The following is a 72,089-nucleotide window of genomic DNA, read 5'->3' as shown; positions in this document are numbered from 1 at the left end:
GTCCTTGTCCGTCCTTGGCCTTACTCTGGTGTATTTGAGTCAAGGGAGCCTTCTCTGCGTCTGTGTCACTGTCGTAGTTGTTGAATCTGTCCTATGGAGTCTCTCTTCCTCCCCTCCTCTCGGGAGACTCTGGGGTATTGCTCATTTGTACGGTCTGTAGCTTGTGTGGTGCCCTCTTGCGAGTGCTGCAACAGAGGTCGCTACCCCCTGTTGGAGGTCAGCTGTCTCTCCAGCGTCACCGACCTTCCTCGGTTCAGTTTGTAAATACATTGAAGAAATATAAATACATAGGAATATATATATATATATAATGTGTATATATATATAGTACACATTGCATAATAAGCAGTGCATAGTCAATCCTACTACACAACCACATGCACACAACCACATGCACACGTCTCTCAGAACTTAAGAAACACTTGCACCTGTATTCAGCAATACAAGGTGATAAAAGGCGGTTTTAGTGACTACATTATTATTATTATATTTGATTTGATGGGACTGTACGTGCCACACCTGACGCCAGCCGGGGTGTCAGCAGTGACAGTTGGGGGTCAAACAGTTAAACATTGAAGATGTATACACACACTTCAGATGAGATGTAAGTAATGACCTTGATGGACCTTTTCTTTCACAAGGATCATCGAGTGTGTTTCTACCATTTGTGTGTTGTAATGTTTGACAGTCATAACGCCGGGAGCGTTTACAGCTATTAGCCTGATAACACACATCTGTGTGTGTACAGCTGTGTGTCTACAGGTATGTGTGTGCGTACGTCACGCGCGTGCGTGAGTGCGTGGAGCTCTAATGCTCTGGATGTGATCATGATTAATGAAACCACCAAGACTGTTTTTATTGTAGAAATTGGATGTTCCTTTGACATGTGCATTGTGCATGCAGGATACTTGGTTCATCTGTACAATAATGAAATGCCAACCACTTGCACATGCCATATCTCTGCATGTACAGTTGTAAAACACTGGGCTACTGTATGCATAAACGCCATTTTGGAAAGAACTTGGGTCACTTCCCTACTTCCTTAGTTCCTTCACAGGTGTTACCGATGATACTAATGAAGGTTCCATTCTGGTCAGGGTGCTGCTATTGTGCATGTTGGCTCACTGGAAACACTGCTATACACCTGGGTCCCAAAGTGTCCTTGAGTGGGTTCCAAATGGCCCCGCACGGTTGTGTAACTCTGAGAGTGTACACATGGGGTTCATTTGGTTGCATTTTTACACTCTCAGAGATATGGGGGTCCTTGCCACCTGAAGGAAGTAGGGAAGCGGCCACAGGAGAGGTGTGATGTCGACATATATGCCCTTTGACTGACCTCCCACACTGACCCCCCACACACACACACACACACACACACACACACACACACACACACACACACACACGCTACTGTCTGTAAAATTTGTAATGTTTGTATATGATCTATATCTACGTATATGACTCATATACGTAGATATAGATCATATAATATGAGCACATTCACTGGGATGAGAGATAGAGAGAGAGAGAGAGAGAGAGAGCCAGGAGAGAGAGTCAGGCAGACACGCCTGTCTTGTACTGATAGAGACGCAAAGTACACCTGCACGCATGCACACATGCACACGCACACGCACACGCACACGCACACACACACACACACACACACACACACACACACACACACACACACCGTCACAGACTGGCATCTCTAAAAATGTGAATATTGTAGAAAAGTTTGTTTTCTTCCGTAATATAATTCAAAAAGTTTAACTTTCATATGTTCTAGATTAATTGCGCATAAAGTGAAATATTTAAAACCTTTTTTGTTTTAATCTAGATGATTCTGGCATACAGCTCATGAAAATCTAAAAATCCTATCTCAAAATATTAGAATATAACATTTACAGTATAATAGAGAAATGTCGACCATCTGAAAATTACGTTAATTTTAATACATGGTCTGGGCTACTTTTAAACAAATTATTTCATCAGTGGGGCGTGGTATGGAGGTGATAAGCCTGTGGCACTGTTGAGGTGTTATGGAAGCCCAGACTTGCTTTGATAGCAGCTTTAAACTCACTTGTATTGTTGAGTCTAGTGTCTCACACCTTCCTCTTGACAATAAAACATAGATTATCTGTGGGGTTAAGGTCAGGCCAGTTGGCTGGTCAGTTAAGAACAGTAAGTAATACCAATTACTAGTAGTTTTGGCTCTGTGGGCAGGAGTCAAGCGCTGCTGGAAAAGGAAATCAGTATACTTGTATAGTATGCTTGTCATCATACGGAAGCACACATTGCTGTAAAATATCATAATAGATGATTGTGTTGTATCTACAATTGATAAAACCCAGTGATGATTTGGGGCCATGTTATCTGCATGGTGTTGGGCCACTGACAGTGAAAACTTCACACTGGAGTCAACACAGCCATCTACCAGGATATTTTAGAGCACTTTGTGCAGATTTTCCTTTCCAGCTCGATTTGGCACCTGTCCACAGTGCCAAAACTACTAGTAATTGGTGTACTGACCATGGTATTACTGTGCTTAACTGACCAGCGAACTGGCCTGACCTGAACCCCACAGACAATCTAGGTTGTATTGTCAAGAGGAAGGTGTGAGACACTAGATTCAACAATACAAATTAATTTAAAGCTGCTATCAAAGCAAACCTGGGTTTCCATAACACCTCAACAGTGCCACGGCTTATCACCTCCATGCCACGCCCCACTGATTAAATAATTTATTTAAAAGTAGCCCAGACCACATATTGAGTGCATAAATTAACATACTTTTCAGATGGGCAGCATTTCTGTATTTAAATATGTTTTTTTAGTGGTTTCATAAAATATTCTAATATTTTGAGATTGAGATTTGAGCTGTATGCCATAATCATCAAGATTAAAACAAAACTAAATATTTCACTTTATGCACAATGAATCTAGAATATATGAAAGTTTCACTTTTTGAATTATATTATGGAAGAAAATGAACTTTTCCACAATATATATATTTTTTTAGATGCACCTGTATACGGCCGTCTACATACGAAGATCGCGACACTGACCTCATCAAACCCCATGGATATAGCCATACATGGAGAAGACTGGATCATCACCTATCTGCATATATGGAGCCGGCCAGCAACTCTACATCTGACCTCAAACCTCAAACCCTTAGATCTCCATATACAGTATGGAGCTGACATTCCAGGTGTTGATCCGTCCCCACCCGTCCTTCCTCTTCGATGTCTCCCTTTTGACTGATCCCTGTCCATTCAAACTGTAGACGGGCCTGCCTGCCCCAAAGTTATTAGTGCAGCCACGCCCGGCAGCCAGCGAGAACTAGAGTTCTCAACAGGCCCGAAAATTAAGGCCCGGCCCTACCTGGGCACTAACTGGGCCCTAACTGCAGCTGGCCCGAGGCCCCGCCTGGCCTTACTAATTACTAGCACACATTTTTCGGCCAAAAACGTACAAAAAAGGAAAGGTTCATACTGTATATGGGCATCCCCAGACCTGTAGTTTCAGCATCTTACTGGTGGGGGGGGGGTAACTAATATGTCTTTGTTAATAATAATAATAATAATAATAATAATAATAATAATAATAATAATAATAATAATAATAATAATAAATATCAATAATTAATATAGTAATCATGGCTGTGCACTGATTGTTCGGTAACAGGGGTCTGGCACGTCTCTCCAGTTATTTTTTGTAAAACAGAAAATAGTTTTTTTCCCAGGAATTGAATTACAACCACCTGGCACACACATACTGTATGTGTAGATGGAGAGTGATTAATCTCACAGTTTACACGCACGCAGTCACGCACGCACGCACGCACGCACGCACGCACGCACGCACGCACGCACGCACGCACGCACGCACACACACACACACACACACACGCACACACACACACACACACACACACACACACACACACACACACACACACACACACACTGTGTGTGGTGTACTGTGTAGAATCAGATGACAGATGGCATTCAGCTGGTGAATAGTGACACCTAGTGCCATCTATCAGTCACAAACATCACACTCATCTCAGTTCAGTGGAAACACTGTCTTACTGTAACTATAGACTTCTCCACCTCCATTTAGATTAAAAAGAAATCTGGCAAGATGACACATTTTAATAACTTATTTTAAAGCAGATCATAGCAGGTCGATCAATATTTTACAATGAAAATGACAGAATGAGGCTGAAAATGTCAAATGTTGTAACCACATAAACATGAGAAATGTTTATCGACTTGAAGTGAATTAGAGTAAAGTGTTCTGATTTCTTGTGTGTTCTCTTTTTTGCTTTATTTTTTAGTCACTCCCTCCCTTACGGAGCTATGTGTGTGGCTGCGTGGCTGGGTGCGTCTGAGCACGAAAACAGCATGGTTGTTTTTCACCACCTGTGCGCAACCTAACACACACACAAACACACATACGCACATATGGTGATTTCGGGTGTGCCAGTACAGTACAGTGACAGTACAGTAGGCTACAGTAGAGGGGACAGTAGAGGGGTCCCCACACGGTAACTCTGTCATTTCTCAACCGAATCGGGCGCGTGGCGGCTCGCCGGAATCGGGCCGGCACCCTGGGTGCGTTCCTGTGGGTCTGGATTGGAACTTCCGTTTTTTTAAGAACACGTTATTATTACATTACAATAAGAAGAAGATTATGTTTTTCCAGCCTTGCAGTCATAACCAAAATGTTTGCTCATTCATAAGGCATATGGAGAAATAAAACTGACTTTAATATCTGAGTGTGAGCTCTATCTAAATGTTTATGTTTTAAGAGGACAAGCACCTGATCACAGTCATAACGTGTTCATTTAGTTTATTTTTATCCAACATTGAACTCTACTCTACGCAAATGATTGTGAATTCCTCGTGTCAGTTAGCCTATATGACACAAACCTTGCTCAACCACAACACATGCAGCAACACTTCCTGTCTCCATCAAATGTTCTGGTGCAACCGTGTTTTCTTTGGTGTATCCATAATGTTCCATAATGTTCACAATGCCAGAAACAATTACATCGTTAATCATAATTATTTGGGTGACAATTTATCGTCAAATAAAATGTCAGAATTGTGACATCCCTAACAATGACCAGTTTGTGGTTATAATAGCTGCAGTATAGCTGTTCAAGTAATCATCATTATGGTAATGATATGTCATGCACCATGAATCCATGCTGGTGGTGAGTGCTGTGGGCTGTTTAAATTGAGAAAAAAATAATTGTTTTGCATTCAGTGGGCATATCAAAAGGGCAGTCAACTGTTATTTTTGCACTCATCTTTCCTTTAGGGATTTTAGAAGAACATTGCATTGAATAATTGTTTTAAAAACCGTTTGCATCCATTTTAATATAAAAAAAATAAAGACATCTCATTCTGCAACTCACCTGTTTGGAAAGAAAAATCTCTCTCTCCGCAAACATGCATTAATAAATGTAGAACAAGCTGTTCTACATTTATTAATGCATGTTTGCGGAGAGAGAGATTTCACTTGAATTCACTTGAATGCTCTTTAGTATTGTAAATATTGAACATTTGTCTCCGTTCTGCTTTCGGGTTCATTGCGTGCCTCTTCAAAAGAGACGAGAACAGCCTTTAAAGACCTGGTAAAAAAGCAACCATGCAGGAGGAATAGCTCCATTGAGGAGAACCTAAAAAGGTTATTATCATTTAATTTACCAAGACGTCTATCATGTTCAGTACGGCAAAGAACCGAGCAGAATAAAACACACTGGACCTGGTGTAACACCCGGGCACCTGCATGGGCAGTTGGGCACTACACATCAGGCACCCAGAACTGGACGGTGGCGAGCAAACTGACACTGCTAGGCCATGAACTTCTTTCAGTTCATAAAAGTAATGTTCCTAAAAGTAATATATCCATAATCCCACAGTAGGCTCATCCAGTAATATTCAAATATCCAAATTCCCTCAAAAGTCCAAAAAGAAAATAGTAATGCATCGCATAGCATAGAAAGAAAAACATATTCCTCTGAGACTCACCCGGTTAGGAGGCTCCAGGAGATTACTTTGTTCCTTTAATCTGTTTCAGTTCATAATCCACCATCAGAATGTTTTCTTAATTTCAACCGAGTTTCCCTTATTCAGGTCTTAAAGTTTATCGGCCACAATAGTGTAATGGTTAAAACGTTTTGATTTGGATTACAGTGTAGGGCTGTAGGCTTTGTCAAACCACACCAATTTCCCACCAAAAAGGAAACAGTGGAAAATGGAACCATATATGGAACCCCCATGCCGTGTCACTTCCTGGAACGGTGTTCCTGGTACCTCACTTCCTGGAACTTTTCTATCAGTGATCACTTCCTGGAAATCTTTGTTTTGGTTAATGTTATTTGTGGAGGGACAGACAGTATGCTGACAGGAAATGGGGAGAGAAATGGGGGGTGACATACAGTGAAGACTGTCAGTATCAGGAGTCGAGCCTATGCGGCACACTGCCAGACTGGATTACCAGCCAAGCTGCCTGGACTGCTGAGCCATGGCCCAGGCCCAAATCTATAAACGGTGCTTTTCCCCCCACAGCTGCCCCCTATATATTAAATCAAACTGGCAACAGAGAATGCATGGATGGATTATCAGACTCAAGTTTCATGCACTACCTCATCTCCATACTAACTTTGTGTTTATCTAGATCATACTAGAGCGTCATTGATCCACAAGCTCGAAGCGCGGTGCAAAACGACACGCTTTGAGCTTGTAGATCTGCTACTTTTTGCTATTTTTGAGTGGTGCAACCACTCCAAGGAACAGCAATGTCCGTGTTCACCTAACTATGTGACCACTATGTCACTATGAGCACGAGTACCAATGAGTACCAAAAGTGGCGCTGTTGTGCCAGAAACAGAGAGAGAGAGATAGTGCTGCACTGCTGCCTGCTAATGAGAGACAGAGAGAGAGAGAGGGGGGGGGGGGGGGGGGGGGGAGTTGCACCACTCAGTTCACACGGGTGTGATTTTTGAAATTGAATCCGGAAAAGTAACAATTTTGTTTTTTGGACATATGAGGTTTCCACCCGACAGTGACGATAGATGGTTTGTTGATATGTACTGTATTGTTGACAGCCTACCTCACTTTACTGTTTGTGGTTTGTCTATTTAACCCATTTTGACCTGAGATCAGATTCTAAAAATGTCTTCTACATCCTGACAGTTTTCTGAAAAAGCTATGTTTCTGTCAGTCGTTCTTCTATTTTTCAAAAATAGCAGACCTACAAGCTCGTAGCGCACCACTCGGTGGCGCGCTATGAGCTTGTAGATCTGCTATTTTTCAATAGCTAAAGCATAACATAATGCTAACACCAAAAGGGGTTCCCGCCCCAAAATGGGTTTTAATACACAAACAATACAGTGAGGTAGTGTAGACGGCCGTCGCTACTAAACGTTATTGCTGTCAGCTACAATTCACAGCAAACAACACCCACAATGCACTCCATTTGGAACAATAAACCAAACCTGGCTTCAATTCACTTTATATTATATGATCATGTATCTGGGAAAAGCTTTGGTACATTTACAGCAAGTCACTGGAGTTAATGTAATTTATTGCAATCAAATATATTTCATGCTGTACTTTAACAGTAACAGCGGTGTTAAAATAACTTCATTTGTAAAGCATACCGAAAATGCAGCCCAAAGTCTTTCACATAAAAATCAAAGCAAGCAAATAAAAAAAACAAAAAACAAGAAAAACAACTAATAAGCCTACATTGTAAAGAAAAAAAGATGAAGACTGCACTGCAGTCAAATAACAACAAAACAGTGGTAGTGTATCCCATAACTTAGGGCCAGAAGCAGAAGGCAGTCTCACTTTTGTAGTGTTTTGGCAGGAGCATGAAATGAAATGGAGTCTGTACTAATATATGAAGGTTGGTGCCAGTCAGGTTGATAAACTGTGCAAATAAAGGGGCTTTACAAATCTAAAAATATATGTCTAGGCAGTGCAGTATCGCCAGATATGTACTAATAGACTCATAGTTCATTCTTGCTGCAGCATTTTTGGGGTGATCCAGTGAAAAGGGAATAATAATAGCAATCCAATCAGTTTGTAATATTAGCACTCTTACATCTTCCTGATTAAAACAAATCTCACTTTGGCTCTTTGTTCCCTAAATGAAGCAAGGCTTTTTCTTGTGACCTTGTTCAAATAGGAATTTAGAATAAATCAATTAAGCAAAAGTCATGAACAACATGGCAGTTGGGTCATAGTTGAAAATGTATATGCATGTCCAAAAACAATTGCAGTGAATATTTTCAACGCATGCACTACTTTTGTTCTTATTGGTGCCAACATGGTTGCGTTGGTCAGCTTCCACTAACCAGTAGGGCCTATAGCCTATTCATTTCTGAATGTATCTGTTGAAGGCCAGTTAATCATGATGTTGGCTCTCCTCAGCAATTTAATCCAAAACTCATTTAATTTTGAGAACTTTTATTTATAAAACAGAAGAACACTGTGTATAAAATTAGGTACAAAACAGGGGCTTGTTACCTTCTCAACAGTACCCTGTTTACAAGCTTCAAAGACACATCTCAACTGAATTGATAATCAATTTTTAGAATTTCTAAACTACTGTTATGAAAGTCAATTATTTATTTATTCGAACACAACCCCAAATTAAACAAGCAGTAGAGTAGGTCCCATTTCCATAACTCTTAACATAATTTGCTAGCCAGCAGTCCAGTCCGGGGGCATTGTGGTAAATTTATCAGCAGTTTATTGATCAGCAGTTCATATCAGTGGCTCTCAAAGTGGAGTCCAGGCGGGGACCCCCAGCGGTCCTAGACGAGGTTCCAGTCAAATATTATTAGTCAAAATACTTTGAACCACTTTAACCAAATATACATTACATTGTATATTTGAAAATAGCAGATCTACTTCCTTGACATGGAAAGGTTTGAGAAGCACTGGTCTGCCTCACCTCCAGGCTGCTTAGGAAGTGTTAATAGAACAACATGATTCAGTCCGGTGTCTCTGTGTCTCCTCCTCTCGTCTCCTGCTGGACACCGGATTGGAAGGGGGTGTGGCCTGGGGAGGGGTTAGTGTCATGGGGGTGGAGTCATAGATGGAGTTGGGGATGGTGTCGTGGGTGGAGTCGGCGGGAAAAGGGCTGGAGCTAGAGTCACGCGTGTGGTCAGAATGTCTGTCCTGTCCGTCCTGTGTCCCGCGATGTAGCGTCACTTCCTCTCCGTCCTGTGTCCCACGATGTGACGTCACTTCCTGTCTGTCCTGTGTCCCGTGATGTGACGTCACTTCCCGCCGAATCTCTGTTTCCACCGTTAGCTCCACCCCCGCCAGAGACTCCGCCCGGCCTACCGAACCCACGCGCCCCGCCTTCCCCCCCGCCACATCTCTGCCCTTTGACCTGCCACCCCGCCCCAGACTCTGGCCCCTCCCGTTCCTCAGCTTGCTCCTCCCTCTGGGCAGGGTGTGTCTTCCTCGGTTCTGAGCGGACGACGAGAGTTGCTGCGGCCTCGCGTTTTCCTGTTTGCGTTTGTTTCTGTTGGCGCCGTTCTCGTGACTCCCCGTGTCTCTCGCCCTCTTGTCGGTGCGCTGCAGCAGAGCCACGACCCCCAGGTCGGAGTGGGACGAGGTGCTGTCGATCATCCTCCTGCCCATCTTCAAGGGCCGGACGGGCAGCGCCAGCCTCAGGCGCTTCCAGAAGCCCGAGCCCCGGGGCTCCGACCGCTGCGCTCCACGCCACGCCACGGTGGTGGCCGCGGCCCGCCGCAGCTGGACCAGCTCCGGACACGCGGTGGCGCCGTGGAGCGAGCGGTTGTAGCCGACGACGACGATGGTGGCGGTGCCGTCGCGGAGGCCGTGATGGAGGTAGAGAGACAGACGACACTCCAGCAGGCTGAAGCTCTTCTCCGCCATGTAGTCTGGACTCACCACCAGCAGCACGCGTCGACTCACCAACATACAATGTAACACTGCCTCTGATAGGTCTGTGCACAGGAAGAGAGGGGAAGGAAAGAGAGCAGAGAGGAGCGGAAGGGAGGGGAGACGAGAAGAGAGGAGAGAAGGGAAGACAGGAGAGAGGATTGTAAGGGAGGGGAGGAGAGGGGAGGAAAAGAGAGTACAAGGGAGGGAAGATGAAGGCAAGCAGAAGACAAGACAGGAGGATAGCTTTTTGCATCAAGGGAAACCTAAACCTTTAGTTTTATATGGACCTGGTCAGTAATGATTTTAGCCACTGTATAGCTGCTCATTTAAAATCATATAGTCAGTAATTACATGCAAAACACATCATGTAGGTTCATCATCTTTGATGGAGGGATATGACATGAAATATTGTACTGTTACAACCAATAAAGGTAAATGTTTTAATGTAATTCATGGGAAAATGTCTTCCATGACATCCATTACAATACCCAAATCCTTGCCGATCTTTGGATAATCACAAGAGCACAACTGACGCTGGCAGTGACATAACGCGGTTGAAGTGAGCCAAGTTCAAGCGTGAAGAGACAGGTTGTGCACTTGTAGATCTGCTATTTTCACTACAACGCTAAACGTCTAATCTCGCTGTTGGGTCTCAACCTGAAAAGTTTGGAAACCAATGAATGATAATCATGATATGAGATGATGAGTCATTTATCACATTTAGACCCGAGGCCCATTATAAATGCCTTCTAAACCTGGACCTGAAACACTTCAAATATTTATTTTTTAAACAGCAAAAAAAAAAACAATATATAAAAATACAAACACAATTTTACGAAAACTGGGACAAATTGTTGAACAATATCAAAAGTGTAAAGTGAAAATCCCACTCAATACTCAACAAGCATGATTTACTGTAGAATGTTAAATCATTTTGAAAAAGAAAAAAAATTACATGCAATATAATTCCACTATCATTTAACATCATGTATTTTCTTTTTCGGAACTTGTAGGCTACTTGTGATTTCAGCATCTTCTTTTCAAACAAAGTGAAAAACTACTTGTAATATTAGACAAATACAAATAATTGTTACAATTCAAACACCTAAACTAGGCTAAAAATAACACTATTGCAGCTGTTGTAAATTAATCAGCTTATACTATCTCTCTCATTGTTAGGACACAACAAGTACATCTGACAATAATAATTGTTTATCGGCTTGAATAAACAGTACATTCAAGAATGAAAACATTTGAGGCGAGAAATAAACATTAAATGTTTAACAAAAATGTCCAAGGCACTCCAAAGAGCAAGATCATAAGGCACAAACCATAAGGCACACCTGCATTGAAAGCATTCATATTTTTTTCCTCTGTATTAGAAATGAGCGTGCACAAAATACTAATATAGTAACGTTTTGTATAGATCTAGTAAAATAATGTGCAATTGTCAAAATCCAATGGCACACCTGGACTCACAGCCCCACATTATACTCCTGCAGGATAAAACGGACTTGGGAACAAATAAAAAACAAAATAAAAAAACATAATTCAAAGTAGTAAGAAGCCTTACTTTCATTTCTTCTACTACCAGTACAAGACTTTAGTGGTTCAATCAGCCTCTGTTGTAGGAGAATACATACTCAAGAAGGTGACACTCCCTCCCTCCCTCAAACTCTATACCTCTCATTAAAAATGAAATCATGGAAATTGGAAAACCAAAGGGTTTTGTCGGTCTCTGCTAAGAAACCCTCCCGGATTGCCATTGAGCTTGGTGCACAAATTCTAATAGAATTGATTATTCACATACACATTGATCTGTTATCTGGAACATCCCCTTCTAAGCAGGCTACAGGGTGTTCAGCATCAACGGCAATGTACCCTGATAAGAAGTGAACCACTGTGTTGTAACCATGAAAGCCCAGAGTTAACATTACCTCACTGAAAACCCAGGGTTAAAGCTGAAGATACCTCACTGTGTAAACCCAGAGTTCAACTTGAATGTACCTCACTGCATATTGTGTAGACATAGCACTCTATAGTATATACTCATAGTGTACACTCGTTGTACAGATATTCTACTTTTAGACGGATGTTAGGTTCTTAGCTTTTATGATCAGCAAAGCATGTTTTCCGGCATCCTGTAAAAAGACTGGTGACAGTATACCCATCATTGTACACTCTAGGGGAACACAGGCTTGTCCTCTCTGTCTGAGAGACAGGACAAGCACTGGTATCTGTTTTTAGCCATTTCAGGAATGGTCCCCTGACCCCTCTTACATTTGCTCTATGTTGGATCAGAATCCAAGTCCCTATCAGACCCACTCGAGTGACTTCCTGACCCTCAAGGTTCCATTTGCTAACTCAGAGCTAGGCAAAGCAGCTTTCTCTGTCAGTGCTCCATTTGATTGGAACAAGCTCCAGAAGTCCCTAAAAAACAGATCACTGCATTCCTTAAGTCAATTCAGGGATTTCTAGCACTTTTGTTCAACAATGTAACTGTTTTAATTAATTCTCGGTCTATCTGTTATAGTTCCTTTAGTTTTGAGTACTTTCTGTCTTCCGATTCATATATTTGATATTTGATATTGCTGTATTTACTGTAAATGTATATTTTTGTAGTTAAACCTCACTGTGTAAACCCAGGGTTAAACCTCACTGTGTAAACCCAGGGTTATACCTCACTGTGTAAACCCAGAGTTAAACCTCACTGTGTAAATCCAGGGTTAAACCTCACTGTGTAAACCCAGGGTTAAACCTCACTGTGTAAACCCAGAGTTAAACCTCACTGTGTAAACCCAGGGTTATACCTCACTGTGTAAACCCAGAGTTAAACCTCACTGTGTAAATCCAGGGTTAAACCTCACTGTGTAAACCCAGAGTTAAACCTCACTGTGTAAACCCAGAGTTAAACCTCACTGTGTAAATCCAGAGTTAAACCTCACTGTGTAAACCCAGGGTTAAACCTCACTGTGTAAACCCAGGGTTAAACCTCACTGTGTAAACCCAGAGTTAAACCTGAAGTTATACCTCACTGTAAATCTGGGAATCCATCTAGTAAAGCAAAGAGAACAAAGGAGATACTTGTTTTGTGTTAAACAGTCCACTTCCTTCCGGGTGCTTCTGTGTTTATTCCTACTAACAACAACATTAATGTTTAAGGCAGTGCCGCTGATAGATGAGAGGTCACCCCACTGTAAACCTAGGGTTAAACCTGAAGTTTCCCTGTCTGTTTGGGGACCCCCTGAAACGTCCTCAGCTCCCACTTTGAGAAGCACTGCTCTCAGCAGGGCGGAAGCAGAGCCGCCTGGGAGCTGTTGCTGCTCTGACTCTCATAGGTCCTATATGTGGCCTTCTCCTTGTTTCCTGTCCTCGTCTCCTTCCCTCCTCCTCCCACCTCTCTCCTGACGGGGAGTTCCACTCGGAGTCTCTTCCAGAACCTGGAGTTCAGCTCTCCGGACTCCCGCTCTCCCTTCCACTGGACCAGAGCCAGAGCCAGCCGGGCCCTCCTCAGCTCACTCACCCCCCGGTACCGGGAGGGGCCGTACTGCACCAGGATGACCCGCAAGTGGCCCCCGAGGGCCATGCCCTCCAGGCCGGCCCGGAGCTCCAGCAGGCCCTGGGAGCCCTGCTCCCCGTAGCCGCGGCTCAGGACCACCAGGAGGCGCCGGCTGCGAGCCACGAAGGTCAGCGTGTCGTCTGTGATGGCTGGATGGATGCATGGATGGATGAGAGAGGGCTGAGTTAATGGAGGGATGGATGGATGGATAGACATGCAATATGGACTCCTGGACAGATGGATGGTCAGTAACAGATAGCTAAGATGGCCATCCACCGAGACAGAAACATCCACAGTAACATGTCATTGTTCCAACCTCCCATTAGTCAGACCGATTACTAACACTATCCCAAACCCTAACCCCAACATCAGTCTTAACCGGCCACGTAGGTCGCTAACCCTGACACAGTCTTAACCGGCCACGTAGGTCACTAACCTTAACCCCAGTCTTAACCGGCCACGTAGGTCGCTAACCTTAACCCCAGTCTTAACCGGCCACGTAGGTCGCTAACCTTAACCCCAGTCTTAACCGGCCACGTAGGTCGCTGACCCTGACCCCAGTCTTAACCGGCCACGTAGGTCGCTAACCCTAACCTCAGTCTTAACCGGCCACGTAGGTCACTAACCTTAACCCCAGTCTTAACCGGCCATGTAGGTCGCTAACCCTAACCCCTGTCTTAACCGGACACACCAGTCTTAACCAGCCACGTAGGTCACTAACCCTAACCCCAGTCTTAACCGGCCACGTAGGTCGCTAACCTTAACCCCAATCTTAACCGGCCACACCACAGTCTTAACCGGCCACGTAGGTCACTAACCCTAACCTCAGTCTTAACCGGTTACGTAGGTCGCTAACCCTAAGGTCGGACAAACGGGCAACTTATGGGCAGTCCCCCCATTCACCCACCATCCATCCATCCACCAATCCATCCATCCATCCATCCATCCATCCATCCATGCATCCATTGAGATACGTACTTCCTCCAGGTAGGCTGTCTCTATCAAAGATACACACGGTGTATCCCAGCTCCTGCTCCAGAACACTCCTCAGGGTGTTCAGAACAAAGTGCTCCTCCTCACTGTTCCTGGCGTACGAGATGTAAACATCATACTCCTTGTTGTCTGCAGGACCACGTGCACACACACACACACACACACACACACACACACACACACACACACACACACACACACACACACACACACACACACACACACACACACACACACACACACACACACACACACACACACACACACACACACACACGTGACTTAAGTTATTGCTGTACAAATCAATAAAACAGACTGTGATTGCCGCAGTACGACACATCGTGCACTGAGCTTGTAGGTGGGCTACTCTTTGGTATGAGACCCCAGTTTGCAACGAAGTAAGCAAGCAAATCTTTGGGGACAGGGCCTTAAAGCTGCCTTGAAAGGACACCTATTAATTATTATGGCATATAGTCGTTTGTAGTTTTGTACTGTATGTTTGTTGGTTCCTTGTCTTTAATGTAAAGCGTTCTCGGGTTTTGTACAAGGTGCTATATAAATTCAAGCTATTATTGTTATTATTCAGTGGACCTAAATGGTCACGTGTTTGAGGAGTGACCGCAGAAGACGCTCACTGCCCATAAAAACTACATACATACAACATATATATTACACCCAGAAATGCTACTTTATATTATATATTATCTACTCATCTTTATTCTCATTCTGTGCCATTGTGCCAACAAGACCTTTGATGGAACATTTCGTTTTATTACTCAGACAGTGTACAGTACATAATTATAGACAAACATACAATGTCACACATACTGTTGTCCGACTTTGTTTGACTTTGTCTGTCATAGGTACTACCCAGGAAGCAGTAAAACATTTATGAAGGCTAAGTATAGCAACAAAGAATAAAATATGAGCGACCTCCCACTTACAGATGGGAGACAAGTTTAATGAAAAGTGTCTTAGTAAGGTGTTGCGCCACAACAAGCCTCTAGAACAGTACAAGTCTAGTCTGTGGAACTCAAATAAAAATGCTTGGGTTTCCCAGGTGAACTACTGGTGGGATGGGGCACTATTTAACATCTAACGAAGGATGTTCCATTTGAGGTTTTGATGTTGGTGGTGGACAACACTGTCTAACATGTCGGTCCCACATATCCCATAGCTGTTCAACCGAGTTGAACAGTCTGGTGACTGTGAAGGCCACTTGTGATTCACTTCATTTCCACACATCAAACCATTCAATGACCCCTCGTGCCCGGTGGAAGGAGGTCTTGTCATTCTGGAAAGGACCACTCCCATCAGGATAGATGGGAGTGGTTTCGGATAGTGTTTTGTCATAGGATAAAGGTGATCACTTAGGTTGATTATCAGACAGAAGCTAGAAGATTCATTCTCCACTCTAAGAGATTCCCAAGTGGGAGGGCATCTACATTTCCCCTAAACCAATCACTAGGTCTACATAGCTGTGCGTAGGAGACACACTGCGCTGACTGACCGAGTCAATGTACGATGTGTTTCACTTCAGTGAGTTATGAGGCAGAGCTGCAGCCAAGAACTGAACCAACTGGTGAACGAATCATTTGAATGAAACTTTTTAGTGAACTGTAGACTATACTGTATGATTCAGTACCCTGAAAAGAATGATGATTCCCACAACTACGTGATTACTTCTCCTTAGCGGTCACCTCAGCTGTCAGCTCCAGGGCACAGCCTGACAACGGTCAGCGGGTGCTGATTGGCTAATTGTTAGAGAGAAGTCCGCACACAGTGTGTTAAACAGTGTTTACTTTATTTTAAAACACTGGCATAGATTTCACGAACAACGTTTCGGCCATGGGTGGCCTTCAACAACAACACCTGATGAAGGCCAACAATGGCCGAAACATGAGCGGACTTCTCTCTTTTACAATGTAACTACCTATTGTCCAGCACCAGTGAGAGACAGTTTTGAACTGGCTAATCGTTAGACCCACACCCACACCTAGCGCACATTGGATAATGGCCTTATCAACCGTTCAAAACGCAGAGGCGGAGTCGATGATCTGGATCCAGGCAAGTGATCACTCAGAATAACTTTGCATTGATTTGCAGGGACCCTACCATCTACTCTAAGGGCACGAGGTGAGCCAATCCATTCCAGGAAAATGCCACCCACAGCATAACAGAGCGCTCGGGCCCCCTCAATGTGGGGGTCAAGCATTCATGATCATACTTGGTGCTTCTAAGTTGTGTGTGCAAATGTCTTTGTAATGATGGGTTTATTGGGACTGTAGGTCTCAGTTACTATGAAAACCTGCATTTCCCATCAGTCATGTCGTGTCGTGTCACGCCTCAATTATGGTCACGCCTCGTGACACGTCACGCCACATCACGCCTCATGACACACTCCAAAAGATCATCACCTACATCTGCATATATGGAGCCGGCCAGCAAATCTACATCTGACCTCACTGACACCAGATTAATCATTTAACTCATGCTTCTCAACTGTGCCATGTTAAGAAGCTCTGTTGTTTCAGGCCTGAAAATGAATGTCAATACATGGCCCATATTGTGTTAGTCTCATGGTAACCAGTGTGGTTGCCGCGACGCAAGTCACATTGCAAATGAACCAAGTTGGTACAACACATGGATCTCCATATGTGGAGCTGACTATCATCACCTGGATCTCCATATCTGAAGATCACGACACTGACCTCATCAAACCGTGGATAGCCATACATGGTTTGAAATACTAGATCTGAATATATGGAGTCGGCCATCAACTCTACATCTGACCTCACTGACACCAGATTAATAGTCAACTGTGCCGTATTAAGAAGCTCTGTTGTTTCAGCGCGACCTCGCTTCTCGCAATCAGGGCGTCTTACTATAACATCCCTCTCTATCAAGTCGTCAACAGTCTGTTCTTGGTGACCCAGTCTAATCACGTCCTGCGTTGACCTTCTAGACGATCGATACGTCTGGTGAATTGAGCACAGCCACTTTAAATTCAACAAATGTTCTAAAAGCTGGGTGGAAAGAATATTGGAAAAATATATATAACAATAATTGCCTTGTGTAACCAATGCAAAGACACTGTGGCGTGACAGCAGAGCTAACAGCACTGCAGAGCTCAAGACCCCATGACGCTAGACAAGAGGGTGTGGAGGGCAGCGATTCAGGAGTCCTGGGTTGGTGTTTGTTAGCTAGTTAGACCGCACTCTCCGTCTCCACTCTTTCACAGCAGTAAGCTGTGTTAGCGGTCGTTCTGCACGCTTTTCCAGACCATATTTCCTCAGGTTGTAGCACAGAAAGAGATATATGATCATCTGGCTACGCAGATATCCATGGGTTTCCTTTATCATAGCTTCAAATTGACATACTGGTTGTTCAGTTTGACCCACCAGTTTTGGAGATATGGCTTATAGAGTAATGTCAGCAAGTTGAGAAAACAGGCTTGAAAGGTTCACTTCTGTGGACTCTAACATTACACCTAGCTAGTAGCTACATGTTTAAGCATTTAATTCATATTTACATGTCGATTTCAGCTCTGACATTTATTTCAGACATGCTCTAGTATGTGAAGAGTCTGCCTGTGCTATTAAGTCATTTTGGATATAAAATAAATAAATTCAGTTTTTCTCTGGTGAATAGCTGGAGGCTGCACGATGGCAGCCCCTCCGTCAAATCTGGTCACTATGGTTACTACTTAATCTCGCTAATGTTATTAAAATGTCAACAATAGCAAAAATCATCCACTCTAAAAGCTCACAGCTCACAGAATCAAAGTATATCGAAATGAAAACAGCAACATTGACTTTGTATCGTATCGTTTTGCAATGCAAATAATCGATTGTATCAATACTACATTTTTGTCCGTGATATTTAGCAACTTTAAGAAGAAAAAAGAAAGAGGGGTTTAATTACATTAATAACACCTTAGAAGCCTGGAACTATTTAATCCATTTCATCCAGGGTGCCCATCATTTGTAGCGCACGGACCACTTTTACCGGCGCACCGGAAGCTGGTGTGCATGTCTGTGTAGCAGCTAACAATAGCCACACCACTCTAGAGTCGTTCGACAACAACGGGAGGTAATAATAAATCTATCGCGACTAGCGACTGGACTGCGGAAGGCCGTCAAACACAGGATCTTTTTTCAGAATTAGACGGGATGATTTAGATCGGGAGTTATGATCGTTTTAAGATTTTCGTTTTCGTCAGCTAAACAGGCAGGGGAGATTTTCGATGACGTGTCACTTTTTGACACGGTGTTTACTTATTATATCCAAATTCATACATTTCCCCTTCAAAAAGTGCACTATCCACATGTTTCATACAGATTCATACAGATTTATACTTACTGTATCGATTTTTAAATCTGTAACCGTATCGTATCGTCATAATGAACCAATATGTATCGTATCATCAACCATGTATCGTGATACCTATCGTATCGCTGTTAAATCGTATCGTTACACCCCTAACTATTTCCGTGTGTGACAGTATAAATGAGGCGTGGTTACTGTGGCTGTGTTTACCTGTATAGCGTTCGTCTGTACCGAACCAGCTCCTGTACAACAGCAGCAGCTCCAACCAGAACACATGGTAGATGACGAACAGAACCAACATCAATGCTACCGTCACACCCAAGCCACACGCCAGCTCCACTGATGGTAGAGAGACTAGGAGACACAGAGCGAGAGAGAGAGAGAGAGAGAGAGAGATAATTTGAATTTTCATTTCTTAAAAGCACTTCATGCAAAACACATAAAGACATGGAAATTAAATAAAGAACGTGCACATGCACGCATGCACACACGCACGTGTACGCACGCACGCACGCACGCACACACACACACACACACACACACACACACACACACACACACACACACACACACACACACACACACACACACACACACACACACACACACACACACACACACACACACACACACACACACAACCAATCAATGAATGCATACATTAGGTAAACTAATTAACGGAAAGGAATGGAGAGTTTTAAAAAATTAAGTACTTTAGAAAGATTCTTCTACTGTATTATTATGTAATATTCCTGATGAATTGAGTTCAAAGAATCACAATGGAAACCACAAGTGCTTTGGCTTGGAGATGCTTCTTCAAATGGAACCTGACAGACAGACATAATTAGCATTTGATGTTCTTAGTCCTTTCACCAGCTAATCTACAATAGTTTGAATACTGCGACATAAAGGATGACCTCTCTGCATTCTCTGAATCTCTGCCATGTCGCTGAATGTGCATTGCAAATGGTGATTGTATTGTTCCCATGTGCAAGGACACATTCAGACAGTCTGCCTTCGCAGTACAAGGGGGCACAACTTTGGAATTCTTTGCCTATGGATCTAAAACTAGAGACAGATGGTACACTTTAGAAAAGTCTTGAAAAGTGAATAATCATTTTGTGAATAATAATAATAATAATAATAATAATAATAATAATAATAATAATAATAATAATAATAACAACACAAATCTTCCCTGGCATAAAACGTTTTCAGATGGGGATCGGCGGCAAATATATATCATTTTGGGGATCCTTGGCACGGAAACACGTTACGTTACGTGAACAACTGATCAGTAACGGCGTTACCTGCCAACACGTTAACCCCAACACTGCTCACCTTCCAGTGTCAGTGTAGCTCTGCGTGTGGCGTTGCCTCTCTGGTTCCAGGCTGTACAGTTCAACTCTCTGTTCAGGTCCTCTGCCTTGAAGTCCTCGATCACCAACACACTCTCCACCGTCAGGTCCTCCAGGTCATTCTTCAGCAGCCTGAGACGCACACACAGACAGACAGACAGACATTTTCCAGAAATATCCTTTCAAACAGGAACAGTCTACCTGCATGAGCCAAAACTAATTAACTTTTGTAGTTTTTATTTGAACTATTTGATTATACAAATATAAATATATATATACAGTATATATTTTTTTTATCGCTTGAAAAAAGGCGATGCGTGGCACAACCCAGAGGCATGCATGCATGCCAGGCACACCATGCCGTAGGAAAACAATGGTTTTGCTGGCGACGCGCTTTGGTGTGATCAGCCCCTGTGATCGATGTACTGTACAGTACCCCTGAAATGCATGTAATGTAAGAACGTCACAGCTTTATGACATTAAATAAAAGCTACAGTAGTTAATGAAGTGCGTGGTACCTGTTGGTTTTACTAAAACGTGAGTCAGAGAGCTGCTCCACTGTCTTCCCATCGATGGTCCAGCCGATGTCCCGAGGCCCCTCCACGTACGGGATCAACGCTCTGCACTCCAAATGCACCTCTGTATCTGGAACCACAATATCAACCCAGTAAGACCTGAGGCCCATGTTGTGAGCTTATAGATCTGCTATTTTTGAATAGCCAACGCAAAAATCTAAAATGACATGGATGCTTTCCCGGTTTTAATGGGTTATTATTAATAATAATAATAATAATAATAATAAAATAACAATGTTTTTCCTACCTGGTTTAATGGTGTAGACATGGTCCTTGGTTGGTTTGATGATGCTGGGATCTTTGGGCATACTGAGGGGATCTGGAAGGAACAGATGGATTATGTGCATAAAGAACTATTCTGTTCTCGTCTTATCTGTCTTGATGATATTCTGATTATGATGATCATAACATCATGTCCTTACAGATAGCTGTAACATTGATGTTACTGTATGATGTCTTACAGATAGCAGTAACATTGATGTTATGTGCATACAGATAACAGTATTAATGTTATGTGCATACAGATAGCAGTATTAATGTTATGTGCATACAGATAGCAGTATTAATGTTATGTGCATACAGATAGCAGTATTAATGTTATGTGCATACAGATAGTGGTAACATTGATGTTATGTGCATACAGATAGCAGTAACATTGATGTTATGTGCATACAGATAGTGGTAACATTGATGATATGTGCATACAGATAGTGGTAACATTGATGTTACAGTATGTGCATACAGATAGCAGTAACATTGATAATATGTGCATACAGATAGTGGTAACATTGATGTTATGTGCATACAGATAGCGGTAACATTGATGTTACAGTATGTGCATACAGATAGCAGTAACATTGATGTTACAGTATTAGTAACATTGATGTTATGTGCATACAGATAGCGGTAACATTGATGTTACAGTATTAGTAACATTGATGTTATGTGCATACAGATAGCGGTAACATTGATGTTACAGTATGTGCATACAGATAGCAGTAACATTGATGTTATGTGCATACAGATAGCAGTAACATTGATGTTACAGTATTAGTAACATTGATGTTATGTGCATACAGATAGCAGTAACATTGATGTTGTGAGATCTTACAGATAGCTGTAACGTTGACAGCTCGGGTGAAGTTGAGGCTCCGTCCCTTGCGGTTGTAGTTGATGGTACAGTAGTACAGTCCCTGATAGCGCTCCACCATGTGATGGATGACCAGGCTGTTCTCCTTCATCACTCTGTCACTGTTGCCCCACGGATAGACCTTACAGCGCTGCAGTGTGGGGGAAACAGCCACTCATCACGTCATTGATTGACTGAATACTGTATTGACACGTTTGCTTAAGACATTCCCTCCCGTTACCATAGGCGGTAACGTGAGGCCAGTACCAACAGAATGAACGATAGAAGCAGAGAAGAAGAAGCGATATCCGGCCGACCCGGAAGTGATTGCCTCCGTTGTCGTGCCAGTGTCGCTCGCGGCTGTGTTCTGCCGACTGGACTATCAGACTAAAAATATTATTTTTAAAGCTGGATTAATGCTCTTTAATCAAATCTCGTAATCTCGAGGTTGGCACAGATTGGCTTAACAGTACAAGTAGTACAGTCAAAGGTTATGCTAAAAGGATAACACAAAAGGCCCCACTCAGTAGCATCAAAAGGTATATTTGCAGAGAAAAAGGACAGGTGGGGCCGGAGGGCAAAGGAAGCTACTACAAGGGCGTTTAAAGGTGTTCTGCTAATAGCATTTGTATTTTAAGGCCAGTCATTCTTTTAGGTTAGTTAGTTCTGAGTTTGGATAGGCAGGGAGTCAAGATCTGTAATGGGTTTTGGTACGGCATTCCACATTTGGTAAATGGTAAATGGTGCATTTATATAGTGCCTTTATCCAAGGTGCTTTACATAGATTGTGCATTACATTCACCCATTCACACACACATTCATACACCGATGGCAGTGGAAACCATGCAAGGCACCAACTAGCACATCGGGAGCAATTAGAGGTTCAGTGTCTTGCTCAAGGACACTTCGACACTAACTCTGGGGGAGCCCGGGTTCGAACTGGCAACCTTACGGTTACTATCCAGGCACTCTACCCCTGAGCCACCGCCGCCCGGCAACACTCACTCTACTCTGGCGAAGTCGCACTGAGCCTCTGAGTATCTTAAAGAGGAGAGAGATGCATGTTGCACTCCGTCTCCTACCCTGAGCCATCCCAGCCATCAATCATTATTTTTCTGGATCAGGGCCCACTTGGAAAATCTCAAAAAAGCGTCACCTGGTACTACTCACGTGGTACCAGGTGACAGAGGGCGCGCTGTCACTGTCGGTCATCTTGAGCGCGTCCTGCAGGTCAGGGCAGTGCAACGCCCCATCGTGCTGTAGGGGGATTTTCGTCTGGCCGGGCGCCACGGCCAGCGCCACGGCCAGCGGGGGCTCGCATCCTCGCAGAGACAGAGGTGGAGGTGTTGCCCCGTCGCGTGGCAACACATCCAGACGCATGGCGATCTTCGTGCACGAAGACTTGTTACTGGAGGAGAAAAAAACGCACCAGTTAAAAGGTAATTTTAATATATTACTATTAATATAGTTGGTCCTCATTAATTATAAGATCGCTCTCTGTATCGAAGAGGAGGGCTGTCTTTCCAGGAAGAGTAGTTCATAAATTAACTGATCTCAGAGTGCTCTGTGATGTCGACATCTGAGTGCTCTGGAATCAGAGTTTTTGATTTGTATTCACAGTATGTAGAATGGGTACATTTCAAACGAAAGCACAAGTCAATACAAAAACTGCTACGAGAATGAAACTTGTTTACATCAGGGTCCCCCATTTTCAAATAATCAGAACATATAACGACGTACAAATATACACTTCTATAGAGCAGATGCTTAACATGTAAGTACAAACACTTAGTTAGTAGCTTCATTTGTTGCTGTTTCCAAGTTAAGTTGCTAGCCTAGGGTAGTCTGAAAAATGGCTCAATCTAGCGACAATTTAGATTGCTAAATTGGCAAAACTGGAGACGTGTGAGACGAGAACAGGACACAGAAAATGGAGCAACACCACACACAGGAAACTCCCCACCACCTCATGAAGTAACATACTTTACACACTTTTAAGTGTTGTACACTGGATTTATGTCTATGATTACTGCTCAGTAGTTTGAGTGACCTATTTTTGAACCACAAGGTCAGAACTAATGTACTTCCTGTTCCTGGTGTCACACAGGTGTGTGTGTGTGCGTGTGTGCGTGTGTGTGTGTGTGTGTGTGTGTGTGTGTGTGTGTGTGTGTGTGTGTGTGTGTGTGTGTGCATGCGTGCGTGTGTGCGTGCATAGGTTTGAAACTATTAAATGCAACTTTCACCTCTGTGACTGTTTTACTGTCAGTCTATCGTATCCAACATGCTGTAAATATCAAACATATCAGACTGTTGCATGCATTTCCCAAAAAGGATGTGCATGTATTTAATTCAGCCTGACCAGAAACATTACCCCCCCCCCCCACACACACACACACACACTCTAAACTATAGAGTATACATTTCCATGTGAGTCAGGTGTCGTTTTGGAACGAAGCCAAAAGGCATTTTGTAAACCTGAGTAGATAAAAAAACCTCCATTACTCTAGAGGAAGAAGCAGTTCACTAACACACCTCTGAGAACACTTAGCAGATTACCGTCTAAACCCATCACACTGCGGTGGACGTAATGCAATAGGACTCCGTCCATGTATTAGTGTGGTTTACCCGCCTTATATCGATCTGCCCCTCTTATCTAATGGAGGGGTCTTCAATGTTGTTCAGGCCAAGGATCCCTGATAGTCCAGCAGCCAAGGGTGTGGAGCATTTTTGTCTCATCTTCTTAAAGCCACTATTTGGGGATTTAGGAGTGGGGAAAGGGTGTTCCCCCACTAAAGTTGGTATTTTGGTTACCTGTCTAAATCCCTTAAACACCTCTGTTACCCGTTATATTATGCATAGGTGTGGTTTGGGCGTTACACAATTAGACCAATCACCAGTCCACGTCCCATTGCCTTTAATAGATCCCTTATGCGTTGCCCGTTAGTGCTCTATTGCTTCATAGCCTCACTTGTGCTGCACCCCCCGCCCCCCATGTCGTTCTTTTTTTTTCCACACGCAAAGAGCCAAGAACACTCGTCTTTTCATTGAGTCACAACTTGCTCAAATCTAGCCCATTTTTTAAATTTCTATGTAAACTACGAAATTAGGGCTTTCATTTGGTATATAGATCGTGCGTGTAGACCGTCTCTACGGAACGGTATGAAGCGAAAAGGAAAGTTCGGCAAGTCGGATTAAACCATTTGCTGCGCTGGTGATGAACTGAAGAGCAAATGGAATCGCGCACGCGGCACAAGCCGCACAATGGCTGGCAGGCTGGCACAAATAACTTATTTGACTATACAATTATATAAACACAATGGACACAAGGAAGTGGCAGGCACTCACTTCAGCTGATTATAGGAAAATAACAAAGAGATGCAATATGAATATTGGAGAGATGAGGAGGGGAGGCAGCCTAACTAGTCTGTGCCTGGACATCTCCATTGAAGCGTGCGGTGGCCGCTCTTTACCAAACTAATTTGGTACGGCTTACGGGTGCTTTTAAATGCCACTATCGCTTTCCCAAATGTATGTGACCAAAATAGCATTTTAGGGGAAAGTGTGCCAACACGCCCATGACCACACCTCTAGGCGCAAATACCGGTATCAGCCAAAAAGATAGCTGGACGAAAATACCATTAAGGGACAGAGAAAGGTCCTATATTCGTAATCTTCGGGCAGCGGCTGAATTGCGGGCCGCGCTGCGGGTAAATAGTTTTTTTTATTGGCCTAAAATATTGAGTATACTGTACATACATTCATGAATCCACTTGCTGACCGGCTGTCGGTATTGAGCAATTTAGTTTTATAGGGGTTTATATGTGACCATACTGTACCAATAACATCCTACTGTATATAATGCAAAAATGTCAAGATTTCATTTTGCTTGTGATGTGCCAAACTAGGGGGTGTTCATGATTCTGAATCCATTCCAAGCATTACAGTTTTTCACAAAAAACACTCCTTGGATTAAAACCAGCCATAGCTGTCATCACAAATGTGAAGGAAGTAGGGAAGGGGACCAAGTTCTTTCCAAAATGGCGTGTACGCATAGAGCCTACTGTGTTCGTTAAGACTCTCGACAGAGTTGAGATGCACCGCGGTGGATTTGAACCGTTGGTCTCCACGGTCGTGGTGCAGGCACTTTACCACTGTGCCACCCGGGCACCTAGTCTCCACGGTCGTGGTGCAGGCACTTTACCACTGTGCCACCCGGGCACCTAGTCTCCACGGTCGTGGTGCAGGCACTTTACCACTGTGCCACCCGGGCACCTAGTCTCCACGGTCGTGGTGCAGGCACTTTACCACTGTGCCACCCGGGCGCCTAGTCTCCACGGTCGTGGTGCAGGCCCTTTACCACTGTGCCACCCGGGCACCTAGTCTCCACGGTCGTGGTGCAGGCACTTTACCACTGTGCCACCCGGGCACCTAGTCTCCACGGTCGTGGTGCAGGCACTTTACCACTGTGCCACCCGGGCGCCTAGTCTCCACGGTCGTGGTGCAGGCCCTTTACCACTGTGCCACCCGGGCGCCTAGTCTCCACGGTCGTGGTGCAGGCCCTTTACCACTGTGCCACCCGGGCACCTAGTCTCCACGGTCGTGGTGCAGGCCCTTTACCACTGTGCCACCCGGGCGCCTAGTCTCCACGGTCGTGGTGCAGGCCCTTTACCACTGTGCCACCCGGGCGCCTAGTCTCCACGGTCGTGGTGCAGGCCCTTTACCACTGTGCCACCCGGGCGCCTAGTCTCCACGGTCGTGGTGCAGGCCCTTTACCACTGTGCCACCCGGGCACCTAGTCTCCACGGTCGTGGTGCAGGCACTTTACCACTGTGCCACCCGGGCACCTAGTCTCCACGGTCGTGGTGCAGGCACTTTACCACTGTGCCACCCGGGCACCTAGTCTCCACGGTCGTGGTGCAGGCACTTTACCACTGTGCCACCCGGGCACCTAGTCTCCACGGTCGTGGTGCAGGCCCTTTACCACTGTGCCACCCGGGCACCTAGTCTCCACGGTCGTGGTGCAGGCACTTTACCACTGTGCCACCCGGGCACCTAGTCTCCACGGTCGTGGTGCAGGCACTTTACCACTGTGCCACCCGGGCGCCTAGTCTCCACGGTCGTGGTGCAGGCCCTTTACCACTGTGCCACCCGGGCGCCTAGTCTCCACGGTCGTGGTGCAGGCACTTTACCACTGTGCCACCCGGGCGCCTAGTCTCCACGGTCGTGGTGCAGGCACTTTACCACTGTGCCACCCGGGCGCCTAGTCTCCACGGTCGTGGTGCAGGCACTTTACCACTGTGCCACCCGGGCGCCTAGAGCCCTAGACCTTTTCATGTTTTTATTTAGAAGCACATCGAGTCTGTGCTTGTCGTATGAAATGTGCTATACTAGACTGTATGCCACTTATTATAAAAGGTTTTGTAAAATACCATTTCTGGAAAAAAATTCAATAATAATCAGATCAGTCCCGAAATGAGTTGTTGAGGTGTCTGACTATTGGTTGTCTGACTATCGGTTGTCTGACTATTGGTAAACTAATGCTTGGAATGGATTCAGAATCACAAAAAACCCCTAGTTTGCTACATAAAGCATAATGGAAATTTGAAAATCTTGCCTTGTATATGATGTTAATGGTATAAATTGCTCAATACCGACAGCTGGTCAGCAAGTGGATTCATGAATGTATGTACAGTATATAGAAAAAATACAATTTGCTCAAAACAAAGCTGCCAGACTGGTGTTGTACACATGCATGAGCGTCTCACTTGGCTTAGTGTCAAAGAAAGATTTTCTGCTAGTTTATTTTAGGCCGGCTCGCCGGAACCGGCACCAGCCCCCTGGGGGCCTGGATGTTCCGGGGACCCCCACACGGTAACTCTGTCATTTCTCGACCGTTTCGGACACGGGCGGCTTGCCGGAACTGGGCCGGCACCCTGGGCGCGTTCCTGTGGGTCTGGAAGTTCCGGGAACCCCCCGGGGACCCCTACACAGAGTTGCACTTACTTCACACAGGTGTGATTTTCTCTGTACAATTGGTCTACTCTTTTTTCCCTCTACACCAAACTTACAAGCTCACAATAGAACAAGCCCTCCCTATCTATCTACCCACGCACCCTTCCATGCATGGCTCACACCCTAGCAACTGGCGGGGAACGAAGGTATTCTGTCACAGCCAAGCATCACAAACATCCTGAAAGTGGGGAGTCTATCGTCTGGCATTTCAAGCATTCCCAGCTTGCATACAGCCGCCTACAAGATGTGCAGATAGAACTAGGAAAGACAACCAAGAGGCTCCAACAAGACATTGTAACTAAATCTACGTTTTATATGGTGCAGAGCTTGTTAGAGCAGTGGTGCGCATGCACTCTACTGTGGTATAGTACAGTGGTATACTGCATATACCACTGATTATGAGTATTGTCCAGTGTCCTTACCTTAGCATACAGACTTATTGTATTGTCCTTACTCCTTACCTTAGCATACAGACTTATTGTATTGTCCTTACTCCTTACCTTAGCATACAGACATATTGTATTGTCCAGTGTCCTTACCTTAGCATACAGACTTATTGTATTGTCCAGTGTCCTTACCTTAGCATACAGACTTATTGTATTGTCCTTACTCCTTACCGTAGCATACAGACTTATTGTATTGTCCAGTGTCCTTACCGTAGCATACAGACTTATTGTATTGTCCTTACTCCTTACCGTAGCATACAGATGTATTGTCCAGTGTCCTTAACTTAGCATACAGACTTATTGTATTGTCCTTACTCCTTACCGTAGCATACAGATGTATTGTCCAGTGTCCTTACCTTAGCATACAGACTTATTGTATTGTCCTTACTCCTTACCGTAGCATACAGATGTATTGTCCAGTGTCCTCTACAGCAGCAGGCTGAAGCCACAGTCTCTCTCTCTCCTTACAGAGGTGCTGGCTGGAGCTGCTGGCAACGCAATGTCACAATAGGATTAAGTCGGATTACAATTGCAGCCAATTAATTAGATTAAAACAGTCTGATTAGATTAAAACAAAAACAAAAATCTATCCATTTTGAAATAATTAACCATTATGTGCAGGGCTTAAAGCCAAAAGAAATCCCAAGACTGAAAATGAGTTTTTGCAAATCTGCACTGATCTCATTAAATGACCCCTATGGAATCCTCAGGACTGAAATCCGTCCCCAGGACTGAGAACTCCTGAGTGTTGCTATTCTGGGGTGAAAATAGCAGCTAAATTAACCCTATAGTGCCTTCTGCACTATAAGCACATAGTGCAGAAGAATTATTTGTTTTTAGCTTTGATTTAAAGGAACTAAGCAGACCTGCAGTTTTCTGGGAGTTTGTTCCAGTTATGTGGAACATAAAAACGGAACACTGCTTCTCCACAATTGGATGGTTCATGATGTAGCACAAGATCAGAAAGGTATTTTGGCCCTAAACCATTCAATGCCTATTTGAAATCAATGATGTGACAGACAGGCAGCCAGGGTAAAGATCTAAGAAGTGGAGTGATATGCTCCTCTATCTTGGCATTAGTAAGGAATCGAGCAGCAGTGTTCTGAATCAACCGCAGACGTCTGATCGATTTTCTAGGGAGACCTGTAAAGACACACTACAGTAGACTACGGCAGTAGCTATGGGCAGAGATGGGCAGTATTTGAAATACATGTATTTGAAATACGTATTTGAAATACTTTTTTGTATTTTGTAATTTGTATTTTGCTGGGATGGAAGAAATGAGATGTATTTTGTATCTAGATACTTTCAGATCTAGTATTTTCTGTATTTCAAATACATAAAATACTTTTTAATGTCATTTTACACAGCCTCAGGTTTAAACTGTAGGGGCAAAACACATAACCTGACTCCGCCAGATGGGGCAGCAGAGAGTACACTGGGTTCCCCCCTCCTGCTCCCATCTGGAAACTCTCAGGCAGACTTGATGCCCGGCCACAAAACGGCCTGGCCAATCAGCAGCAGCTAGAGGCGGGATAGCCGCTGCTGATTGGCCAGGCCGTTTGAGGCCTGGCAAGGAACGGTGAGCACAGGGCGGGCGGAGCCGTGGGGGCTTTTTACGTTATTTGCGCAGTGAGTGTAACGCTGCTCAATGGTGAAATCTTCCGCCAACCGCGTACCTTAGTGATCAGAATCAAGGACAGGCCTATCGTAGTAGACATTTCCACCACGCGGAAACGCCCCCCTTTCAAAGTGGGGGGGCGGCGGGGGTGTGTATATATATATATATATATATATATATATATATATATATATATATATATATATACACACACAATTGAGTTTTTTTTTATCCTTGTGTTTGTATCTATAATTTCCAGGGGCTATGCTTAAGTTTGTGACTAAAGCCACAACACAGCCTCCCCACTGGGAGCACTGTTTATACCAGTCAGTCTGTCATACCATCCCTCCCCACTGGGGGCGCTGTTTATACCAGTCTCTCTGTCATACCATCCCTCCCCACTGGGGGCGCTGTTTATACCAGTCAGTCTGTCATACCATCCCTCCCCACTGGGGGCGCTGTTTATACCATCCCTCTACACTGGGGGTGCTGTTTATACCATCCCTCCCCACTGGGGACGCTGTTTATACCAGTCTCTCTGTCATAGCATCCCGCTCCACTGGGGGCACTGTTTATACCAGTCAGTCTGTCATACCCTCTCTCCCCACTGGGGGCGCTGTTTATACCATCCCGCTACACTGGGGGTGCTGTTTATACCATCCCTCCCCACTGGGGACGCTGTTTATACCAGTCTCTCTGTCATAGCATCCCTCTCCACTGGGGGCACTGTTTATACCAGTCAGTCTGTCATACCATCCCTCCCCACTGGGGGCACTGTTTATACCAGTCTGTCATACCATCCCTCCCCACTGGGGGCGCTGTTTATACCAGTCTGTCATACCATCCCTCCCCACTGGGGGCGCTGTTTATACCAGTCTGTCATACCATCCCTCTACACTGGGGGCGCTGTTTATACCAGTCTGTCATACCATCCCTCCCCACTGGGGGCGCTGTTTATACCAGTCTGTCATACCATCCCTCTACACCGGGGGCGCTGTTTATACCAGTCAGTCTGTCATACACAGACAGACAGACAGACAGACAGACAGACAGACAGACAGATAGATAGACAGACAATAAATGTTTATACCTTATTCTGCTCTGTTTGTCTACTTAAAACTGTTTTAAACTGTTTCAAAACCCCCCATTTTTTCATGGGGGGCCCCCTTGCTACAATCATGCTTAGGGCCCCTTGGAGGCCAGAATCGGCACTGCATGTGCACATCTTGTTACCGGGGAAGACCGGGGGGTTTTCCAAATCACTGAATGCTCCTTTAATTGATAATCTATTCATCTTAGTCATTAGTATTGGTGGTAGGCCTAATCAATCAATCAATCAATCAATCAATCTCTTTCTACATTTTTCTTGAGGTAGAAGTCAAAGAGGAGTGACAGTGATGAATCAGATGGCCAATCCATTCCTTTGTGGGTCCTGTTTGATACAGTTATAGCACATTGATTTGCTTAAAATATAAAGTGTATCATTCTTAATAACCTTCAATGTATTAGACATTCTGACAGGTCATTAATTTAATATTTGGCAATTAATTATGAATTTACTTATCATTATATACATTTTAATGAAAATGTATTTTCATGTATTTTCAAAATACAAAATACGTATTTGTATCTCAAATACATTTCTCAGACCAGTATTTGTATTTTGTATTTAAATACATTCTGTGACCCAGTATTTGTATTTTGTAACAAAATACATTTTCAATGTATTTTGCCCATCTCTGGCTATGGGGTAGAGATGGTAACCGCAAGGTTGTCAGTTTGAACCCGGGCTCCCCCAGAGTTAGTGTCGAAGTGTCCTTGAGCAAGACTCTGAACCCCTAATTGCTCCTGATGTGCTGGTTGGTGCCTTGCATGGTTTCCGCCGCCATCTGTGTATGAATGTGTGTGTGTCAATGGGTGAATGTAATGCACAATCTATGTACTGTGTTGGATAAAGGCGCTATATAAATGCACCATTTACCATTTACTGAAGATGAATGCATGGACAAGTTTTTCTAAATCCTTTAATCCTTAATACATTCTTAAAGCTGACTTTGTAATTGTGTTCTTTGTAATTGTGTGGATGTTAAGATTCAGGTCTGAGTCCACGACTACACCAAGATGTTTGGCTTGTGTTGTGGGATTTAAACATTACCGATTGAAGCCGAATGACTTTTAATCATTCTTCCTTGGCTCCAAAGACAATGACTTAGTTTTGTCTCTGTTTAATTAAGGAAGAAAATAATCATTGATTGGTTCAATGCAATTTCTCAGTGTTTGTAGCCATACCATATAGTCGCCTGGTGATTTTTTGTGTGAACTCTGCATGTCATTTCTGTCCGTTCAGATGTAATGAACTACCTACAGTATACAAAGTGTCTAGTTTAGTACTGTGCCAGAACGTTCCGCCCAATTCTTCAGGCTGTGGTCAACCATGTCGAATGAAGCACTGAGGTATACATTAAGGCGGTGTGGTCGAAATCCTAATCCTGTTTAGTGCTAATAAGTTGCTGAAATAATGATAGGGATGCCATCAATCTTATAATTTAATATGAATAAATTGGCCCCACCTGTCCCCCCCCCGTCCCCCCTGTCCCCACACTGAAAACCACTGACACGTCAACAGGCTTAGGTTCATTACTATAACAAATGGTTATGGACTATTGCATTTAGTGGGAAATGATTAACTCTGAGGATGGTCTCTAAGTGGAATGCAAGCAGGTCAGGCAGTGCAATAGAAACACGCATATCATCTATAAAAATTAAACCGTAGCAACCGAGGCAAACCGAGGCAGCGGTGGCCGAACGGTTTGCGGAGCGGTCTTGATACCGGAAGGTCGCCATTTCGAATCCCCGGACCGGCACGTTAAAATTACCACCGCTGAAGTGCCCTTGAGCAAGGCATTGAACCCCTACCATGAAATGTTCTATGAGCAGGGTGTGGCTGTAAACAAGCATCTCGAGCTTAGTCCACTTCCCTGGGTAAACAAAGAACTTTGCTTTGCTTTAGCACAAAACCAAAACATCATTCAGAGATAGCCTGCACAGCAACGGGGAAAGCTGTTATGAACTCACCCAGAATACAATCAATAGGTCTTCATGCCATCAAAAGCACAGTAGTACTATATCATGGTTCAAAAATTGGGCTTTCTTTTTTGCTTTTTACCCCTTTTTCTCCCCAATTTAGTCATTATATGCCAATTAATTCCTCCCCAAACACATTTCTGTGTTGTTGTCCAAACGTCACTGCTGTTGTATCCTACTGGCTCACCTGCCAGTGAGGAGCCTCCACTGGGAGGACGTAGAGCCTTCATCATACTCCTCCAACCAACACTCACTGCTGTTGTATCCTACTGGCTCACCTGCCAGTGAGGAGCCTCCACTGGGAGGACGTAGAGCCTTCATCATACTCCTCCAACCAACACTCACTGCTGTTGTATCCTACTGGCTCACCTGCCAGTGAGGAGCCTCCACTGGGAGGACGTAGTAGAGCCTTCATCATACTCCTCCACCCAACACTCACTGCTGTTGTATCCTACTGGCTCACCTGCCAGTGAGGAGCCTCCACTGGGAGGACGTAGTAGAGCCTTCATCATACTCCTCCCACCCAACACTCCCTGCTGACAGTCAACGCCCCAGCCCGTAGAGTACGTGCAACGGACACAATGCCAATGGGCAATATGCACACAGAATAACTATTCCTACTTCCGGGACGCTTCCCTACTTCGGTGTTACCGATAATACTAATTAACCCATTCAGGCATGACGTCGAAATTTAAAAATAAAAAAAGTTTTCTAAATCATGACAATTTTCTAAAGATTTGAGGCACATTTTAACGATTTTTCAAAAATAGCAGACCTACAAGTTCATAGCGCGCCACTTGGTGGCGCGCTATGAGCTTGTAGATCTGCTATTTTTCCAAAAGGGGTTCCCGCCCAGAATGGGTTAAGGCTCTGTTCCATTTAGTGTGCAGTGCTTCTCAAACTTTTACACTTCAGGGACCCCCAGAACTCTGAGAGTGTACAAATGGAGCCTTTTTCATTTGTACACTCTCAGAGTTACACACCCGTACGGGGCCATTTGGAACCCACTCAAGGACACTTTGATACCCACTGGTGTAGCAGAGTGTTAATAGCATAACTAAACTAACTGTTTGACCATGATGGAACAGAGCCTTCATTAGTATGGGTAAACCCTGTGAAGGAAGTAGGGAAGGGGCCCAAGTTCTTTCCAAAATGGCGTGTGTGCATAGAGCCCACTGTGTTCGTCAAGACTCTCGACAGAGATTTGAACCGTTAGACTCCAGTGGTTCAGGCACTGTACCACTGTGCCACCCGAGCGCCTAGAGCCCTAGACCTTTACATTTTTCTGTTTTTATTTCGAAGCACATCGAGTCTGTGCTTGTCGTATGAAATGTGCTATACTAGCCGTCTAGCCCATTCTAGGCCGATTCTAAAAAATTGCGTCCAAATCCTAACAGTTTTCTGAAAAACCTATGTTTCTATGTCAGTGATGCTCAACTTCTTTCATGTCAAGGACCACCAGAATTATCTGTATGTGGCTGCGGACCCCCATTTGGAAATACGTTGTTCCAGGGACGCCACAGAGGTAAAGATTTTAGTTAAAAACGTTCGCTCTAAAAATATATATATATTCAAAGATTTGCGCCACATTTACAAGAAAAAATATAAAAAAATTAAATAAAATCAGACCCGTCTGAACTGAGTGGTGCTGTTGGGGTGTCTGACTATTGGTTGTCAGACTATTGGCTGTCAGACTGCCGGACTATTGGTTGTCGGACTATTGGTTTTCAGACTATTGGTTGTCAGACTATTGGCTGTCAGACTGCCGGACTATTGGTTGTCGGACTATTGGTTGTCGGACTATTGGCTGTCGGACTTTTCTGGCGTTCCCGCATAACGTCCGGGTATGATGATGAGGTCACGCGCATACCCTCTATTACTTGCATGAGAGGGGGAGAGATGGTGGAGTTACTGTAGCAGACAGTTTGAGGGTCCAATGGAGTTAACACGTTTCTTCCAAAGCACTTTTTACTACTTTCCATTGGTTCAAATATTTTTTAAACAACACACAGATGTAAAGAGTGTTCAATAGCACAGATTTATGCAAAAAAAAAAAAAAGTCCTGCATTTTAAAAGGGTTACCAAAAATGACGCCGCCCAACATACCTGTATCCGATTGGCTGCTCCAGGTCCTGGCCAATAAGAATGCGGTACCAGAAGAGGTTGAGGCCAGCGCTCTGGGAGGAGGTGTAGTTGTAAACTGTGGGATGAGAGAAAAGAGGACAGGACAGCCACCCCACCTCCCCCTCCAACACCTTCACTGCACTCTCCTCCACCTCGCCCCAGTCATAACACATAGGACCTGAGAGAGAGAGAGAGAGAGAGAGACATTCATTAACACTGCACTCTCCTCCACCTCGCCCCAGTCATAACACATAGGACCTGAGAGAGAGAGAGAGAGAGAGAGAGAGAGACATTCATTAACACTGCACTCTCCTCCACCTCGCCCCAGTCATAACACATAGGACCTGAGAGAGAGAGAGAGAGAGAGAGACATTCATTAACACTGCACTCTCCTCCACCTCGCCCCAGTCATAACACATAGGACCTGAGAGAGAGAGAGAGAGAGAGAGACATTCATTAACACTGCACTCTCCTCCACCTCGCCCCAGTCATAACACATAGGACCTGAGAGAGAGAGAGAGAGAGAGAGAGACATTCATTAACACTGCACTCTCCTCCACCTCGCCCCAGTCATAACACATAGGACCTGAGAGAGAGAGAGAGAGAGAGAGACATTCATTAACACTGCACTCTCCTCCACCTCGCCCCAGTCATAACACATAGGACCTGAGAGAGAGAGAGAGAGAGACAGAGAGAGACCTTTATTAACACTGCACCCTCCTCCACCTCGCCCCAGTCATAACACATAGGACCTGAGAGAGAGAGAGAGAGAGAGAGATACATTCATTAACACTGCACTCTCCTCCACCTCGCCCCAGTCATAACACATAGGACCTGAGAGAGAGAGAGAGAGAGAGAGAGACCTTTATTAACACTGCACCCTCCTCCACCTCGCCCCAGTCATAACACATAGGACCTGAGAGAGAGAGAGAGAGAGAGACATTCATTAACACTGCACTCTCCTCCACCTCGCCCCAGTCATAACACATAGGACCTGAGAGAGAGAGAGAGAGAGAGAGAGACATTCATTAACACTGCACTCTCCTCTACCTCGCCCCAGTCATAACACATAGGACCTGAGAGAGAGAGAGAGAGAGAGAGAGACATTCATTAACACTGCACCCTCCTCTACCTCGCCCCAGTCATAACACATAGGACCTGAGAGAGAGAGAGAGAGAGAGACATTTATTAACACTGCACCCTCCTCTACCTCACCCACCAGTCATAAGTCATAACATGTTCTGGTCTGAATCAGTGGAACAACTAACGTATACTATCAGGGCATTCACTTCTAGTCATTTTTACTAGTTGACTAGTTGCCTAGTTTACTAGTCGACTAGTCGACTAGTTGTTTAACCACCTATTATGTTTAAAAAATAAAAATAAAAATAAACTTTTTTTTTGTTTTGTTTTTTTGGAAATAAATATTTGTACATTTAAAAACTGTGTACATTGGTGACTATAACTATAATCTACCTGATCTTGAGGCCTACAAAATTGGGGGAAAAAAATAAATAAAAAAATTAACTATTTTTTTTTCTTATCAACTAGTCAACTAGTACCAACAAGGTCGACTAGTGGATTTACTAGTCGACTAGTAAACTAGTCGACTAGTTGCTTAATGCCCATTCCTATTCGGTATCACAATGAAAAAATGTTGATTGATTGATACAATAATGACAACAACAAAAACAAGTTGTGATTGTATTATACTGCAGAGTGTACTTCCGGGGTAGCATGCACTGGCTGAGCAACTTCCTTTGAAATGAATGGGCAGGTGTGTGTGTGTGTGTGGGGGGGGGGGGGGGGGGGTTCAATACTCTCCTGCAAATATTCAGGGTTCTTCTTTTGGGCGGCATAAAACAAATGGTTTCTCTTGTTGAACAGCTGGGAAATCACAAAGTAGACTGTTTTTTGTTTTGACTGAAATGAACTGTGGTTGGGAACAATTGCTTCCTTGTTCCTTTTGGCTGAACAACCGGGGAATCCCCAACTTTTGATAAATGATTCTGGAACTGGGATGAACTACTTCTTCCTTTGATTTAATGGAACCTTTGAGCATTGAACTATAAAATGTGGTTAGGTTTATTTAATTTTAGTTTAACATTCACCTCAGCTCCTCCCATCAGCCGATGGTCGATCATTGATTAAAAGCCTTTATCTCTCCATCAAACACAGCTTAGTAGATGTAACCACTAAATGCTGGACAGGAGGGGCCATTAATAGTGCTCTGCCAATTACTGGCATGCTCGTTAAACATGCTGGACGACTCTTCAAGGATATTACAGTTTCATTTCATTAGCGGACAGACACACGGATCTGGACGGGTGTAAATCTGTTTTAAAGCTGTTGGAATTGCCAGCATGGAGTAGCTGTGCTTTTAGAAACTCATAAATCATCCACATTAAGATACTTTTACCTTATGATCCTGACACCTTGAATGAACCGTAATAAGATGTTTTTCAAGTACACTTGGGATGTTTGTATAACAAATTATATGCCCACCAAGGCTCTGTACAGCTCAAAATTCATCACAAATACATAAAATAAAAGATAGAATTAGAACAGACATTAGAATATGGAAGAAAATACCCAATTCATTAGAGCAGTGATTCTCAACCTTTTTAATTTCAAGCCAAGGACCTCCAGTTTGATATACATATAGGCCACCGACCCCCATTTGATATAATTTTATCTCTGGGACCAAAATGGTAAGGTCCTCAGTAATAATGTAAAGTGTACACATGAAACCAAATGGATCACTGGGAGTTACAGAGCCATAAGGATTCCTTTTGGTTCCTAAGTATCAATCATTTTTGCCCCCTGGAACCCCCTCAAGGACCCCTGGATCGTCATATTTGATCTGAAGCTGCTTCTAAGCTATGCAAAATCAGATTTGGATGAGATATGGCTTTATTTCTTTACAACCCTGACTCTAAGGCCACAAGGTGACTGGCATTTGGTGTAATATTGAAGTAAGCAGCCAAATAAGGAGTCGGTTTGTCCTCCAAAATGGTTCCTCCATAGCCACAACCACAAGGCCACAGCCAAGCCACAAGATAGGTAGTAGTTTCCCCAGGACACTGAGGCTTAATGCATGACCTGACCAGACTGAACAGAATGCTGTTTCAGGTGTTTCCTGTGGAGCACCATTGATCTTTTGAGGCACCAAATGCCCAGAGAGGCAAGTGGAACTGTGCCAATAACCTCAACACACCAATGGGTAAATCACCTGTAAAATGTATGTAATAAAAGCATGGGATACGTTCTGGACTAATCCAGCTGACTGTTGATATAGGTAGCTACCTATATCAACAGTAAACAACCGGAAACTATTTCTGATTACAGAGCACCAACGCAACACTGTTTAACGTGTGCAATGTAAAAGCAATAAAACACTAGGGTTCATGTTTTATGATGGTTATTGGCACGGCTGTGAGGTTCCACAACACTCTGCTTCGCGTCGTGTCCTACGCACCATAAAGCACTTCCATGTATTATGGCTTAATTAATTAAGGAGGCACTATAATGTTTAGCATTGGGACACTAAGGTAATGGCTGCTGAAAATGGGGCTTTTTGCAGTTTTATGTGAATAATAATTCATCGTGCAGTTCAGGCACATCCAAAAATATGTTTTACCGGCGCTGGATCACAAAGACAACTAGAACAATCAATCCATTGTAGGCTACCTGACAAAGACCTTGGACAGGTCCAAGCGTTGTCATAAAGGGAGCTTTTAAATTAATGGTGCAGATTCTTCCCTCTTTCTAATAATTAATTATGCTTCATTTTAGTGCCATATTCGATGCAATTGGCAGTGCCATCAATTGATGGCAGTGCCATTAGGTTTGCCTCCTAGTTTTCAGTTAGCATCTAAATCCGGTATCTTTACATTGCCTTATATGTTTTGTTCATTAATCCTGTACATGTACTGTATGTTGTCCCTACAAAATAAACAAATACATCAAGCTAGTTTGAGTTAATTCAAGTAGGCACGGCAGGCGGGAAGTTACTATAGAGATACACCAATTACAATAAAGGGGATGCACATGCAGATCTGACACACCAAAGGTATGACATGCGGAAACAACGGTGGAACATGCGCTGTGTAACGACTCACCGAGTCTAGGACGGTTATTTTAAATAAGGCAAGGTGGTAAAAGTTATACGTAGGTATTCTGTGGCATACTGTGGCAAGATAATGGAAAACAATAATAGTGCTATTTACATGTATTCAATATGAATTAAATGGACTTTAACAAACATAAATGACACACGGAGCAACTCAGGAAAATAAACAAAAGCATTCTAAAACTAACCTTGAATTTTAGACGCTAACCTAACAAACGAAAATAAGACAACAGTACCCTACTATTGCCTACTCTAGTTGAATCTAACAAAATATGACTCAGTACAAAAAGCAGGCTTCCGTGGCCCAGTGCTCAGACATACAGAATGATAAAGGACCCCACAAATAACCAATTTTGAATATCATATAGGTGCTTTACTGGAAATTGCTCTCAGGAACAGCTCAACTGATCGTGATGTCATCAATGTCACCCTACTTTGTATAATTCCTCCTCTTCTTCAGTCTTCAGTTCCAAATTTGTATTTCCACTTTGTTTACAATGTCCACCATTGTTGATTTTCCAAGCTGGCATGGAATGGAAACAAGCCTGGTTTTATCTAGCATCAGTATTATAATGACTCAAATATTAAATAATCTGCATATCAGCACCCCCCCCCCCCCCCCCCCCCCCCACCTCAGGACATTGTCTAAGGTCCTGAGGCCTACCATTGCGTGGCACATCTATGCACGGAATGTCTATGTTCACAGGCTTCTGTGTGCGGCCTAGAGGGCATCTGAGCATGTGCGGCAAGTCTTACACACAATGCGTTCGGGAAACCCAGCCCTTTTCTGTATCGCATCAAACAAGGGCCAGCAAAGTGGTTAGTGGCCAAAGACACATCGCAAGCATCCACACAACCTCCCAGCACGGACAAAACACGGTCAGTGGCCAAATACACATCACTGTCTGCCTTCCTTCAAAATGTACACTTTGTGTGTGTCTCTCACTCGGACACACAATATTCACAGAGAAACAACAACACGGACGCGTGACGTTAGAGCTTCTAGTTGTATACAATTGTATATAATATGTAGCGGGGGGGTCCCTGCTTCATCTCTCTCCTATAGGTAAGGGAGGAGATGCAGTATGGATGGTGGTGTTGGAGGTATGGAGGGAGAGAATGATAGAGGGAGGTACAGAGGGAGAGGAGGTGGGGGTAAGGGGGTGGAGCAGGTGGGATGATGAATGTTGCCGTAGTTTTTAATAGAAAGACTAATACCGTAGCAAGGAAAATGTGACAGGGCAATCTTACACATTCACATTCACACTCACACACACACACACACACACACACACACACACACACACACACACACACACACACACACACACACACACAGCGGTCGACCTCCATGCTAATTAATCCCCGGCAGACCCTGAAGTCTTCCTTCAAACGTCTCAACATGCAGCTCCTCTACCATGAAGAGCTGCTACACTGTGTTCCACTGGGTTGTCTTTTATTGGGTTCTACCGTGTTCCAATGGTACTCGATTATCAATCTAATATACGACAGAAAATGTGGCTGTCATCGACACATGCAAAAACGTCCATCTGAAAAGTGTCAAGTGTTGAACTCAGGAGCACTTATTTTGGTTCACTCAAGATCCTGAGCCTGTGTGCTGTAGGTTTGAGAACAAATGCTTTGTTAGATCACTTGACAAGAAGGCAGGAGGAGCGCTGACAGTGAGTCACTAGACCAATGAGTGTCCATGTCACTGCAGTCTAATGTAGCTCACCAGTTAACAGGCTACAAGCTGCTCCCGAGTCCCCCCTGGGTAGTAGTAGGCCTAGGACTTCCAGGATAATTATCCTGGAGTTGTTGGCAAATTGAATCGAAGGGGTTCAGAGGTGGAATAAGCCATGGGAATAACTGAACGGCATTCATCATGCTATTTATACAGGAGGGGGATTCGCGAAGCCACATTAGCCGCTGGTCAAGGCACATTAGCTGCTGGTGTTGCAACCAGACACAACAACATAACAAATGACGACTATTACTTTCCTTTGATGAGTCGATGTAAATATTCCCTTCCTGATATAAATACACAGAAGCAGCCAACGTGTTCGTATAAGAGTCATTAAACAATAAATGGTAAATGGTTCATCCTGAGCTGAAGTGTCTAAACTGAATTAGGTTTAAGCCATATCAATTTGGGGGTCCTTGGCACAAAAACGTTTGCGAAATACTGGTTTAGGAGGCATTTGTAGAATCGGCCTCAGGTCTTAATGGGTTAATGGGTTAAGGTCAGAAAGACTGCATGCTTATGGAACCCACCGCTTTACTACGGAGACCCGCTGTGATTGGCCAGTAGTCGCTGTGATTGACAGTTCTTCCTTCCTAGCGTTTTTGCAACTATGCCTAAACCTGAGTAAAACTATGCCTGCCAGGAAGCCAATCAGACATAAGGTGGGTAGGCGGGTCTATCCTATAATGTTGGTGGGATCCATACTAACTATCTGTTCGGTGCCAGTGCAGGTGCTCTCCAGGTTGGGGTTTTTGGCCACCAAAATGGTCCTCAGCAGGAGATGAGGAATAGCTCTGGTATATTACAGCCAACCACTAGCAGAATGATGCCAGCAGTGTTGGCAGCCATCAAGTCCCTTCCTCTGCCATACGTATATTCAATTTGCGTACAATAATGCTTAGGCAATTTCCTTTACGAGATTGTTATTTTTCAACAGCAAGGCACCAACCGTCAGGAGCAGTTAGGGGTTCAGTGTCTTGCTCAAGGACACTTCCACACTGACCCAGGCGGAGCGTTCCAATTCCCTCCCGAGTCCCTGTCCTGCATTGTGTCAGCCAATCAGTGATGTGGAAACAACGGCTAATCACACCTGTCACTCACCTGATTGTTCAGTGGACTGACTGGCGGCTAGGCTGGTCCCTCCCACCAGGACTGACAGACACAGGACAATGATCCGGAGAGTCCTGGGAGAGACAGAGAGAGAGAGAGAGATTTAAATCCTGTTCTTTCCTGAAGTGAAACACCTTAATTGTACGCACGCACGCACGCGGCGCGCGCGCACACACACACACACACACACACACACACACACACACACACACACACACACACACACACACACACACACACACACACACACACACACACACACACACACACACACACACACACACACACAGGCCATTAACAGTATCGCCGCGTATTACAAACCAACCACAAAAAATCAGACCTGTCTGAAGTGAGTGGTACTGTACTGTACTGTACTGTACTGTACTGTACTGTACTGTACTGTACTGTACTGTACTGTACTGTACTGTACTGTACTGTACTGTACTGTACTGTACTGTACTGTACTGTACAAGCCCTCCTCGCCTGTGTGTGTCTGTGTGTTAGGCTGTGCAACAGTGACACAGTGACACCAAACGCTACAACGCTATTTTCGTGCTCGGACAGACCCAGGGACCCAGGGACAGACCCAGGGACAGACCCAGGGACAGACCCAGGGACACTCATAGCTGTCTATAGGAGTGGTTGCACCACTCAAAAAACACAGACTGTACTGTAACAGAAAAGCGGAACCTGAATCTTTATCAATTTAATTTAGGAAATAAACTAGAGCCAGATAGAAAGGGATGGATAGAGGAGATAGATGGAGGAAGAGAAGGATGGCAGAGGAGAAATCATTATTGTCCATCCATCTCTAATCCAATCATAACTCCAATATTCATTCTATCTGCATTGATTTCACACTTACTCAATGTGTGTGTGTGTGTGTGTGTGTGTGTGTGTGTGTGTGTGTGTGTGTGTGTGTGTGTGTGTGTGTGTGGTGTGTGCGTGCGTGCAAGCGTGCGTGCGCATAAATAAACAGAGGATAAATGAATGTACGTACAGTCAGAGAGATGACAAGATAGATACTCTTTCTACCATATGTAACATGGCAGAAACTAGAAGGAGTGAAAGACGTGAAGACGTGATGTCAGAAAAGAAGAGGCAGAATTAGGAAGGGAGAAGAGAAGGGAAGGGAAGGGAAGAGAAGAGAAGAGAAGAGAAGAGAAGAGAAGAGAAGAGAAGAGAAGAGAAGAGAAGAGAAGAGAAGAGAAGAGAAGAGAAGAGAAGAGAAGAGAAGAGAAGAGAAGAGAAGAGAAGAGAAGAGAAGAGAAGAGAAGAGAAGAGGAAGCCTCACATCTGCCTTTGTAATGCATATTGCCCCTGGCAGATTAAGTCTGGCCCTTCTCAATTGTGGGAGGACTTCACGGCCGAAGTCGTGGCGAGCCAACCAGATTCGTCTGGAACCAGGCTATAACCAACCAGGACCCAGTATGCAAATACTGTATGGGGCGGGACATTGCAGAAATAAATCTAATACTGAGAGGGACGAGACTAATAATATCCATGCAGTGATATTAGTATCGCTACACGAGGCTAGGGGGGATGTACATAATATTGTCTCCATCGGGCAGAAACCATCGTATCTCCACTTTAACTTTGTATGTGTCTTCATAAATTAATGTCCTCCTTTGTCATACCACAGTGTCACACAAAAGTAGCAAAATAGTCAATCTACAAGCTGACTGCAATGTGTCGCATAGGTCTGCTACTTTTGGCTATTTCTTTTTTTTTTTTAAATCCTGAAAGGTTACAGTCTTGGACATGCAAGGTTTCCAGCCGACAGAGACGATAGCAAACTGATGGTTTAGTTTCACGGTTGAGACAGACAGTGTGTGTGTGTGTGTGTGTGCGTGCGTGCGTGCGTGTGTGTGTGTGCGTGCGTGCGTGCGTGCGTGCGTGCGTGTTTTGTGGATCCCAGGTGGGTCATACTGTACAGAGCCTCAATAACAACATCAATCACATCATTTTACAACCACAGCAAGCTGACACACACACACACACACACACACACACACACACACACACACACACACACACACACACACACACACACACACACACACACACACACACACACACACACACACACACACACACACACACACACACACACACACACACACACACACCCCGTCACAGCTGGTGACTTCACACTGCCAAACTGTGCCTGGCAAGCTGTCCACCCCCGCCCTGTGGGGTGTGTGTGTGTGTGTGTGTGTGTGTGTGTGTGTGTGTGTGTGTGTGTGTGTGTGTGTGTGTGTGTGTGTGCCTGTGCGCGCGTGCGTATGTGTGATTGGATGAAACTATCATCCTATCTGCTTAGCTCAGCTCCATGCTGACAGGATCATGCAGTATGATAACCTACAACACACCTCTTCGTAGGGTTGACACCATCGTAGGGTCGACACCATCGTAAGGTCGACACCATCGTAGGGTCGACACCATCGTAGGGTCAACACCATCGTAGGGTCGACACCATCGTATCGACACCATCGTATCGACACCATCGTAGGGTCGACACCATCGTAGGGTCGACACCATCGTAGGGTCGACACCATCGTAGGGTGGACACCATCGTAGTGTCGACACCATCGTAGGGTCGACACCATCGTAGGGTCATCATCAGGAACATGTAGTTTGACCATTATTTATGCAAATATTTGCAATTCGCTACCGTTTTTGGCATTGGTGTGGGTCCAAAGAAAAAAGGTTTTAAGTTTTGAAAGTATTGACAACATGTTCCTACAGATGTCTGTAGTAAAGACGGGGTAGTAAAACAACCGTTAGTTTGGACTGCACATAGCCTGTGCAGAATTCAACACAGAAAACAAAGTGTGTTCCTGATCTTCTGAACGGGAAATGTGTTTCCTTGTTAAATTCAGCACAGACTGTTTACTGGCAGCCCGTCAACCACCTTCTGACAGAGACTGTGGGTGGCTCACAGCCATGTGTTGCCAGATGTTTTGAGAGAAATAAGCAACCAGGTCTAAGAAACAAGCCCAAAAGAAGCTATATATACATATATATATATATATATATATATATATATATAGCTTCACGCTACGTTACTGCCAGTCTCTTGTCTGTATTAAAAGTTTGAGGGACGTGAGGGTCCTGTTATATATACCATATGAGTCAGTGACAAATTAGCCTTTCTTGATTGTCTTGATCTTAATAGGGGTGCGACGGTTAATCGATTTAATCAATTATAAAAAATAATTAACAGACTAACCAATAGAATAATCGCTGAATTAATCAATAGTTGCAGCCCTAATTCTTTGCTCCACCAATTAGACCCACCAAGGCCAAGGTCACATCTCAACATGACACGCTTGTAAATCAGCTATTTTTGCAATTCGACATACAGGGAAATATAAAGGATTTAATCGGTTAAACTTTGTTTGAGGGGGGTGCCTGAAAATCGAGTGGTTAAGGCACTGATCACTGACAGTGAGTCCCTCGTTAAATTCTCGTGCCAGGGGGACCATTTGCTGTTCCCTATGTCCAACTCCTTATTATAAAGAAAAGCCCCTCAAAAGATAACTTTAAAAATGTGTTTGACAGTTTATGTACTCAAGGCTAATGGCAGGTGTTCCAAGGTATCAGTGTCCATGCTGATCACTGCTGTGTACACCAGGATTTCACCACTGGCTTTAGTTTATGCATGCTATTACTGTCAATAGTTTACTGTTTATTGCACCGTACAGCTTTCATTGATTTCTTTCCATTGTTTTTTTATTTTTTTTATATTGTTTTAATTTCCTGTACTGCCATCATCATTCTGTTATGTTGTTGTCTTGCACAGCAGTACAAAGGCAATAACGTTTCTAATCTATCTTCTTATTATATTTTGGCTCTCTCTCCCCTTCTCTCTCTCTCTACCTCTCATAATTTTTCCAAACACACACAGAATATAGGCTCCACAGCAATCATTCATTAATACTGCCAGAGACTTTGGACAATTCAGGACCACGGACAGTGACCGTGGTCAATCAATTTAACACTGCACCTCATCACAACACAATGCAACTTCATCAGAGCAGAACGTCAACTATAAAAAAGAATGCCGACATGCATTTTGCTAAAGGACTGTAAGGAATATAATAATAATAATGTAGACTGCCTCAGTGATCACCAGACGATAGTATATCAGTTCCGCTGATGTTTTATTATTATTTGACTTTTTTGACAACCTTTGCATCGGCAATAATGTAGCAGAGGATTTGATTTGTAACCACTTTCAACCTGGCATCCCTATTTTGGGCATGCACAAATCTTCAAAAGTTAAAAGAAAACAAGCTATAAGCTCACAATGCACATGCAATGATGTGACACATGAGCTTGTAGATCTACTATTGTTTTAACACTATTCAAGCTCACAAAGCAATGTAGTCTACTGTGTGAGCTTGTAGATTGATTGATTGATTGATCTCTAATGACAAGCCCAGAATAGGGCTGATAGTGGTTAACAATCAGGACACGTCGACTGTATGATTGCCGATGGTGAAGTAAAACTATAGTAGCCGTGTCGGACGGGCTCTACTTAAAACCTTTATTTTGCTCTATCACTATGGTCCTCATTCACAACGGCGTTTACGCTCATAAAGTGACGTTACGTGAGCGGAGCGTGAGCGGACAGGCATTTACGTGGATTCCCACATTACGTGGGAATTCATGAACTTGAACGTGAACTTGACGGTGACGTGGGTTGGTCGGAAATTCCGCTGAAAGCTGCGCCACCTCTCATGGTCGTGTACGGCTTGCGTAGATGTATTAAGAAGGCTTTAGTCTTCATGCTGAATCAATTAAAAGTCCCCAAACCTCAGATAAAATATGTAGGCAAGGCATGTGTCCCCAACATTGGTCGCACATAAAAAAATTATAGCCTATATAAAAGCCAAGTATCACTTGTAGGCCTATGCCTAAATGCATGCATTCTAGAGGCAGGTTAGCCTAGAGTCCCATACAGAAACTGCCCCTGCAAGCCCGACACCTTTTTTATTTATTTATTAGGATATTTCTAGCATGCGCGATTGCGCTGCTCACTTGACAGCTTTCTACTCGCAGTGCAACGCGCTGTGAGCTTGTAGATCGGCTCTCGCAGTCTCGCGGACTCGCGCTGCATGTTAAAAAACAAACTCACAATTATAATAAGAACATACACTTATCTGCATTCTGCACTGTACGAATCCAACGTTGTTTAGTGTAGTAATGTCTGCAGTATTGAAATTGTTTTGTTACGGAGCTCCTTTGAGTCAGTCTGACTGTCGGTGTGAGGGGGGGGGGGGGGGGGGATTACCCCTATATAAAAAAATAGAAGACCACATTAGCCTATTTGAATGAATGGCATCAGCGTGTTTGAAAGTCGGCCAGTCATATCATAGTTTTAAGCCAGCTCACCTCCACTCGCGCTTGTTCACAAACATGACGGACAGACAGACAAGAAAGACTGTTGCATTATTATTACCACTGTAACTCGCTGATCAGCATGTTGACAAAGACTCAGCCAATTAAAGTTTCACGTAGGCCTAAATGCCTTTGCTGCAAGCACCTATCTGCCTCCATTTGCGTCGTGGTATTAATTTATAATAATGTATATTGATCACATGCGGACGCCACACAGAATAGCCAACTCTAACCTGCAGCTGAGGAAACATACAACGTAGTTGGATCGGATGAAATAGCCTATAGCCTAGTCCAAAAACGAATTAATCCCACAAGAAAAGAAAGAAAGAAAATATGTCCTGTGTCCATGCATGTCCATATATTTGCTTTCCAAATCCGACGGGATTGCAGGGAATCAATCACCGCAGTAGACTAATCAATAGGGCCTTTTATCATTGCCGAGTTTTAATATAGCATTTGGTCGTGTGGTGAACAGTACAAAAACTTCTTTCTCATTATGTGAAAGTAACTGTAACATCAGTTAACTTATTAACGTTCTGACATTTAACAAGGAGTGAAGTAATGCGTGCCAAGTTAGCAAGTTTCGTTTATAATTATATACATATAACTCGCTGTAACGCGCTGTAACGCGCTGTTTGCTTGAAGATCTGTCCGTGCAGAGACCCGCCTGTCAAAATTAACTGCTCTACAAGCTCATCGCGGCTGTTGCAGGCTATGATGACGTATTTCTATATTTCCTGTTGCCTTATATGGTGTGGGATGGGCGTTCTAACCAGGCGACACCAGGCGAATCGCTTGGGAAAAATGCGGAAAGGCTACACTCTGCGATCCGCACAAATGAAGTGATTACACCAGCTTCCCTGAATAAGACGGGAGCAAATCGCAGCGTGATCGGACAGAGAAATACGATGATATTTAGTATCTGTTTACGCATACGTTACACTGCGGTGTATTTCTCCTTTGTGAATGAGGACCTATGTCACTACCATTCAGGCATTCTATGTTGTGATCTCTCAGAGTCTGGCGTTGCCGTCACCCAGTGTTTTCTCTGTTGGAAATTCAGCCAGGCCAATGACGATGAACGCAAACAGTGCGAGAAATTCTGAAGCAGTTTTGACAAGAGTCCCAAGAATAGTGAAGTGAAAGGTAATGGATTCAGGCTTAGTGTCAGGATATTCAAAAATCCACAGTCTACTGAAATAGTTAGTGCTACACCCAATTCGGTGATGTATCAAATTATATGCATTATGTTATGTACAGTATAGGGATGAACTAATCAGTGAGGACTCCCTCTTCGGCAACGCTCCTCTCACACCAGCAGACTGAATAATGAAGTGAAACCAAATGGAAATTGACGCTGCACTTCAGGTTAATCCTTTGAGGATATTCTTTTCTTTTCTTTTTTTTTCTTTTAACTGAAGCGTTTATTATTGTATATTCCTGCACAGAACATACAATATAAAATATATAAAAGAAATCACCTCTCCTTGACACCTCAAGGAAATCAGCTCTCCTTGACAGCTCAAAGAGAGCTGACTCAGTGCTATGGCCTAAAATCTAAAGCCCTGAACCCAAAAACCTGACTTAGGGGGGGGGGGGGGGGGGGGGGGGGGGGGGGGTTACGCTATATATTCTATTGAGTTAAATTATTGCTAAACATCTGCATTATTTACCAGAAGTCTACACAATTAGAGAATGTATAATAATTTGTATTCTGATCAACATTGGCCTATTATCTCTCCTAATTGTACCAACGTCAACACAGCATGGAATTGTGGACAAAATCTTATCCAACGGTAACAACATATTCTTTAGTTTTGCGTCTGTGAGGCAAAATCTCTTAATAGTGGTCCATGGCTCAAATGGACCTTGACATGAAAAGGGTTGAAACCCACTGGTATGGACTGCTTATATGTTCACTGAGAGTCTGCAACGGCCTATCCTTAAATCAGCTGACAGTAGAGCACGCTCTGCTCGCGACTTCTGTCCTATTAGTATTTAAATATGAATGAATATGTAATATAACAGACTTTACTGATCTGTTGGTATAATAGTCTAGACAGCTGAATTGACACTCATTCTAAAACGCAGAGCGAGAGAAAGCACCAGTGAAGCTGCTACAACAGATACATACATATTAGTTCATATAGATTTATGCAGGCGACAGGGCAGACACAGGGGACCAATTAAATACTTTTACTGACTACTGGGAGAACAGACATAGAATCACAAAATAGGACCATGACTGCATTCCAGAGCCATTGTCTTTAGTTTAGTTACCAAAGCTCTGGAACGTTCTGTCCAGTAACTTTATGAATCATTTGATTGTAATGGACACTCCCAGTTAAATATTAACCACTTCCAACCAATTATTTTCTTTTGAATACAATTCTGTTAAGTTTTCATCAACAGAAACGGCAGCTGTCCGGCAGAAACCAGCTAACTCCTTTTTTCCTTTTCTTCAAAGGCTCAACGCTATTGAACATCCTTTACGTCTGTGTGTTGGTTAAAAAAAGATATTGAAACAATAAAAAGTTTTAAAAAGCACTTCTAACAAAACCAGCTAACTCCATTGGATGCTCAAACTGTCTGCCAAATATACCTTTTCAGACAATTCCATTTTGTTCTCCATGTTCGAAATGAAATGCCCAAAACAAGGAGGAGCAGGTTGAAGTCTATATAGCAGTGGTTCTCAAAAGTGGGGTCCTGGGACCCCCAGGCGTGTTTGGGGTGGTTCCAGGGGGTCCCCAGCACATTTTAGTAATAGGCCTATCTCACAGCATTTCCCCGCACCCTTTTTACGCCCCCTTTTGTTGATAGTGGTGTTATTTTTTTTGCGGTCCATAGGCTTCCATGTTAAAAGAGGTATTTTCACAAGCCACAAACTACCGTTTTGTAATGGTAAGGTTTATTCTACTTATTTGAGTTGTTATACCATTGTGTTTTCTTCATATTATTATCGGTCTTTGACATTTTAACATTAGGAAATGTACTTAGATTCTCCAGAGAAAAAAAGTGGTAATGCCTAATGTTAAAAATAGTACCACAGACGAAAAACAGTCTAAGTCCAAATTTCAGACTGACCCCTCCACGAAAAGGCCTCGTTGTCCTGAACCCTTATCTATCATTTATATATTATGGATCAATAGTGTGGACTTAGACTGTTATTCGTCTGTGGTACTTTAATGACACCACTATCTACCGGAAGTGGGCGTGGAAAGGGGGCTGTGAGATAGGCCTATTAGCATCACAATCATTTTAACCACTTGAACCACCTTTGGCTATTCAGATCTACAAGCTCACACAGCGCATCACTTTGTGCCACACTGCGAGCTTGTACATCTGCTATTTTCGAGTCTTAAACAAACATTCAATTCCCATTGACAATGAATGGAGAATCACGTCATGATGATGTACGATGATAAGAGCGCCCGTCACTTCACACAGGTGTGGTTTTATTGAACTTAAATACATAAATCTTCTCTTCTGGGCGTCCCTGTGGTACAACACCTTTTCTGATGGGGGATCTACGGCCAAATGCGTATCATTTTGGAGGTCCTTGTCATGAGAAGGTTTGAGAACCTACCGGTCTGAATCAATCACTGGTATTAACCCATTCTGGGTGGGAACCCCTTTTGGTGTTAGCATTATGTTATGCTTTAGCTATTGAAAAATAGCAGATCTACAAGCTCATAGCGCGCCACTTGGTGGCGCGCTATGAGCTTGTAGATCTGCTATTTTTGAAAAATTGAAGAACGACTGACATAGAAACATAGCTTTTTCAGAAAACTGTCAGGATGTAGAAGACATTTTTAGAATCTGATCTCAGGTCAAAATGGGTTAAACAATCATGTTGGAGGTCCTTGTCATGAAACGGTTTGAGAAGCACCGGTCTGAATCAATCACTGGTATTAATCAGGTATCTATCACTCAGCAGGTTTTAATCTTTAGATCTCATTAGGCATTCTGCTGCTCGTACGTTTTTCTCAAAGCGTCTCATTAGTGCTCAGAGCCGTCGATGAGCCCAGTCGATATGGAAGATGCGCTTTTTACTTTGTTTTAATGACTCAAATTCCTACTGTAAACTCTAATAAGACGGTCCCATCGATCCCACAGTCTGGAACACAGGCAGCGATTAGCCGCGGCTTACAGCCGGACTCCCCAGAGAGAGAGAGAGAGAGAGAGAGAGAGAGAGAGAGTGAGAGTGAGAGAGAGTGGGGGAGAGAGAGAGAGAGAGAGAGAGAGAGAGAGAGAGAAATGACAGAGAGATAGAAAATGGTCATTTGTTTTAAAGGAAATCAAATTACACCAACGATCGATACTGCACAGCCTTTCTGCTGCCAAAAGTATTTTAGTCAGTCAGTCAGTCAGTCAGACTATGTGATACTATTAACAGTGACTATTAACCATTTATTTAAAAAATATATATAAATAAATAAAACTACAAAATGCAAACAGCGTTGATACTACATTGACATTGGGGTGGAAACCTCATAAAACTGTTCAAAATTCAAACATATCGAAAGTAGCTGATCTATACAAGCTCAGAGCGCTGCTAATGTTAATATGTTTGTGTGACGCTCAAGGATGGCGTTAATTTATGAAAAACCCTGTCCTCACTATTCTGGCTCATCTACAAGCTCGCAACTCGAATCATTGAGATTGGTGGCCAATTAAGTATATACGACAGACTCCTGGGGGGATGTATGTAGGCTAGTCTACTACAGGATAACCTCGTCAAATAGGACTGTATTAATGCACACAACTGTATATAACTACCTTATGTATGATGCATAATGTATTTTCATTCAGCATTATGAGGGCAAACAAATTTGGACCAGAGGTTTCCGACCACTGGTACTAGTACCATTAGTGGTACTTGAGCCCCCCTCTGAGTCGCCCAAAAAAGACAAAAAAGTGGAATGAAATATTTATATTAATACAGGTAGTTCTTCTGACCAAGCAATTGGTTGAAATAGGCTCTCCAGCCGTGCTGAAATGAGCATGACAGCACACCTAGCCGTTAATAGAAGATTTGAGGACGGATTAATCACATTAGAAATATTATCAGTTGTGCTGATTTAGACAGAGTTTCGTCAGAGCAGCAGCAAAATTGGACTAGGAATTGAACAAAAACAACATTTTCCTCCTGTGTGAATAGCTGAATAGGATGGGGCAAGTCTACGCTCCTGTATTTTAACAGCAGTTATTATGGTGGTACTTGGAGAGCCACTCTGTGGTAGTACTGAAACCCCTGGTTTAGACGATGAAGCTACAAAGACCACATTTATCCCATGAAACACTGATATTCTGATCAAAACAATACTACTACTAATAATAATAATAAAGCCTACATAATTGTATGCATATGCTTAACACAAGACTTAAACCAAGAAACATGATATACACTATTGGCATATGCTGAATAAATAAAAAACAGAAACATGATAGTATTCCAGGTAAGATAACATGTATATTGTGTTCATTTTAAAAACATTATAAATTGGGTTACTTACATTGACAGCAGGGTTGTGAGCAGCAGCAGCTATAGGACGCCAGTGGATAAAACGTGTCCCTATCCGTTGCTGACTCAGATCACACTGAGAGAGAGAGAGAGAGAGAGAGAGAGAGAGAGAGAGAGAGAGAGAGAGAGAGAGAGAGAGAGAGAGAGAGAGAGAGAGAGAGAGAGAGATGCTGGGTGAGGGAGGGAGGGCATGGGGAACCTTGGACAGATGATTTAGTGCTCTGTTCAAAAACACACTGTAAATTGTTGTACACAGCAAACGGATAAATAAAACCGACAAGGTTTACAGTATATGACTGTGTGGAGACTGGAGAGAGAGAGAGAGAGAGAGAGAGAGAGAGAGAGAGAGAGAGAGAGAGAGAGAGAGAATATGAGTAAGAAAGATAGAGAATATGACTGAGTGACAGAGAATATGACAGACAGAGAGAGAGAGAGAGAGACAGAGAGAGAGAGAGAGAGAGAGAGAGAGAGAGAGAGAGAGAGACTATGAGAGAATAATATTCTCATATTATGAGCGAGAGAGAGAGACAGACAGACAGACAGACAGACAGACAGACAGACAGATGCTGGTGTTGGGAATGGGAACTCATCCATAAAACCACTCAGGACTCACAGCCCGCCTGTATGTCTGTCTAATTGTCTGACATTGTCTTATAACGTCTCTCTCTCTCTCTCTCTCTCTCTCTTTCTCTCTCTCAAATGTTTTTAACTCACTACAGTACGTACATTATTAATTGCCAACTCCAAACTGCTCGATCGTCCATAAACTATCACTCTATTAAACGATGTTCTACTGTATCTCACGAGCATTTTACATAGCCTACCGGTAATGTGTTAATGTTAATTATTGCAGAGCTATTACAGGTCTATAGTGATACAGTAGCCTACTACACAGTAGCATAGTAGGCTACTGTAGCTGTGCGTGAATCAACAACAGCGATCATATTTCACAACTTCTTCATTTCTGAGGAGAATGTTTCAGTATCTCAGATGTTACACTTACAGTACAGTACTTACTTACTGTAAGGTCCGGCCCAACAGAGCCCGGCCCCGGTCTCTGTTCAGGACAGCTGTCAGTAGCACTGGCTCCATGCTTCACTGTGGGTTGTTGTTTTCACACACATTTGTTCAGCATGGACTCATTATTAGTGTTTGTGTTGTTTCTTGTTTGTAGGAAGTAAGAGATGATTCCGGGTACTATAGGCTCCTCCTCCTCCCAGCGTTATTTCCCAACCTTTGAATGACTTGAATTATCTGTCTCTCTCTCTCTCTCTCGCTCTCTCTCTCTCTCTCTCTCTCTCTCTCTCTCTCTCTCTGTCTGTCTGACAGTCAATCTGACTGTCTGCAATAACATACAACTTTTACACAATATAATTTCATTTTGTATACAGTAAAGACTAAAAGTCACAGCCATGTATGATTCAATCAATTTCAATGTAATTCATTTAAATGTTTTAAATGAACATGCATGAAAATAAAAATCTGTTTGATTTTTTTTTTCTGGCCAAGTGATTTTATTTATTTATTTAAAATAAATAAATAATTTGTAAAAACACTGAAACACTCATTTACCAACTTAAAGAGTTTTTTTTAACTTAAGCTGTATAAAATACTTTTGTTCATTTTTGACCCCTCTATCACACGGAACTATGTTTTACCAAAAAAAAATGTTCCATGTGATGGAGGGGTCAAAATTTTACGAACGTTGCGCTAATATTTTAGAAATAGGTCAACAATACAAATGACACTATAGTTTTGTGGATTAATTTACTTTTAATGCATGGCCCCTGTGCCCCCCACAAAATGACCGGAACCAAAACCAGAGTAGAACTCCCACCACGGGACTCAGGCAATCAATTAATACAGTTGCAACCACTATATTAATGGCAAGTATTTCATACAACTTAACTTAAAAAAATCTGAACTATCCCTTTAAGCCCTATTTTATACATTGTCTCTTATGCTTCAGGCAAGAAAAAGCAGATCTACAAGCTTGGAAACACAATTAGGCTATACCGATAAGACGCCCTGAGGGCGAGAAGCACGCATCCGCCTGGGTGACGGCAGACTGCTGGGCGAGCGCTGGCACTCTGGCATGGGTGGTCAGATCAACATATGGAATGTCAGAACAGGTCAGCTCCAATATATGGAGATCTAAGGGTGGCAGTGGGGGGGGGGGGGGCAGTTTGATTGATTGATTGAAATATTTATTAACAGTTTGCAGATACTGTACATTTCAAGCACAAACTCAATACAAAGGCTGTTAACTGTGAGTGGATGACCCAATTAAGCATTACACTTGTTTACAAGAGGGTCCACCATGTTCAATTCATCAAAACATTTAGAGACGTACAAATAGACACTTCTATATAGACAAAGAACAGAACAGGAATTCATCATAATGGAGGTAAAAAGGGAAAAGAAACATATACAGTGAGGGAAAAGGGGGGCCAGTTTAGAATTGCAGCCATCCGTAGGTGCCCTTTGAGAGCGGTTTTGAAGGAGTCAAGGGATTCGCATGTCTTAATGACTGTTGGTAGGGTGTTCCACATTTTGGTGGCATAGGAGCGAAAATAATTGAGTCCCTTGTTTGTGCCGAATCTGGGTTGTACATGGTTCGTTGCACTCCCTCTGGTGTTGTGGGTGTGGACTTCGTTAACATTAAGGAAGTATCTAGACAGGTACATGGGTATCTTGGTGGTGTATCGAATCTTGTGGACCAGACCCATTGCAAGGTGCTGTACTCTGTCGTCGACCCTAAGCCATTCCAGCCTGTCAAAGTGGGCAGGGGTGAGGTGGGTTCGGGGGGTGTGGCCAAGTAGGAGCCTGACCAGTTTGTTTTGGGAAGTCTGGAGCCTAGTTTTAAGGGCCTTTGAGGTGCTGTGGTACCAGGAGGTGCATGCATAGTTAAAGAAACCTTGTACGAGGGCTCCTGTTAAGGTCTTCAAGGTGTTTTTGTTGACCAGTGAGGAGATCCTGTAAAGGAATCTTGTTCTTTGGTTGACTTTTTTGATTACATTGGTGGCCATTTTATCACCGGAAAGATTAGCCTCCAGGATGGAACCTAGGTAGGTAATTTCATCTTTACGTGTGATAAAATTGTCACCCACTCTAACCAAGAAGCCATTTGCCTTGCTGAGATTACTATTAGAGCCAAAGAGAATGGATTCAGTTTAGGTCTGGCCATATATGGAGCGTGTCTTGAGTGTACAGGGTTTGATGAGGTCAGATCGACATATGGAGTGTCAGAACAGGTCAGCTCCATATAGAGATCTAAGGGTGGCAGCGGGGCAGTGTCTTGAGTGTACAGGGTTTGATGAGGGCCCAGGTAGGGCCGGGCCTTCATTTTCGGGCCTGATGAGAACTCTATTTTTCGCCGGCTGCCGGGCGCAGCTGCACTAATAACTTTGGGGCAGGCCCGTCTAGAGTTTGAATGGACAGGTATCAGTCAAAAGGGAGACATCGAAGAGGAAGGATGGATGGGGAAGGATCAACATATGGAATGTCAGGTCAGCTCCATATAATGGAGATCTAAGGGTTTGAGGTTTGAGGTCAGATTGCTGTTGCAGTTGCTGGCCGGCTCCATTCAAGGTTCAAGGTTCAAGGTTGGACTTTATTGCTACATCTTATGTACAGGTACAAAAAAGTAAAACTTATTTTTGTTTGGCTTCCTTTACAGACAATGCAATATAGCATAACATTCAAAACAACAAAAACACAGCAAGCACAGCAAACAAGAATAAAGAGAAGAAGAAGAAGAAGAAAGAGCAATCAAGGAGACAAGGAGTAGATAAATAACATATGTACAGGTGCATGTTTTCCCTGTAGTAGCAAAGTTAGGTAAACCTTTTTGTGAACTGCTTCACAGTAGTTTATGCTCCATATAGTTTAGTTTAAGAAGGTGCAATTTGAGCATGATAGAGCGAGAAGAGGGCTAGCATTTTACTTTTCCCGGCTTTGCTCTTCGCATGTATCTGATTGTTCGGGGAAAGAATTGCTTTTTCGCAGTCTATTTCCATTGGCTTTGAGACTGCGGAAGCGGTTTCCATGCGGCAGCATCTCAAAAAGTCTGCGGTTGGGATGGTTTGGGTCCTTCATAATTCCACGAGCTTTGCTGACACAACGATCGTCGTACAGGGCTTTGATGGGGGGGAGATCACATCCGCTGATGCGTTCGGCTGTCCACACAACCCTCTGTATTGCTTTGCGGTTGAGGTCGGTGCAGCTGCCATACCGGGCAGTGAAGCAGCCAGTCAGGATGCTCTCTGTGGTGCCTCTGTAGAAAGCTTTTAGGACTTTGGGGCCCATGCCAGCTTTCTTAAGTCTCCTCAGGAAGTAGAGGCATTGTTGTGCTTTCTTCACCACCCGCTCTGTCTGTACTGCCCAGGTGAGATCCTCAGTGATGTGCACCACCAGGAATTTGAACTCTCTGACCATTTCCACTGCAGCACCCCCAATCTGGATGGGAGAGTGGTCTCTGGGAGGTCTCCTGTAGTCCAGGGGTTCTCAACCCGTGGGTCGCGACCCCTCAGGGGATCGCCAAATTATTTTGGGGGGGTTCCCAAATTATTACAAAAAAAGAAAAGAAAAAAAAAACCTTTATTATTATTATTTTTTTTGCAAATGAAGAGTTTACATAGTAGTACATGCATAAACGTTCCTTAATGATTATATCTGGTTTCAGTATTCATGTACTGTATGATATATTTTCTCTATTATTGTATCCACCAGGCCGGAAGCATGGGGAGAGAGGATGAACCTCTGCCCCAAAATTTCAGAACGGCCTGTTATAGCGCCACCAGGAGGCCGACTTTTGAAAAACACTCCTCCAGATTCTGCCCAAAAATCCCGCAAATCGTTACACACCATCTCTATAGTCATGTGTTCAAGATGGATCTGTCCGATATTTCATATTCCATCCTGGCTTTCGAAGTTTGCAGGATTGGCCCGTTTTGAACAAAAAGCCTAAAATGGAGCGTGCAATTTACGTGAAATGTTTCACAGACTTTTCTACTAGGCTGAGGAATATATCCCACCCTTTTCACATTGGCCTGTTATAGCGCCACCAACAGGTGGATTTTTGCAAAACACATTTTTGGAACAAAATGCCTCAAATCATCCAATTGCCATCAATGGTGTAAGAACAAATGGCACCCTTTTCCAATTGGCCTATTATAGCGCCACCAGGAGGCCACAACCTGACCTGGCCTGGTGGAGACCTGTGCCCCGAGGGGCACTTTTTCGAGTTAAGGTCGTGAGAAGCGACCTTAACTAACTTGCAAGGCGCTAGTTGGGAGACTTGGGGGAGAGAGTGCATTTCTAGTTGTTATTGTTGTTATTGAAAATATCTAAATAAAGGCTGTAAAGTTAGAGGCACAGGGATTTCTATCCCATCCAAATAATTATTTATTATTTGCACTTAATTTTTGTCATGACCTCAGTGACCTTTAAAACAAACACACACACACACACACACACAGTTCCTGTAGTTTCCAAGGCAGTGCATCAATCTACCCATCCTTATTACAACATCGCCATCTAGTGACTAACTGTTGTCATAATCTGTTGGTTGAGGTCTTGAATCTGATCTAACAGTCATTTCTTCTTTGCATGGGAGAACTGTGGGAACTGGTGTTCTATCCTGCCAGGACCTCTGGTTTTATATCCTACCAGGACCTCTAGTAGCCTACTGATGGTTTTAGAATTGATATCCTACCAGTACCCGTAATGATGGTTTTATATCCTACCAGGACCTCTAGTACTGCTGGTTGTATATCCTACCAGGACCTCTACTGCTTGCTTTCTATCTTATTTTGTTTTCAAATTTGCATACAATAGGGACATGAGGGTCAATTATATCGTTGACATCATCTGTTTTTGTTATTACATAATTTGTGATATTATCAAACATATATGCACAAGGAAATGCACATAATGAATAAGCAGGGATCAAACATACTGTAGCTATCCTCATGGCCATACGAATGAATGACCAGAGAGCTTGGGATCATCAAAAGCAGAGGCAAGGACGTAAAAAGTGTAGGCCTACAACTTGAGTAAATGTTAGTTACTTTCCACAACTGCTTAACTGTAGAGCTGTCATAAACCAATCACACACCTGGCCCAGGGCTTGTATTAAGCTCTGGGATAATTCAACCTTGTGAACATAGCTAATAATGATGTTGTATGAATCTGTAAGTACAGAAAAGTACAAAAGCAAGTGCCTGCAGTACATAAAATGTACTGCATCTTGTCAATGCAGTGGCACTAATGAGCCAGCAGGTGGAGTACAATGACATGACATGAACCCCAGCATCCATATTCTGGGGGGATAGAGTTATAATATATCGGGAGGAACATTTGCCAAACATAGCAGATCTACAAGCTCACAACGTCGTCGCGTTGGGACATGTTGTGAGTTTATAAATCTGCAATTTCAGGGTAATTTCTGAATTCCGGGTTTAAGTGGTTCAAAGTTGAAAACCACAGAAGCTAGGGAATCATTTAGGTATAAAAAGTAGAACATGACATTGTGTTTTGTTGTGTGGTGTTTGATTGTATCTATATTGTATTTTGTGTAGGCTTAGGCTAGGGAATTCACTTCTAGTCATTTTTACTAGTTGACTAGTTGCCTAGTTTACTAGTCGACTAGTTGTTAAACCACCTTTTATGTTTAAAAAAAAAAAAAAAAAAAAAAAACGTTTTTTTTTCTTCTTATCAACTAGTAAACTAGTCGACTAGTTGTTTAATGCCCTAGCTTAGGCTAGTACTATAAATTATTTCTCAGTGGACAGTAAATGTCTTACCGTATTCATAAAGTAATTGTCTTGGATTGTGACATGATACATACTTATTGATTATGCATATTGTATGACAAATATTATACTGTAGGGCTGCTGATTTGTTTGCATAGGCTCTAATGCAGCCTGACAAGTTGCTGGTTCGATTGATTGATTGATTGATTGATTGATTGATTGATTGATTGATTTAACAGTTTGCAGAATTACAGTACATTTCAAGTACAACTCAATACAACAACTGTTAACTGTGAGTGGACGACACCATAAAGCATTACACTTGTTTACAATAGCTAGGGCCCACCATTTTCAATTCATCAAAACAATTAGAGATGTACGAATACCTATAGCCTATAGTCAGTACAGGAAATCATCATAGAGGAGGTAAAAAGGGAAAAGAAACATACAGTATACAGTGAGGGGGGGAAAGGGGTAGGTGGGGGATTCAGATTTTACGGGTCATTACGGATTCCAGATGTCCTATCTTCACTGTACTATCCAACATAAAGTCAGAAAAGCCCCCCCGCCTCCCCTCGAAATAAAATTGATCACCTTTGACGTTGAATGCCACTTTAATAGAAGTCATGAGTGACATTCAAGGTGAGTGTGTGTGTGTGTGTGTGTGTGTGTGTGTGTGTGTGTGTGTGTGTGTGCGTGCGTGCGTGTGTGTGCGTGTGCGTGTGCGTGTGCGACTGTGCGTGTGTGTGTGTTTGTCAGGTCGGGTGTCAATCATCTCTGAGTAAGTGAAACATGATGCTGCCAAGATCTCATTCAGTCTCATATACTGATGCTGTGTGTGTGTGTGTGTGTGTGTGTGTGTGTGTGTGTGTGTGTGTGTGCGTGCGTGCGTGCGTGCGTGCGTGCGTGCGTGCGTGCGTGCGTGCGTGCGTGCGTGCGTGCGTGCTTCTAATGTATGTTAGAAGCTCGGAGCTACAGAATGAGCGTACGAGCGAACATACTGGGGCTAGCCATTGCCCAGGTTATTACATGAGTAAAATTAGGCAGTAAGTAAGTAAGTAAGTAAGTAAGTAAGTAAGTAAGTAAGTAAGTAAGTAAGTAAGTAAGTAAGTAAGTAAGTAAGTAAGTCAGTCAGTCAGTCAGTCAGTCAGTCAGTCAGTAAGTAATTATAGAGGCTTTAGATATTCTGGGCCTATACTAAATTTAAGTTTTGTGTTTGCGGCAGCTTCAAAGAACTGGGGGGTTATGCCCAAATATGGACATGCCAGTCTTCAAAGGATAACATGCAAAAATGTGTTGTTAGGCAACGGTTTCTGTTTGTGGTTTACGTCAGACCAGAGCTTGAACAATGGGACAGACACCGAGACAGAGGCACTGAGAAAGACAGAGACTTGTTAGCATCGGGATAAACAGCAGATGGTTATCCTGAGGTTTTGTGCGCCAGTTATAGTCTATATGTAGCCTACATTTAACATGTTCATATGGATGTGTTACTAAAAGAACTCGTCTCTCAGCGGCAAAATTAATTCATATCACAGAATTCCGACGTGAAACTTGCAATGATGAACCGGAGCGACGCATTGAACAGAACAGACGCAGTCAGTGCTTTAGAGGTTCAGATCGACACTAACAGCAATAACAACAACACTAATACAGTCTGTCAGTCTGGAGGTGGAAGCAGAGCACTGGCTGAGACAAACCAGGCAGCAGCCGTCATCGAGGACGGACACGATCTGCAGGATGACCCCTTTGTTCTAGCACTGCTAACAGAGATGCAGATGGAACAGATGGAACAGAGGAGTCAGAAGGAGGAGAAGATCAGTCAGTTTCAAGACAGCATTCGCAGCCGTGTCAAGAAAGCTCACGTCCTCAAGCGGAAGCTCCAGAGGCAGAAAACATCCCAGCAGGTGGACTGTGAACAACGATCGCATGAGTCGCCTCAACAGCCTAAGAATTCCTCCCAGCAGCAGGACTCCCATCTGTTATCCCCCTCCTCCTACCTGTCGGCACTGGATGTTTGCAGTCCGCACGCTGACAAGTGGGAGGCCCCGGACTCCGACAACAATGGAGAACATAGAACGACAGAGCAGCGTTACCAGCAGCAGCCCAGTAAAGACGTGAAACAAGTCAGACACAGACTGGCCAAATGTCAGATCCTCACAGACAGAGAAATGATGTCAGAGCTTCCAACCAGAGATAAACCCATTTCTAAAACGCCAGGAGCAGGAGACAAACCGAAAGAGGGAGATGTCCCCTGGACCAGTCCACATGACTGTCCTCTCGTCCAGCAGAATGTTCACCCAGGACAGACCAGAGTTGCGTCTCGTGGTGGTCTGGTGACTGGCATGGTCCCCAGGGAGCATCCCGGAGCTGGTTCGAGGACCAGTCACACAGTCCCACGAGTGTTTTGGAGTCTGGCCGATTTGCAGGAAATAAAAGAGCAGCACCTGTCTCGGTTCGCCAGGCTCCGTCGTCTGTTCATGGACATCGAGAGAGAGCAAGTGAAAGAGCGTCAAAGAAGAAGCGAGCGCCTGGAATGCATCGCAAGGATCAAGAGAGAACGCGAACAGACACGACTGAAGGAGGAGAGGAGCCTACGGAAGCAGAGAGCAGCCGTGTGGAGAATGGAGGAACGAGAGCTGCTGGTCCTGGAGCGACTCCAACTGGAAGAGGAACAGAGGGCAGCAGAGGTGGAGGAGAAGAGGAAACCTCAAGTGAAAGACAGAACAACGTTTGCTGAGGCCCTGCGAGCTCGGCTGAGGGAGCGACTGCCTCAGGAGAAAGTGGTGGACCTTCCCCCTCTCTGCTGCTGTGGGGACGCGTTCTGGGACGCCAACCCAGACACCTGTGCAAACAACTGTGTCTTCTACAAAAACCCCAAAGCTTATGTCAAGGCTCTGCAGTCTGCGGTGTGCGACGCGGGCCTGCAGGAAGGCAGCTCTGCTTTTTATAAGCAGTTCTGCGTGTAACACTACTAACAACGCATAATAACCATGGCATGGTATGACACCTGTCTTAAGACAGGTACAATATAATGATGCAAAGCCTCATAATGAAGCTACATAATAGTATACAGTAGTATACACCTGTACAATAACCTGTGCTATGCAGAACAACAAACACACCAGCTCACCAGCTGGTGACCAGCACATCAGATCCACATCCCTGCAGTATCACATGCTGTAGTCGAGGTCTTAATTGCTTGCACCCGGGCGGCAGTGGCTCAGGGGTAGAGTGGCTGGTAGAGCAGCCGGATGGGAACCATGCAGTTTGATCCCCGGCTCCCCGAGAGTTAGTCTTCGAAGTGTCCTTGAGCAAGACTCTGAACCCCTAATTGCTCCCGGTATGCAGGTCGGTGCCTTGCATGGTTTCCTCTGCTATCGGCGTATGAATGGGCGAATCTAATGCACAATCTAAGCAACATTTAACATGCAAAGAGGAAGGTTTAAAAGACAATCGAGGATAACAAAACACGCACGCATGCGCACACACACACACACACACACACACACACACACACACACACACACACACACACACACACACACACACACACACACACACACACACACACACACACACACACAAAACAGAAATGTATTTCTGTGGTCCCCTTACACAAATCGATTGACATACATAAATAACTCAACAAAATAATAATAAAAACCAAACATAATTTACCTCAAATAAAATCAAAATAGAATACATTATTATTATTATTTAGATGCATTGTTATAACATATTAGCCCAACATAAACAAATTAGGAGCTACTAGCATGCTCGCTCTTCTACCCTCTCAAGTAGCCATGATTTAATTCTAACTTCAAAGGTGCTTAGGGTGGGAATTCGTTTGATCTCTATGTGCAGGTTGTACCATTGGATACATCTATATGCAACACAAATTCTCAGGATTCTTTATTTAGTTTGTTCTTTTTTTGTTTGTTCTTTTGTTTTTCTTTTTTGACCATGTCCTCATTCAGGGCTCTGACAGCTGTAGGGAAAAATCCTTTCTGACAAAGGCGATGCGCATGATGCACATCCACTCTCACCCATGCACATGGTGCACATCCACTCTCACCCATGCACATGGTGCACATCCACTCTCACCCATGCACATGATGCACATCCACTCTCACCCATGCACATGATGCACATCCACTCTCACCCATGCACATGATGCACATACACTCTCACCCATGCACATGGTGCACATCCACTCTCACCCATGCACATGATGCACATCCACTCTCACCCATGCACATGATGCACATGCACTCTCACCCATGCACATGATGCACATGCACTCTCACCCATGCACATGATGCACATCCACTCTCACCCATGCACATGATGCACATCCACTCTCACCCATGCACTTGATGCACATCCACTCTCACCCATGCATGCACATGATGCACATCCACTCTCACCCATGCACTTGATGCACATCCACTCTCACCCATGCACATGGTGCACATCCACTCTCACCCATGCACATGGTGCACATCCACTCTCACCCATGCATGCACATGGTGCACATCCACTCTCACCCATGCATGCACATGATGCACATCCACTCTCGCCCATGCATGCACATGATGCACATCCACTCTCACCCATGCATGCACATGATGCACATCCACTCTCACCCATGCATGCACATGATGCACATCCACTCTCACCCATGCACATGGTGCACATCCACTCTCACCCATGCACATGATGCACATCCACTCTCACCCATGCACTTGATGCACATCCACTCTCACCCATGCACATGATGCACATCCACTCTCACCCATGCACATGATGCACATCCACTCTCACCCATGCACATGATGCACATCCACTCTCACCCATGCACTTGATGCACATCCACTCTCACCCATGCACATGATGCACATCCACTCTCACCCATGCACATGGTGCACATCCACTCTCACCCATGCACATGATGCACATCCACTCTCACCCATGCACATGATGCACATCCACTCTCACCCATGCACATGATGCACATCCACTCTCACCCATGCACATGATGCACATCCACTCTCACCCATGCACTTGATGCACATCCACTCTCACCCATGCACACGATGCACATCCACTCTCACCCATGCACACGATGCACATCCACTCTCACCCATGCGCATGATGCACATCCACTCTCACCCATGCACACGATGCACATCCACTCTCACCCATGCACACGATGCACATCCACTCTCACCCATGCACACGATGCACATCCACTCTCACCCATGCGCATGATGCACATCCACTCTCACCCATGCACTTGATGCACATCCACTCTCACCCATGCACATGATGCACATGATGCACATCCACTCTCACCCATCGATGCACATCCACTCTCACCCATGCACATGATGCACATCCACTCTCACCCATGCACATGATGCACATCCACTCTCACCCATCGATGCACATCCACTCTCACCCATGCACATGATGCACATCCACTCTCACCCATCGATGCACATCCACTCTCACCCATCAATGCACATCCACTCTCACTCATGCACATGATGCACATCCACTCTCACCCATCGATGCACATCCACTCTCACCCATGCACATGGTGCACATCCACTCTCACCCATGCACATGATGCACATCCACTCTCACCCATCGATGCACATCCACTCTCACATATGCACATGATGCACATCCACTCTCACCCATCGATGCACATCCACTCTCACCCATGCACATGATGCACATCCACTCTCACCCATCGATGCACATCCACTCTCACCCATGCACATGATGCACATCCACTCTCACCCATGCACATGATGCACATCCACTCTCACCCATGCACATGATGCACATCCACTCTCACCCATGCACATGATGCACATCCACTCTCACCCATGCACATGGTGCACATCCACTCTCACCCATGCACATGATGCACATCCACTCTCACCCATGCACATGGTGCAGCACATCCACTCTCACCCATGCACATGATGCACATCCACTCTCACCCATGCACATGATGCACATCCACTCTCACCCATGCAGGTGCTGGACAAACAGAAATGCAACAGGACGAGAATAAAGCCTGCAACACAGGTATATTCCTCAGCTCCACGTGTTTATTGCTGCTGCAGCAATAATGCTATGCCTTCCAGGCTACTGGTATTTTACTGATGAATTGAGTACATCGGGGTGTTAATAGAGTTTTCAATGCCATCTATTTTTACCAGATGGATTAAAGAGGCTATTGTATTTCTTAAAACTAGAGACAATCAAATACACACTTAAAGAGTCTGTTCAAAGAGACTTGGACCCCCCTTCCTTGACTATTACGAACGTAATAGTCTCCCGGAGGAGGGTTGCAAGACCCGAAACATCCAATGATTCCAGATACGGTAAAAACACTGATGATGTGTCCAAGTGTGTACATCAGCAGATGTTTCACTAACTCAATCAATCCATCAATCAATGTTTTCAGCTCAGTCAAATGAGCAAGTGTAACACCCAGGATTCGAACCCAGGTCTCCCGTGTGGAAAGCCGACATCTTAACCAGATATTAGACCAGATATTAGACTTTTGAGGCCATCAGGCTGAGGCTGTGAGCCACTCTGCTACACTCACCCGTCACCCCCCTTTTGAACCCCTCCCACAGGGAAACCCTTATACAGGTCACACCGCCATTGTAACACCCAGTGATCGAACCAGGGTCTCCCACGTGGAAAGCCAACATCTTAACCACTACTCCAAAGTCCAAAGGCAATTGCCTATGGCTCGGCTCGGGGGAGATATTAGACTTTTGAGGCCATCAGGCTGAGGCTGTGAGCCACTCTGCTACACAAGGTTATGAACCTCTCCACAGTGACACTGTGTCCTCTAAGGACTGCCCTGTATCCCAAATAGGCCTACAGCCATCACTGGCTCAGGTTCTACCATCACTGGGTCAGGTTCCATTTCCACCACGTGTCACAGGATATTGCACACTTTTAAATATAGGATTTCAAAACATTTGATAATTTCTCTCTCTCTCTCTCTCTCTCTCTAACCATCTACAGTAGGAAGTTAGGAAGTTCTTTGAAAGACCAGGAGAACACCCCCCATGTTCTAATCAATCAGCTAACAGGATTAACAGCCACCCATCAATCAGATGATGATAGTCTTGATAAAGCATCAAAATGACTACACAGCTAGGCTTCAACAGGCCGCTTCCTCATCATAACGGCATCTTCCTGTGCAAATGAGATTCCAGTCACAACAGAATGTGCACCTTCTGTGTGACTGAGAATGCATGTTACTGTGAGCATAATACAGTACATTCCATGCCAATGATGTCACACATTTTACTGCTGACTATTAAAATGAAACTTTGTCTGTAAGGGGGCGGGGCTGCGCTGTGACAGAGAAGAATGGCCAGCCGCCGACGGGAGGTGTATGATCATTGAAGTGACATCTTTTATCTCTCTCCACTCTCAACCTCAGTTAGTCCTAAAGGGATGTCTGTGTTAGAGTTTCTTTGTTGTTTTGCTTCCGTCTGTCTCATGGCGCCTGGAAAGTGAGAGACACTGAGATGCTTTCATCATATTATTATTGTCAACATTATACTTTCCATTTCATTTTGTAGGAGAAATCTTTTCATTCAGATAAAAATGGAAAAACCCGACATCAAAGCAACTAGATTTGATGTCCTCGCTCGACGCTCTCTCTCTCTCTGAAAGCGGAGATGTATTTTGTATCGGTCCTTCGTAAAAATTAGATGAACTTCCTCTCAACTCAACAGTCATCAAACATCAAATGCTCTCTCATCTGTAGTGAGTCTATTTATATGCTGAAGATAGGCTACTCTCTCCAGTTTAAAACACACTGCAGAGCGCTGAGTGCTTGGATGCTGGGAGCTTTTAGCCCATCTGTCAGCATGTGTACCAGTCTTTACTCCCTATGAGGAGAGTGGATACTGTGTGTACTTTAGTCTGCTCATTCTCAGACTTTTTAATTTCAAGGACTCCCATTTGATACCTTTTTCATCTCTGAAACCCTTATCTAGTGTACAAATGGAGCCAAATGGACATGCAAGGTTACACACAGCATGTACAAATGGAGCCAAATGGACATGCAAGGGTACACACAGTACATACATACATACATACTGTACATACATACATACACACACACACACACACACACACACACTCACAGGCCTACATACATACGTTAATATCTACATACGTATATGGTCTACATACAAAAAATGTAATTATATACAAATGTTTACTAAAATAAAAAATAAACAGGACACCAAAGATAATTTTTACATAATCTTTTTTATTTTTTATATTTTTTTCAACAATCTTTTCCATCCAGCTGCATTTTGCAATGTTCTTTTTTTTAATCTTCTATTATATGACGAGTTATATGAAGGTGTCTCGAAAAAAGGTGCAAACGTTAGCAAACAAACGACATAAAAGAGTTCAGTTTATTTTTCTTTTTTGGCTAAAAGTCCTTTCAAAGATGGCGACGATCACGTCGTCACTCGACCCCTTCTTCTTCTTCTTCTTCTTCGTCACCTGCCACCACCAGAGAGCTGTGCCACTTCAGTACGACATCATAACATACAGACAGGTACACACATCGGCAGTATAAAGCTTCATTTATCTACTCCATCGCAGGAGGGTGGCTCTCCTAAAGCAAAAGAACAGACCTACAAAGTGACAACTACTCGTGCGTTGCTTACTTAAACAAGTGCAAGCAACGGAACGCTATAGCTTGTCGATCTGTGCTATTTTGGGGCGAGCACCACCGTTGTACCATGGCGTATAAATCATGCTTAACCCCTGCCCTGCATGCATAAACTGTCTTCGTGCCCCCCCCCCCCCCCTCCCTTTTCATAACATGACTTTCACTGAAAGTCATGTCACATTATTGTCGTTGACCAATCAGAGCAGCATGTAGATTTTAGTAGAATGGACATTCCCATTTAGATTCTTATGAGGATGGTGGCGTTTCGACCACGTGACCTCTACAGTGTAGTCAGTGTAATCCAACCAGAAGCGGTTACATAGCTAATTAACAGGAATTAAAATTAATAACAGAAGTGTTCACTACAGTATTAAATGATCCCTTGTCACAGTAAGAACAACATCATAGATTTAGACTGGGTAGATTTAGGGTATTCCCATTCAAAATAATTAACAAGATTCTTTTGATATTTTGATTGGGTATTCTTGATTGTATTTTGCATGTATTTGTTAATCATATTGGCTACAGTGTATTTTCATGACTAATGCTGTATTTCAAGGACTTCGCAGTTCAACAGTGTTAATTTCATTTCGGTAAAGAATACAACAGTAATTCTCTCAATGGTCACGCTCAACGCTTTTCATCGATTTGCGTACGTATTCCATTGCAACGGTGTGTGTGTGTGTGTGTGTGCGTGCGCGTGTGTGATTGACGTACTACAAATCCAAATTTAACTGGATTAAACACATTTTTCCATTGCTCTAATGACGTAGTGAATCATGCATCAGCAATGAATGAATCATAAGCCTTGTTTCAGTCCCCCCCCCCCTCTCTCCCCACAAATCCTTCCCTAAATGGAAGTACAAATAATTATAGCTGTTAACCAGTTCCCTGCATGTGCTTCATTTACGCAGTGTGGCTGTGAGCAACGTAGCTGTAGCTGAGCACACCTGGCGGTTTTGTAGCGTCGTCAACGCCATGCAGTGTGAACCCTAACTCTCTAAGCCATAAGAAACACTGACCCAAGGATTCTAAATAGTTTTCATAATATCGTTGTCGGGCAGAAACCTCTTTTCTCCATATTTTAACTTCTTGTGTTTTTTTCCGTAGATTAACGGCCCTATATTTGATCATACTACCGCGTCACACAAAAGCACCAAAAGTAGCTGATTCACAAGCTCCAAACACGTCTCCAAGCAGCGCAAGCTTGGAGATCTGTTGCTTTTGAATCCGGAACATTTGGACATAATGTGGTTTCCACCCGACAGAGACAATATCATATCTCTTCACTCTATTCTGAAACAAACATTTCCACGTCATAATTTGTAATATAGGCCTATAGGCTAGCTCATATTATGTAATATTATGTAGACATATTTATGCTCATGTCATGTCATGGGGTTAAGCCAGAGTAAAAACCATTACAGATCCTTTGTAACACGATGTTCAATACATCAAAAAAAGACCGACAACCAAAACAACAACAACAGGGTTTTGCTTTGTTTTGGGCATCATGAACTGGTGTAATTAGACACCCAGTACAATGAATAGTAGTAGCGTCCTGCTAAGAGAGAACACCTCCAATAGCAGGTGGTTTGGATTTACACCGAGCACATACACTGTTTGTATACAGGGTAATAATAATAATAATAACAACTATTATTATCATTATTATTAGTGGGGAATAACCTTTCTATGCAATTCTATGATGCTGTTCTAGTGTTCTGCTGTGAAGCAACTGTAGAGATCCACATCAAGTGAAGGTCTTCATCCAACACATGGATGTTAGCCACTTAAGCCCCAAACATTTTCAGAAATCATGTTGCATTTTCTGAACTTTTTCACCTACTCTTCCCAAAATAGGGACACCATGTACTCATTCTCCATTGGAAGACAATCTTTGAGAGACAATGCAGTGTGGCTTCTGATTGGTTGCATCATTTCTCTTCCTCCCTCCCTCTCTCCATGTTGGAACAAATCAAATGCAACTTCACCTACTGTACATAAAAATTTAAAAAAATATATATAAAAACAAAAAAAATCCACTTACAATGATAAGTAACAATATATCATTAATAGCAATTATGGGAGTCTTGAAAAATTAAATCAATAATTTGGGTGGGTGTGATTGACGACTAAAGCGCAATACTTACTCCTCCCGACATCCTCTCGACATTAGGGAGGTGATGCAGTATAGCTACAATTTAGATGTCATTCCGAGCTTCAGAAGGAAAGTTCCTCAGAACTCTTGCACCTCCAGATGTCCTGACTCTCCGAACTACAGTTGCGAAAACCTTTCTGAATGTGTAAGACCTTTCCGAATGTGGAAGACCTTTCCGAATGTGGAAAACCTTTCCGAATGTGGAAGACCTTTCCGAATGTGGAAGACCTTTCCGAATGTGTAAGACCTTTCCGAATGTGTAAGACCTTTCCGAATGTGGAAGACCTTTCTGAATGTGGAAGACCTTTCTGAATGTGGAAGACCTTTCCGAATGTGGAAGACCTTTCCGAATGTGGAAGACCTTTCCGAATGTGGAAGACCTTTCCGAATGTGGAAGACCTTTCCGAATGTGGAAAACCTTTCCGAAGCGGCGTCTGAAGGAGTGTATTGGACTTAAGTGACAACAACAGGTGAATATGTTTAGATTCCAGGGCAGTGAGTCTACATGATCCATACAGGGCAGTGTTGCTCAGATACATTCTGAAACACATTTACCACACACACACATACACACACACACCTGGGAAACATAAGGACCTTAAAAGGGATGCTTTTCCGAAATCACATTGTTATGATGTTGAGTTGAACGTTATATAATTTTCTCAGTTCTTCTTTAGTGCACGCCCATGACTGTACACTCAAAAATGCGGCACAAAGCGCATCTTGAAATCAAGGCTTTACACTTTAGCATTTACCAAGAGAATACGCCATGATGACGAAGAAATACTGTATTTTATTTCCACACTATGTCATCTCTTCACATCAGAACAATGGGATTTAGGTAAAGTCAATAAAAACTCAATTTAAAGATCATCAGATGCCTTTCCCCACACAGAGCGACGTAAAACAAGCTCAATACAATGAGGTTCAGTTACTAGATGTAATAATTCACATGAATGAGGTCATCGGAGACCAATGGGGTGGAATATGCCAGGCTAAAAGAAAACAGGTTAGATGAATTTTTCTTCATACGGTATAGGTGAATGGCTTTAATCCAAAGCACCTTACAGTAATACTGCATACATGTTTAGCATGGTTGGTCCAATGGGAATTGGGAATAGAACCCCAAACCCTGGCAGTGTGAGTGCCTTAATTGCTCTACTGTACCTTACTAAGCTACACAGGGCATGGGGAAGCGTCAACCCTGGCAGTGTTGGTGCCTTGCTCAACTCCAGCACAAGCTTGGCGGGGTGGGGGGGATTAGGTGTCCTATAGCTGGAAGGTTAGCGTGGACGAGACAAAACGACACAGGTCCTGTTTCCCAAGTGCTGTGAATGCACAGT

At 43.7% G+C, this 72,089-nt stretch overlaps 1 protein-coding gene across 1 annotated transcript; it reads right to left on the bottom strand.

The window, feature by feature from the left end:
* Nucleotides 1-13,227: 13,227 nt before the first annotated feature.
* LOC306932002 (interleukin-1 receptor accessory protein-like) lies at nucleotides 13,228-42,171 on the bottom strand (the record flags this gene model as incomplete). The annotated part of the gene is made up of 11 exons (XM_079513707.1): nucleotides 42,152-42,171; nucleotides 35,157-35,352; nucleotides 28,741-28,833; nucleotides 23,058-23,295; nucleotides 21,870-22,038; nucleotides 21,006-21,077; nucleotides 20,702-20,828; nucleotides 20,167-20,315; nucleotides 19,036-19,179; nucleotides 14,482-14,625; nucleotides 13,228-13,652 (listed from the first exon to the last, which is right to left on the bottom strand). Exons 2-11 carry the CDS (start codon nucleotides 35,345-35,347, stop codon nucleotides 13,228-13,230), a joined length of 1,752 nt encoding a protein of 583 aa, XP_079369833.1. The 5' UTR covers nucleotides 35,348-35,352; nucleotides 42,152-42,171.
* Nucleotides 42,172-72,089: the final 29,918 nt, after the last annotated feature.

The sequence above is a fragment of the Electrona antarctica genome (assembly GCF_951216825.1).
Source record: "Electrona antarctica genome assembly, chromosome: 11".
Classification (NCBI taxonomy): domain Eukaryota; kingdom Metazoa; phylum Chordata; class Actinopteri; order Myctophiformes; family Myctophidae; genus Electrona; species Electrona antarctica.
The sequence above is the reverse complement of the archived record's forward strand: the minus strand, read 5'-3'. Positions and strand labels throughout refer to the sequence as shown.